Below are 72,089 nucleotides of genomic sequence, written 5' to 3'. Positions count from 1 at the left end.
GCCTAATTTAAATACCACCATCCCTGGGAAATATCCCAAGACCCTATAGATAAAAGTATTCAGCCCTTTCTCTGTATTACCTTTGTACCTTACACATGCTTCTAATGCCATATTCACCACACTGAGTTAGAATTTGAAGAATTAGCATGTAGTGATGACCGACTGGGGTCAGATTCCCTGTTTTACGAATAGAATAGAATAGAATAGAATAGAATAGAATAGAATAGAAGAAAAGAAAAGAAGAGAAGAGAAAAGAGAAAAGAAAAGAAGAAAAGTAAAAAAGAAAAGAGAAAAGAAAAGAGAAGAAAAGAAGAAAAGAAAAGGAAAGAAAAGAAAAGAAAATAAAAGAAAAGAAAAGAAAAGAAAAGAAAAGAAAAGAAAAGAAAAGAAAGGAAAAGAAAAGAAAAGAAAAAAAGAGAAAAGAAAAGAAAAAAAGAGAAAAGAAAAGAAAGGAGATGCCTGGGTAGCTCAGTCAGTGAAGCATCTGCCTTTGATTCAGGTCATGATCTTGGGGTCCTGGGATGGAGTCCCACGTTGGGTTCCCTGCTCAGTGGGGAGTCTGCTTGTGCTTTTCCCTCTGCTTCTCCCTCCTGCTCCTGCTCTCTCTCACACTCACTCTCTCACAAATAAATAAATAACATCTTTAAAAAAGAAGAGAATAGAATAGAATAGAATATTAGAATATGCATAACAATACTTAGTTCTGGTGCGGTTTTACAATTGAATGCCATATAATCTCAGAAAAGGAGGCTTCGGATAGTCTAGTAGGATAAAATGATAGGATTATCATTCCACTCTTTTACACTTGATAAAGGACTAAGAACACGAGACCCCTGCTTGTCCTCCTTACTTGAGAAGTTTTGGAAGGAAACGATTTTTTTTTCCTAGAGACTGACAGCTGATCAGAGCTTTCTTAGGGCTCAGAGATTTGTGTCTCAGTAACAGGAGCCAGAGACCCACTTGTCCTTGAACATTTTGTGTGCAGTACACAGCACAGCCAAGGCCATCTCTGACGGCTGTCTTTCTCCACTGCCTACCACTGTGGGTGTGAGGGGCTTGCCTTCATCCTGGGTTCCACGTGCCCACGATGAGAAACTGTGGCCAGCTACCATTTTCCTGTTTCTCCTCCATGTGGCTGGCTACCTGATATTTTGGCTGCACTCACGGCTCTGCCTCTTTTGCAAGCATACCTGTTTGTGTGTGACTTGAATTTTAAAGTCAGAAAAAGAACAGTAACTTCTATTTCGGCCTTAGGCCCAGAGAAGTTCGCTCTTTGGGTTGTGAACTGTGAGGTGCTCGTACAGATAAACCCAATGGTCAATGGTTTTCTGTTAGGCTACTGAATATTTGGGCATGCTGATCAGTCCCATCTAGGGAGGGGAAGTGAGGCAAGGGACATGCCACACCCCTGTCAATCACCCTCATTGTCCCTTAGACCAGACGTGAGTCATTGCTCTGCAGGAACTGTAAACCACTCACTTTGTACCTCAACAACCCGTGGCAGGCGGTACACACAGAGTTTCACAAATACCAGCTGTGCTGCATTGCTCCGAATACACAAAGTGCTGCGGAAATCTCATTCATAATGCGAATGTTCTGGTGCCGCTGGTTTTCAGTCCCTGCTTATCTTCAATGACCTTCTTAGCTTGCTGCACACTGCAGACACAAATCACACACGAAAAAGAGGACAAAATCCTGTGTGTAGAGGTGGGTAAGGGCAGATCTCCATTACCTCTGCCCTTGAAAGAATTGTTAGGATCATCATAAAAAGCACATTGTGGAGAATCAGATATACTGTGGATACAGGAGTTAGACGAGGTGATGATGAAAAGCACTGGTGGGGAAAGAATTATCAGGCTGATGCCGTGAAAACACCAAGCTCCTCTTTACAGACCAACAATCGTCCTCAGGAAAATACTGCGTCTCTTCACCTAAATGAATGTTTTGTGGCAGCCTAAACTGAAACGGTCCTTGATTAAAATTTAGCTCTATTCGAAGGATGAATAATGTCAAAATAAAAATTAGGAGGAAAAAAAAAAGAAGCTCATATTGTGCTTTGTGTAATCTCCATGAGGAATGCTTCTTCTGATAACTTTTGCCAAGGCAATAAATTGCTCAGTAGAATTCAGTGTCAATTAAGGATTGATTGAGAACAGTGTCACTTCTTACAATTTTCAATACTCATTAGGGACTTTGATTATTTGAAAGATTTTATCTATCTATATTCATAAATCCTCTTACTGATTAATTTATTTTAAAAAAATCTCCCAGAAATACTTTGGTACAATCAGTGAAACTCATACACTTTTTTAAGGTATGTGTGTTTCCTATTTGTACTTACGAACGTTGACAGCACTGCTGAAAATGTATTCCTGGGAATATTAGTGCCTCCAAAAATGCTACTGTGTATTTTGTTTAAAAAATATTTTTGTGGACAAGTAAATTTGGTGAATACTATGTTTTAAAAAAAAGTTAAACCATTTTATTTACATCAGAGTGACCCATTTCCCCAGAATATGAATCCCACTGAGGGCAACAGAGCAGAGAACGGTTCAAAAACTTATTTTCCTAGAGACCATTTTACCACAGTAACATACTTTGGCATCTGGAATGGGTTGAATGGTGGTCCCCAAACAAATATGCATGTCCCAATCCCTGAATCCTGTGACTGTTACCTTATTTGGAATAAAACTCTTTGTAGATGTAATTAATTTCAGGATCTTGAGAAGGGAAGATCATCCTGGATTATCCAAGTGGGATCTAAACCCAATGACAAGTATCTTCACAAGATGGGCAGACAAAGGAGACACGTGAAAAGAAAGTCATGTGAACAGGGAGAGAGGTAGCCACAAGCCAGGGAATGCAAACAGCCATCAGATGCTGGAAGAGGCAAGAACGACTGTCTCCACCAGCCCCCACAGGGAGTGGACTCCATCAACACTCTGGCTTTGGTCTCCGGACCTCGAAAACTGGGATCATTTGTTTGTTTGTTTTAAGCCACCCACTTTGTGATAGTTTGTTCCAATATCTGTAGAAACTAATACAGCACCTATATTAAACATTACTGTAGACATTTAGTTTTCTTTTATTTTTTAAATTTCATTTTAAATATCTTTCCCTACCCCACCTTCCACGTATTCTCCTTCCCGCACCTGTGCACAATATGACAGGCAACTCTTAACCTTAGTTTACTATTATTTCTGATTGAGCTATAATTTACATACAATATTAGTTTCAGGTGTACAACAAGTGACTTCATATATGCGTATACTGTGAAATGATCACCACAAGAATTCCGGCTAATATCCATTACCACACACAGTTACAGATTTCCTTTTTTGTTGTGAGAACTTTGAGGATCTATTCTCTTAGCACCTTTCAAGTCTGCATCCAGTACTATTAACTATAGTCACTGTGCTGTATGTTACGGCTCAATGACTAATTTATTTTATAACCAGAAATTTGTACCTTTGGACTCCTTTCACCCATTTCACTCACTCCCCATCCCCTATAACAAGCACCAATTTGCTCTCTGTACCCAAGAGCTTTTCTTTTCTTTTTTTTTTAAGATTCCATATATAAAAGATCATAGAGTATTTGTCTCTCTCTAAGTTACTTTGCTTAGCACGATGCTTTCAGTGTTCATCCATGTTGTTACAAATGACAAGATTCCATTTTTAATGGCTGAATAATATTACCATATATTACAATACGTGTACAGACATACACACACACTGCAACTTACCCATTCATTTGTCAATAGACACTTAGGTTGTTTCCATATCCTGACTACTATAAATAACACTGCAATGAATGTGAATGTGCACATATCTTTTTGAATTGTTTTTATTTTCTTCAGATGTATACCCAGAAGTGGGATTGCTGGATCATATGGCTCTATTTTTAATTTTTTGAAACCTCCTTTCCATTTCCACAGTGGCTGCACTCGTTTGCATTCCCATCAACACTGCACAAGGTTTCCTTTCCTCCACGTCCTCGCCAACACCTGTTGTTTCTTGTCTTTTTGATAGTAGCCATTGTAACAGGTATGAGATATCTCATACCTATAGTATCCATGGTGAATGTTACTGTAGACATATTTAAATATAGATACTTATTTTAAAATTGGTTCAATATTTAATTTTTTCTTTAGAGAGTTGTATATATTCTTTAATAATACATCAAATATTAAAAATATTAACCTTTCCAGATTTTCTTCAATATTTCTTGTTGATTTCTATATATGTAACATATATAGTTACCTAACTATATACATGTATGTACTTATATGTGTATGTGTGTGTATGTGTGTATATATATATATATATATATATATATATATATAGGCATACACATATAAATGTACGCATACTATATACACACACACACGTGAGTAATTTCTACCCACAACGCTGTGGCAAATGTTTATCTGAAGAACCGTTACTTATTTCTTTTCTTTTTAGAATAATAAGGCAGATACGAAGGAGCCTGATGTTCGGATAATGGAATATATTTTAGAATATACTAGCAGAGTAGATAGATTTGTGACTATTTTTAACAGAAGGATAACACTTTAAAAAATATTTCTGAACTTTTTTTAATGTCTTTCTGAAGTCACAGAGAAAATGTGTACTCCATTACCTACTTGGAAAAGGAATTCCTTTTCTTAAAACACAAATTGCAGGGGCGTCTGGGTGGCACAGTCCTTAAGCGTCTGCCTTCGGCTCAGGGCGTGATCCCGGCGTTCTGGCATCGAGCCCCACATCAGGCTCCTCCGCTGGGAGCCTGCTTCTTCCTCTCCCACTTCCCCTGCTTGTGTTCTCTCTCACTGGCTGTCTGTCTCTGTCAAATAAATAAATAAAAATCTTTAAAAAAAAAACACAAATTGCAATAAAGAACTTAAGGTTTCCTGCAGCATTTGTGCATGTGTGGAGGGGTGCCTCCACATTGATCTCACAGAACAATAGTAGGATAAAAACAGTATTAACAATAAACAATGGCAGCTTTCATTACTGAATACCTATCATGAACCTATTATGTGTTAAGTCTCTTGCATATATAAAACTGAATCTTTGAAAAATATCTGCAAAATGTTACCATTTTCACTTTCAGATCAGAAGTTAGAGCCTCCAAAAAGTTACATATTTTTTCTAAATTTAAACATCTTTTTGGGGGGATGCCTGGGTGGCTCAATCAGTTAAGCATCTCCCTTTGGTTCAGGTCATGATCCCTGGACTCTGGGATCGAGTCTTGCATTGGGCTCCTTGCTCAGCGGGGAGTCTGCTTCTCCCTCTGCCTGTGGCTCCCCCTGCTTGTGCTCTCTCTTTCTCTCAGACAAATAAACAAAATCTTTTTTAAAAAAATAAGCATTTTTTATGTACCTAAGTAGGGCTTTAAACTCTGGTGTCTTACACCAAGATTTTACACAATGTCTTCCCAAGTCTGCATTCCTCTTTCCTTTCCTCTTTGGGAAAGACGGATATTCTCACATTGAAAATACAGATAGATTTTGGTATTGGTTATTTGCATCCAAAATAGCAGAAGAAACCAATAAGACACATGTACCTTTTTCATCCACAGAATAAAGGATGTTTATAAACTCAAATTTAAGTGTATGATTTCTATGATTGAAATGTTCTTGGGAACACACTTAGAAAGAATTCTTATAGGTAGCTTCTCCCAGGCATTATGCCCATATTTATTAACTGTTGCTTGAAACGGATGATAGGAGTTTCTCCAGACACGGAATGCTATGTAAAAGGTACATATTTAGCCAAAATGAAATATTATGTGTTTTAAAAATCAACATATAGGCATGCCTGGGTGGCTCAGTCAGTTAAGTGTCTGCCTTGAAATACTCTTGTGACTTGATCCCAGGGTCTTGGGATTGAGTCCTGCATCGGGCTCTTGCTCGGGGGGGAGCCTGCTTCTCCCTCTGCCTGCTGCTCCCCCTGCTTGTGTACCCACTCTTGCATGCAGGCCCTCTCACTCTCTCTCTGGCAAATAAATAAATAAAATATTTTTTAAAAAAGCAACATATAGATAAACAACTTTCTGTTTAATATATTACTCAATAGGGGTCAAAAGGAACATAAGCACCTTTCTTGCTTTCAAGAAATCGTTTAGAAAATAAATAATTTTCTATGTACATATAGAGGAGATATGTGGTCTACTTTTCCCTTCAAAAAGCCCGAAGCTCATTCACAGTTTCTTGCCCATTTGGAATCATCCTGTTCCAACAGCTATTAAGAACAAGTCCCAATTCCCAAGCAAACAATTTTTCTGTAAAGAAAAAGAAGGAAATATTCTCATTTTTCTCCCATTTAGACAGATCTTTCTCACCAGTTGTGAAACTCTGGCCAAACTGTGTAATGAGTAAATGTTGGGTTCTGAGCTTTTGTTTTTAATTGGCACAAGGGAACGATTAACTCGAAGTCATATGATTGCTGTGAGGGTAAATAAATAACATGTGATAAATTAACTGACACTTCGCTGATAGATAATAGAGGTGCAATTACTGTTCTCATCTTTCCAGAATCAGCAAGACCTTGTATGTAAGATCCAACAATACTCCAACACTATTTCTCCAATTTACAAAGGTCACTTAGGCTTTCTTCATTGTTGGCTTTTGTACATATCAACCTAGTCCATCTTTCTTGAAATACTCTTATGACTTGAATTTATGACACTACCCTCTTGTTTTTCATTTATTTCTTTACTCCCTGTTTCTAAGTCTGTTTTACAGGTTTCTTCCCCTTTAATCCAGCCTCTTAATGATGAATTGCCACCATCACACTCCCCCTATGTTCCCTCCCTAGGTTATTTTATTCACATACCACATCCACGTGTCAATGGCCTCTGTTCAGCATTGCCTATCAGGGAGATCATCAGAGAAGATGAAGCTGGTGTTATTGGACATGTACTCTTGCAGTTCTCACGGTCACCTCAAATGTAACAGTTGAGGAGACAAGATCACAATATTCCACCAGCCTCACAATCAGTGCTTCCTCCAATGGTTCTAGGTCAGTAAATAGCACCAATATCCATCATATATGAAGACAGTGAAAACACAGACACACAGTAATACCTTTTCCATCGCACTATCTCATTTCAAGCTGACTAAAGTATGCTACTTTTATTCACTCTCAAAATACCTTGCTAATCTCTCCACCCCATTTTCATTGCTATCAGCTTCGTACAAGGGTATCTCACCATGCTGCTTCCAAAGCTTCTTAGAAAGAGTCTGTGCATCCACCCCTTCGAGCCATCATTCTTTCTCCACAGTGCATTTAGAGTGACCTTTAAATAATGCAAATTTGACTGCACTTTTTTGGTTTTATTTAAATTTTCCAATATTTCCCCAAAGTCTTAGTATTGCTTTTGTGTCCAGCATGGTTTGGTCATCTTGATGCCCAGTCTATAAGAATTTCTCTCCTCTCTGTTTCTGATATTTACATTGCCTTTCCTATCACTAATGTAATGCCTTCTCATCAATCACATCTCAAAGCAATCTCACCTTTAAAAAAAAAAAAAGAATTTCTCTGAAAGGGAGGGAAAACTGAAGGGGGAGAAATCAGAGGGAGAGATGAACCATGAGAGACTATGGGCCCTGGGAAACAAACTGAGGGTTTCAGAGGGGAGGGGGTTGGGGAATGGGGTAGTCAGGTGATAGGTATTAAGGAGGGTGCATGTTATTATGAGCACTGGGTTTTATATGCAACTAATGAATCGTTGAATACTACATCAAAAACTAATGATGTACTACTATACTGTGCCTAACTGAACATAAATTAAAAAGGTCGCTGGAATTTCAGGCTCGGTCGGTTCCCCTGTCACATAATCTCATGGCACCTTCTATTCATCTGAATGGCTTTTCAAATTGTTAGTCATTATTTATGCATACTCATTTTACTAGTGCTCTATCTCACCCTCTAAGGAAGTTCTATGAATACAGACAAAATATTTAATTTTGGTCAGAATTTTTCCCCCCTGTCTTAGGAGATTTAAATATATATTAAATAATATATTTCACTTACTGAAAGAATGAGTGAATTCCATCAAAAATGATAATCCTTTCAAGTGAGTTATTGTTTAGACCACATCCTTCAAAATCCAACTTGAATGATAGTCTACTCATAATGCTTTGTGAAAAGGTCCCTTCTCCTTCACTTCTGGCTGAATTAATTTCTCCCTTCTTCAAGGTCCTATTAGTGTTTATTGGTACCATTTTAAGCCTTTCTATGGAAAACTAGGCTATATTTAGATCTTATAAAAGAGTGAAGAAGAGAGACATAGTCACTACTTTTTGGGAGCCAATGTTGAGGAAATATCTTTATTGCTGACACCATGATGTCTGTATCCCTCTCCCTCTGAATATTCTACATTCTACATAAGAGAGGATTGGAAGAGGGGTGCCTGCGTGGTTCAGTCAGTTGAGCTTCTGACTCTTGGTTTTGGCTCAGGTCATGATCTCAGGGTCATGGGATCGAGCCCCACATTGGGCTCTGTGCTCAGTGGGAGTCTGCTTGGGATTCTCTCTCTCCCTCTCCTTCTGTCCCTCCCCCCATCCCCTCATGCGCACCTGTGTTCTCTGTCTCTCTAAAATAAATAAATAGGGGCGCCTGGGTGGCACAGCGGTTGAGCGTCTGCCTTCGGCTCAGGGCGTGATCCCGGCGTTATGGGATCGAGCCCCACATCGGGCTCCTCTGCTGGGAGCCTGCTTCTTCCTCTCCCACTCCCCCTGCTTGTGTTCCCTCTCTCGCTGGCTGTCTCTATCTCTGTCAAATAAATAAATAAAATCTTTAAAAAAAAAAAAAATAAAATAAAATAAAATAAAATAAATAAATAAATCTTCCTTTATTTATTTATTTTTTTAGAGTGGAATGGAAGAGAGGGACAGTTGGTGGAAGATATCCTGAGCAGGCAGAAGGTATTAGCCTCAGAAAGTAAGGAAACATCTTTTTTGAGAGAGGGGAAAAAAACAAAAAAGTCATGTTCAAGGGCATTGAAGGTCTGGGCCCAAGTTGAGTGCCAATAACATAGAAGGAAGTAGAAGAGTCTCTTCAACTTTCTACTTCACTGTATATTTCTCTGTCATTCAGGTCTCAGTTTCCATACTCACTGATTCTGTGCTACTGCTCATGTATATGAACATTTTCCATGTTTTGAATGTTTTTTTATGACTGGTTAAGAAAAAACAGAGTCTTTGGAAAACTTGGCAAATACTTGTGTAAGTTTTAGTTGGCATGGATTTATTTGTGCATCTGGCCCCACTGCTCATCTTCCAACATGATTTTCAGAGTCTCCTAATTCCTTTCTTTGGTTCGGAGACAGAAACATGGAGGATGAGATATTCTCAACTGGTAATGACCTTCTGCAAACACTCCTGGCAGCCCTCAACACCAACTATGCAGACTCAGTCTTCGATAGCCAGTTAGCATAGAATCTTCATTTCAAGAGAAGAAAGGAAAAACAGACTGCCATGTGAGAGTGGCTACACAATGTCAAAAACTAACAACAACAATTTCTGTGACGAGAACTACAGTAGAAGTTGTGTTAAATTAAAGAAGTCCTGTAATGCGGAGGGGAAAAAAAAAAAAACCTGTGATATGCATTTCTTTAAGAAGAGGAAGAAATTTGTGACATGCAACATTTACCTTCAGGATGAGAAGAGGAAGTATTAACAATGTAGGGGTGTTAGAATGTTGGCCCAAAGACACACATCTACACTCTCTTCATAAATGTGTGGTATAAAAGGAAATATATTTAGTTTTTGCCCATGGTTCCTGGCACAGAGCTCCTAAAATCCTCAGCATTTCCAGAGTGACAGTCTTTTGTCATTCATATGCAGCCCCTTTGAGCACTTCTGAGTTTAAGCTAATGAGGTGACTTTGGTCTCCCTTAGCCTCAGGATGAGGCTGGCCCCTGAAAAGACCCAATGAATGAAGAGGTGGGAACTTTCAGCTACGCCCACCAGCCTCTGGGACTAGGAAGAGGGGCTATAAACTAAGCTTTAGTAAAACTCTTAAACAAGGGGTGCCTGGGGGGCTCAGTCAGTTAAGCATCTGCCTTCAGCTCAGGTCACGATCTCAGGGTCCTAGAATGGAGTCCCACTTCAGGTTTCCTGCTCAGCAGGGAGTTTGCTTCTCCCTGGCCATCTGTTCCTCCCCTTGCTCATGCTCTCTCTCTCTCTCTCCCTCTCAAATAAATAAATAAAATCTTAAAACAACAACGACAAAAACTCCTAAACGAGACGAGATGAGCTCCTATGGGTATGGGCTGGGAGGATGGCTTCCATGAGTTCCATGGTGACAGAAGCCGCAGTGCTCAGGACCCTTCCAGAGCTTGCCCTCTGTATAGCTTGATCTATCTGTTCACCTGTATCCTTTATACCCTTTATAATAAACTAATCAATAATAGTAAATACTTGTTTGAATTCATGAGCTGCTTTAACAAATTAATTGAACCTGAGGAGGGCTTTATGGGAACCTCCAAATTAAAAGGAGTTGATCAGAAACACAGGTAAAAACATGGACTAGCACCTAACATGGGAGGTGAAGGCCCTCTTGTAGAGCCCTTAACCGTGGAATCTGATGCTCTCTCCAGATAAACAGTGTGGAGTTGAGTTAGTTGCTTGGTGGTGTTGAAACACACACACACACACACACACATTGCAAGGTGTCACTCCCAATCTATTTGCATTGCTCGTAAGATATCTTTTCTGAAACACCAACAAGTGCTTACATAAGAAAGTTTCAATTTAGTATTAAATAAGTAACTGACCTTTTTGCTATCCTTATTTTTTGGAAGGATAGAAGTCATGCCTTCATGTAAATATATGACTGAATTATACAAATTACATTTTTAAATACAGAGATAAATTCTTTCAGACTTCTGTTTCATGAAGGAATACAAGACTTCCTCTCTTATGATGAACAGCTATGTAATTGGACAAAATATATGACAGAAGTGTTGTTAAGCACTGGCTAAAGGGCATTATAGGACTGCAGCCCCTGAGGGGAGAAGTCACATGAAGAGTCCTATGACTACCAGAAAGTAATATAAATGTTACTGACTGTTTGCTGAGCAGAGCAAAGATTCCCAATAAACTAAAACAGCAGAGATCAATCTACTGCAGCCGAAGTAGCAGAAATCTGGGCTGTATTAGAGAAGAGAGCTATAGAGAGCTCCAGAAATCCGCCCTTCATACTCATATGCACATATCCAGTGCAAGCCATCCTGTCTGCAAGGTACTCAGAGAGCAAGTGCTACCGTGAGCGACGCATTAGTAGACTAAGCAAAAACAGACTGCCATGTGAGAGTGGCTACACCATGTCAAAAACTAACAAAAACAATTTCTGTGACGAGAACTACAGTAGAAGTTGTGTTAAATTAAAGAAGTCCTGTAATGCGGAGGGGAAAAAAAAAAAAGCTTAGTAGACTAAGTATAATGTTGAGATCATGGGAGATCTCCTTAGCACATCATTAACACCCATGGAAACCTTGAGACACTAGAAATGCAGTGCGGACCATGCCATAGGGTGAAATCTGCACTAGAATCACCCTAATGAAATCTAAAATCAAAATTTGGAAAGATCTCATAGAAGATAGAATTTGGGGTTTGAGTCCCTTATCATTAGAAGAGCTTGGAAAACACAGGATTTTCTACCGATCTTCATTAACCAAGCACAAAATCAGGTTTATACAAATTTAAAGTGATCAGATGTAATTGATGTGACTGCTGGAACAAGAATCAGCATTTTGTAAAAAAAAGTTAACAGGGTCTGGACTTTCTAAATTGATTAAATTACTCAATATTTTTTGTTTTGTTTTGATTTGTTTTTTGTTTGTTTTTTTAATCACCAGAATTACAAAGAGAAAGGAAAATGTAATTTGTGGTTAAAAAGGAAAAAAAAAAAAAAAAAACCTAAGTTCCCAGACCTTAAACTTTACAAACACAAAGAAGCTATTATAAATGTTTGAAAACACTAAAGTATAGGGAGTCTCATCAGAGTTATAGAAACTATAAAAAAGGATCAAACTGCAATGCATAGAACCAAAAATTATCACTGCAATGAAAATGCTCCTGCATGGCCCTGGCAGGAGACAGGAGATGGGATAAAGGGAGCCATTTCCATAAGGAGACCAGGCCACAGATAGGGTTCCCTGGGAAGCAGACTCCACTGTGGAAACTAGCTGGAAGGGAAATTTTTTAGGGAGTGCTCTTGGGACTAATATGCATAGAGGGGGAGAGAAGGAAGCAAGATTGGACAGGGTGAGAAGTGGAATAGCTATTCAGTCCCAGTGAAATCTTCTGTTGATTCCACAGGGAGACCTGGAGCCAGGGCTGGAATTCCAAAGCTCCCACATTTGGGCTGGGAGTTTGGAGCCTGATGGTCCTTGTGTGGACCAGTCCGTGAATTGTGGCTGCCTTTGGAAGAAGGAATGAGCGAGTTTTCTTCATCAGAGTCAATTTCCAAGAGGGCCAACAGCTGGACACTACTAGCACTCCCAGCAGCTACAGTCTCTGCCTCTGCATCTGGTGTCAAAACTTCAACAGACCTTCATCGTCTTCCTCTTCTCCTACCAGTCCAGATTTCCCTTCATCCAGCACCTCTGCTTGTCTTGCTGGTTCATCTGGTGTTGTGACCATTTCATCTTCTAGGCATCTGAGCCCCCGGTCACTATGTTTACTTCAAAATCTAATAAAAGAAGTGCCAGGAGAGGCCAAATGCACTCACCTAAATGCTGGATGTACTCTTACCTGCCCCCACAGCAACCTCTCTCATCCTCATGATCAAGGCTCATTATAACTGCCTTGATGATGACACTCTTTGCTCACTGGACTCCTGGCATGAAGAGCCTGAGGTGCCCAGGCTGCAGTTGTAGCTTATGTGCAAGGGGACCCTCACTGTGTTCCTCATGGATGTGTTGCCCCTTAACTAACAAAGAGCTGCAAACATGCAGAGCACAGAGATATGGGGATACAGAAAGTACAAATTCCCAAACAGATCACTGGAAGTGATGGTAAGGAGGTGCCTACTTTGAGCTCTTACTTTCTGGACCCAAGTATCCTACCTGTTGGGGAAACAACAGCATATAATTGTCATTGATTTAAAGGACGTGTTGCATTCTGAATATGATGCCCCATTTTCATAAAGTATTGCCCCCAAGCTGGAGCATCAGTTGTGCCTTTAAATAGATCGTTCCATAATTCGATCAGATGACAGCTGTGGTTATTTTATAAAAACAGCAGATACTGTGGTCATGAGCCCACATCCTTTACATTTCATGATATCATGTGGAATCCTGAGGCAGTGGATCAAGCCTCTGCAATTGCTAGGATAGCGGTACTGGATGATGAGGTCCTATGGATCAGAAACCTGTTCCTGGAATACATGACACTTCCTGTCACAAAATGAATGACTGTCCTTCTAGCCTGGAAAGGGCCCAATGTAGCCATTTTGCACCAGTTAGCTGGTTGAGCTCTCAAGGAATGGTGCTATATTTTCAGGAAACTGCTTTGTTTTCTACTTCTGGCATGCTATACAGTTGAGCTGTGCCAGCCCTGTAAGGGGGCTGTCTCCAGCCCTACAATTCTGGTTCCCTTTCACATGTCAATTGTGCCAAAACTGAGGTGGTTAATGACAGAGGCTGACCGCCATCTGGACAAGTCATCTCACCCACCTTGTTCCTCTTACCTCTTTTGTAATGGATGCTTAGTTCTGTTGCAGCATGTCCCCCCATGGGTGATGGAGAGCCACCACTGAGCTCCTTAGCGGTTCCTGCCCCATCTCAATAGTGTGTTTCTTATTGCTTTGCTCAATGGTGCATCTCTCAAGCTCTCCTTGAAACACAGGAGGGTTTTCTGGTCTATCATATCTCTACTCTAACATTTTTTCTGAGCTTCTTAATCCCTTTTTCCACTAGCTGGAAGAAGTTCTGGAAAATCTACCTACCTTAGTGTGGGCCATCACTCTTTCCATTCCTTCAAGAGTCATTAGAGCAGCATGTTTGCACCATGCTCTTGCTAGATTGTGAAATCCTATATCTCGGGAGACTGCTCCCATATTTAAAAACTTTATTTTATAGATATTTCCAGTTTGCCCCTCTTGATCCAGAACCCTCATATTCCAGTCCCATATGTATTGTAGAAGTTCAGAATATGTCACTCCAAAATATGTCACCTTGGCATATTGATTATTTTGAATTAAAGTTACTTGAGGAACAGTCAGTATAAGAAGGACACTTAGACCGTCCTTTGTCCCCCTGAAATCAGGAGATAAACCTCTCATGTGAAAGGTAACCTCCCTGTACCAGAAAGATATAAGATATCTTTATCAGCAGAGACAGGAAATTTAGGGCCAAGAAGGCTGTAAAAACAAACCTTATTACTTCTTCACCATTTTACCACCCCGGCTCAAAATCTTTGGTCTTCTCAATTTTTCACAAATTTATTGTTTCATTGTCTAAAAGGTTTAAAAATTCCTGTTCTGGACACTTTTTCAAGTCTCATATATTTGTGGGATCCTGTATGTACATGTGTAATTTTTTTCCCCCTGTGAACTTATCCTTTTATTATGGGGAATCTCTGTCAAGAACCTAGACTGGTAGAGGGAAAATTATTTTTCCTCCCCAATAGTAGTCTCCCAGATCCTGCCAGTACTTGCAAAGTAGGTCCTTCAGCTCCTCACTTAGCAAGGCCAGAATATTACCAGTTTCATTGACTTAAATGCTAGAAAAGGTGGAAGGAGAACCTATGGCATGTGCATGTTGTCTTGAAAGACAGAGGCCTCCCATCAAGCAATGGGCTGTTTCTGACCTTACTAGGAAGTATTCCCTTAATTGAGAGGAACAGGCCACTTTTGCAAGATCAGAGGGTTCAAAGGTATCTGGGGATACATGAAATTTGGAGGTATCAATCTAAATGTCCTTTCTTTGTCTTCTTTCTTTGTCCCAGAATCCCTTCTTTCCCAATTGGGGTTCTGTACTCAGTGTGGCAGAACTGCCATGGTTGGGAGTTTCCCTTCTTTGAAGCTCAGCTACTTTAACCATGAAGTCCTAGTTCTGGACTGAGCTTCCTATGCAGTCAGTGAGGCTCTCCAGCTTCCTCATTTAGTGTGAAACTGCCATTGATCACTCTCAAACTTAGCAACAGCCAACTCAATCCCATTATCATTACAGTTGCTATTTACCCCCAATTTCTCAACCACAAGATTGTACCAGCAACCACAGTCCTCATTCATGGTTTAACATTGCAGTTCATAACTAGTGAGAGTTTTAGCTATTACACAGTGATCTTGGGCCAGGGACCCTGTGCTCCACCTGCCACCAGCGGAGTCTTCATTGCCAGCTGAAGAGCATCTAATGCAGGTCTAGAATGCCATTTTAGTCTCTCTGATTGGATAATTCCTGGCATCAACTGTCAAGATTTAGGCCCCAGGGCAGCAAACTCTGAGATATTGAAATTAGCATACAGTATGTTTATTAGTGAGTGAGATTTGAGTCAACACCTTGGAAGAGATGGAAGGTATCCACAGAGGGAGAAGTTAGGTGGTGGAGCAGCCCTCAGAATGACCTGAAGCACACCTTGGGGAGCTCTAGAATCAAGGTATCAATGGGAGTTGTCTTGTGTTGGGGTAGAACATGTGGGTCTTTATCTCCCATATTGATGTGATATCGAATACAGGTTCCCAGGGAAAAGAATTGTGAACTTGGAATTGTGAATCTGAAGAAAGTTGTACCCACAAGGTAAGGAAATAGTCTTTGATTCTTGAGGGGAGATCTCAGTACCCATAACAACTTCTATCTCAGAAGCCTCCCTTCTGTCAAAAGTGTCTAGTACTGACATTAAATAGGTCTGTATGGTAGATGTGGACACTAGCTATGAATATCATTATGTCATTTTAACTTTGTATTTTTCAAAACATCAAACAAGCAATGTAGCACAAATTCACCTTGGATTTGTCTTTTTTATTTTATTTTTTTCCCTGAAGACGATGCTCTTGTTTTTAGAAGAGTTTACATTGTAATATGGAGCCAAGGTGTAGAGATTATCATGCACCATCTGCCTTTGCATCTTCTGGAATTCTTCTTTAATGGAGAAGAATGCTAGCAATTCTGTCTTCACGGTTTACGCACCGTGATGTGAGCAGAGTAGCCTGCAAAGACCAGAGTGTACCGATCAAAGATCAATGAGTGTACCGATCTTTGATCAATTGATAGCTTTGAAGCCATAGTGTCAGTCAGCAGCAAAAAGCTTTCTGTTTAGCTAAATTGTGACTGTGGGGCACCTGGGTGGCACAGCGGTTAAGCGTCTGCCTTCGGCTCAGGGCGTGATCCCAGCGTTATGGGATCTAGCCCCACATCAGGGTCCTCCGCTATGAGCCTGCTTCTTCTTCTCCCACTCCCCCTGCTTGTGTTCCCTCTCTCGCTGACTGTCTCCATCTCTGTCAAATAAATAAATAAAATCTTTAAAAAAAAGTGTGACTGTGCTCTCCATTCAAGTTTAACACTGACGTAAGAGGAACCTACTCCTAGTTACTAATATAGTCATGATGATCTAAAATGCTGCACTGCTTTGGGTTCTGCCCTGAGTGTGCAGTCTGCTTCGAATTCTCTCTCCCTCTCCCTCTCCCTCCCCTCCTTCCCCTACTCACTTGCATGCACTTTCTCTCTCTTAAAATAAATAAAATTTAAAAAAAATTAAAATGCTGCTTATTGGACATGAGCAAAACAAAAATTAGAATATAAACTGATTTTGCATTCCCAGTTGGACTGTTTTTCTTCTTTGCTTTCAGATTTGCTACATATGAATTATACATGGTGATGATATTCAGCAAAAGTATCGCAAACCATTACCAACCCCACCATCCCTTCAGTGATGACGGAAGGTACACAGCAGTGACATTAAGTCAATTACATTAAGTTGTTCCCACCCCAATGCCTTCAGTAATAGTCCTTGCTCTTAAGGACTGCAGTGACAAGCAGTATCTCACTTATCCTAAAATGACCTGTGATTACAAACTTTGGAGAAGAAAAGATAACTGTGTACTATTACTTTAAATCAGAAGAATGCCTTAAACATGAGAATATCACCATCTGCCTTTGATTTCAAACCTTCTATCTAAAGCCAAAATTTTCTAATAAAACTCCTTTTTCAAACATTTGCTGAGGGCTGTCATTGTGCTTTTCATATCCAAAATCTTGTGTCAGGTTTTTGTTTTTAAATATCTTTCAATGAACTTCAGAGATTTCAGTTCCCAGGAGCATGCAAGAAAAAAGATCCATATTTGGGGCTCTGTTACTTACTAAAGAAGCAAGCATTCTGAGTAGCTATCTTTGCTAGAGGAGAGACAATGGGGAGGCTTTCTGAGAAGCACACAATTTCTCTTGTATTTTATGTGCATCCATTAGAAGTCCCAGTCACTCAGTTCTTCTTGTCCTCAAACACCCAGCTGTCCAAACACCAAAGAGCACGTGTCACACACACCACACCTGTGTTACCTGCACTTACCACAGCTCACAGGTTAGCCAGAATGAAGATGAAGAACATGGGATCTTTAGAACCCCAGGTTCTGGTTTTGAACATCACCTCTGATACTTTTCTCTCTATATATATCTGTTTTCTTCATCCCTGAAGCAGAGATAAGAATGATTCCTTCCTGTCAGGATATATATTTTTTAATTTTATGTATTTATTTTAGAGAGAGAGAGAGAAAGGGAGAGCATGACCGGGGGAGGGACAGAAGGAGAGGAACAGAAAGAGAATCTCGAGCAGACACCAAGCTGAACGTGGAGCCCAATGTGGGGCTCGATCTCATGACCCATGAGATCATGACCTGAGTCGAAATTGAGAGTCAGCTACTTAGCAGATTGAGCCACCCAGGCAGCCCTCCTGGTGGGATTTTTATATAGAATAAGTGGTTCGATATTTATAAAGCACTAACAACAATGAAGGTTAGCTACTTACTATCATTGAATGTGATTTCCAGCATTTACTTTTATAACAAAAAATTAAGCCTGTTAATTCACACACACATGCATGTGTAACATGATTTTAAATAATATCTTGATGGATTAAGGGACATAAGAGGCACTTTAAGATTTGAATAGCATCCTTTGCTATGTAAAGTTGGACCTACACCTATTGTTCCACTTTTATAAATGAGGACAGTGCAGATCTATTCTCAGTTATTTTAGTTAGCCCCTGGCTTAATGTGAGACAACTCTGTAAAGCAATTGGAAAATAAATGAAATAAGCGATTAATAATAAAACCAATGGAGCCTGAGAGAATAGTGCTTGATGGATGGCTTATCGGTCTTTGGAAGTTGTATTACAGCCTTCTGCACCTCTGGTAATATCCAGAATGCTCAGTTTGAGCCACTTTCAAAAGTGATAATGATTAACCAGAACTACCCACAGTCAAGTATGGGAGAATATTGAGAAAGGAAAACCCCATTTCTTTTACAGTCTATCTGGAGAAAGTGAACAGAGGTCCTTACCCTGTAGTATGCCTTTCAGTCCTGCAGCCCTGAATTACTACCCGGGTTAGAGTTGCAGAGAGGCATATATTGGCTAAATATAGGATGCTCTCGGTGCTAGCCAACAGTGGGATTTGCTGCCTCATGAGTTATTGAGCACCCTGTCACTGCAGAAATACATGCAAAGGCCGCACGGCCGTTTGTCAGGAATGTGGGAGAGAAATTTCTGTATTGGGTTCAACTGGATATCCCCGCAGGTCCAAGCAAATGATAAGGTTCTGTGATTCTAAATCTTGTCAAGGTCATGCCGTGATTAAAGACAGGTTATACTTGTGAAAAATATAACTAGAGAAAAGAGCTTTGCAATAAAGGAAACATGACTTTTGAAGCTTCCTCAGAGGGGAAGTTTTTCACGATGCATCTCCTGATATAAGACAAAAATGAACACATGTCAGCAGAGATGAAGGGCATCCAATGGCTCCAAGGCACTAATGTGGGGGGCACCGAAGACAAACAGCACAAGAAGAGATGTGCCGGGGTATGCTTCCTGACTGGTAATTAGGACATGTCTCCCCATCCTTAGAAAGAAATGCTAGTAGGGAAGAATACAATCAGATGCAAGATGGGAGTACCTGACCAACACAAGGTTCTCTGCTTGTATCAAAAGGCAACAACCCAAATTAGGATAATTATTATATATAGCTCATGTAATATGTATGTACATAAGAGGAAGAAATGTATAACAACAAATAATCGTGGGGGGGGAAGCTTCACTATGGTAACTGAATTTACTATTGAAGAGTATCATTTAATATTAGCTAAAGAAATAGCGATGACTTCCATTAGCTAAACATAGATGCAAAGACCACACATGGTGATGAGTTAGAGTAATAATAACTCATACATATTGAGCACTTATTTTAAGTGGAGCAGATGCCACGTAGGTGATTTAAAGGCATGGGATCATCTCCCAATAACTCAGTGAACTGGGTTCCCCGTTTACAGCGAGGTGCTGAGGTATTGGTAGGTGACGTTCACAGAATGGAGTGGAGTTTGCAGTGAGGCAGAGGAAAATGAGGCTGTATTGGTCTGATATGAAATCCCATGCTCTTGGTCACATGTCAGAACTGATTCTCAGGTAAGATTGGTCAATGAAATTTAAAATCATGTGACAGCCGATTCATTTTTGTTTTATGTAATCGTCTGTATTCTGTACTACCCTCTTCTTCCCTTACTAGAGCCAGCTCCCTCTTTTACATAGTGTTTCTTCATTCTTTAAACCTCAACTCAATTCCCATCTATTCCATGAATTTTTCATTCATTGCTTCCAAGAATGGACTTTTCTTCTTCTAACTGCTTCGATTTTTTCTAGTATATATGACGCATTTCTCCAAACACAATTGAAGCTGTCTTCCATAATGGCCAATTAGATTGTCTATCACTAAATATTACCAAAACCTCTATTTTCCAGAAAAAAGAAATTTATAATGATGGGGCAGGATTTCTGGAAACATCTGAAGACCATCAGACTCAAGAGATCCCTCCCCCCCAGAAAATCTGACTCCTCATAAATAAGGTTTTATTTTTTTAATTTTTTAATTTTTAATTTTTATTTATTTTTTATTTTTTGTTTTTTAATTTTTAAATTTTTTCAAGGAGATTCTCAATATCACCATATATATACATATATATGTGTATATATGTATATTATATATATATATATACACACACACATATATATATATTTCTGCTATGTGGTGATGTTAATTGATATATAATATATATATATAATTGATATATAATATATATATATAACTTTTTTATTCCTTGTGTCTTTATAAGATACATTGTATGTGTGTCTTTATAAGATACATTGTACGTGTATATTTCTAAAATAACAATAATATAGTCTCCTCATTGAGACATGAAAATTTAAAAAAAATGATAGTATAATAAAATACCTAGGTGTTACTCTCTCCATGTGGCTGTCTAGACCTTCCTCCTGTTGCTTTAGAAGCCCTGCTATGAACTGAATTGTGTCCCCTGGAAATTCACATGCGGAAGCCCTAACACCCAATGTTACTATATTGGAGATAGGATATTTAGAAGGAGTTTAAGGTTAAATGAGGTCATAGGAGTGAAGTCCTAATCTGATAGGATTGGTGGCCTTATGAGAAGAGGAAAAGAGGGACATTTTTCCCTGGACACACACAGGCAGAAGCCATGTGAGGACACAGACGGAGACAGCTCTCCACAAGTCAAGAAGAGAGCTGTCACCAGAACCAACCACACCAATACCCTAATCGTGGACTTGTAGCCTCTGGAACTGTGGGAAAATAGCTTTCTCTTGTTCACGCCATTCCATCTCTGTGTGACAGCCCAAGCAGACAAAGACAACCCCCTTTTCGGACCTCAGAAATAAATCTTTTTTTCTTGGTTGTAGCTGACTTTGAGACCTCCCTGCTTCTGTCTTTCAGCTTGTGAACTCCCCTGGAACCTACCCTCTTCCTTTTTGGTTTTACCTTTCTAGATTGCTTAGGAAAAAAACAGAAGGTTCCATTGTAGGATATTTACTGCCAATCAGCATGGGAAAGAGAAATGTAAAAACACAAGCTAGTGGAACATGAAAGCTGTCACCTTCCAGAATTCTTACAGTCCCTTTCTTGGTTGTAGAGAAACTGTCTCAATCTAGAAGGAAAATGTGGTTCTTCTTGCTCTTGTAGAAGAGATCACCACCATCTCTCCCAAGCAGGCTACCATTTGTAATTAAATTTAACCTTATAAGTAACAAAATGAAAATCAACTTCTTCTTCCTCTTTATTGTCTCACCTTCAGGTGTAAAGATGGACATGAAATTAATGTATAACAACCATTTATTTTTGTTTTGTTTAGAAGGGAAGTTTATATTTTTGTGCCCTCCATCAGATCAAGAACTAGTTAAGTAGGCTTTTGTTCTACCATGAATAGGAAATTTTGAAAATGGTCACATTTCCAGGAAAGCCAGACTATCAGTGTGTGTGGGGCACAGGAGGACAGCAGACTTCTGTGTGTATCTCCATATCCATTTGCGCTCAGTGGCCTAAAATAATAATCTTCTTGTTCACATCACTTGTGAAATCTACTGCAGATCACCTGTGACTTCTTCAATGGGGTCTTATGCTCAAGAAACGCTCCTAACAGAGGCATGTTGCCCTGTGGCAGAGGGAAAAGAGAAAAGACAGAGCCTCTTCACTCAACAGTGTGTCTGTCACTTCCACTTGCAAAGCAAATCACAAGTCCAACCTGACCACAGTGCTGCAGAATTATCCCCTTACCACAGGGACAAGCTCTGCAAATCCCATGAAACTGCATGGGAAAGCCACAGGGATAGGAAAGGGAACCAAGATAATATTTACTGCATAAATGAACCATTCATTATCAAATGACTTGCAAAACCATCTTGAAAAGGGCTATTAGTGGGCTCGCCTGGGTGGCTCAGTCAGTTAAGAGTCTGCCTTCAGCTCAGGTTATGATCTTGGGGTCCTGGGATAGAACCCCGCATCGGACTCCCTGCTCAGCTGGAAGTCTGCTTCTCCCTCTCCCTCTGCCGCTCCCCACCGCGCATACGTTCTCTCTCTTTTTCTCTTTATCTCTCAAATAAATAAAATCTTTAAAAAATGAAAGAAAGAAACCAAGAAGTTTCTACTTAAAAAAAATAAAGGCTTATTTGTGGAACTTTCAAAACCAATATTTTCAGTCTACATACTTAGTGGGAGGCAATCTATGAAAATGAATGAATGAGTGAATGAATGAATGCATAAATAAAATTCTGTTCATTAGGTTTTCTTGTTTGTAGTAGTATCTGCACTGCAGTTTTGAAGCTCTTGTGGGTTTTATATTTCATAAATGCTGTTATCAACGTATGAATTAAGGAAAATCATTAAAATTATGAAATCATAGGAACAGAGACATTTCAATGTCTCAAGATGAATAAAATTGCAAACATCAGTGTTAACTCAAGATTTGTAAAAAATATATAGGTAGACATTGATATTGATATAGATAAAGGTATTACTAGGTCTGCTCTTTAAAATGGCCTAAAAGCAATGTCATGTCAGTAGCAGTGAGCACACCAGCAGTAAATACTACCTAAATTGAAGTCTATAAATACCATTTTCTAACAAATTGATCTAGTCTCCTTTGAGGATGGCTGATTTCCAGCTTGGGGAAAAATGAGCCATGTGACTCTCCCTGGTACATTTTATATCATGAAGCAGAGGTGCTTTCCATGACTAACAAAATCATAGCAAAAGACACAGGATCCAGGTTGAAGGAGCTCCCATGGGCAAATTTTATGACAATTGGAGCATAAAAAAAATTTCAGCATCAAAACTCATTGAATCACTGAACCTCCATGAAAAATCACGAAATGAGAGACTAATAGCTCCATGGGCAATTCTGTTTAATTTTGGTTAGAGGCATCCTTGGACCATATGAAGTAACCCGCTCGATCCATCCCATGTGCAATTGTCCCACTTATCTTATCTTTGCTCTTAAATAAGGCACAGGCTGTGTAAAAAAACAAAAAACAAAAAATAGCTGGAGGACCGTGATCGTTCATGGGCCACTCTAGATGCACACTCTGGTGAGTCTCTTCCTGCTACCAGAACCATTAGCCATGAGTCTAATTGTTATTCAGTGACAACCGAAAGCATACTTTTAACCAGACTGAGAGAACAGTGATAAGTGACAGGTAGCATTTTACTTACATCACCTGTTTTAGGTAACTTTAAATTTTCGCAAAAACATAAAATAAGGGTGCTTGGGTGGCTCACTCGTTAAGCATCTGCCTTAGGCTCAGGTCATGATCCCAGTGTCAGGGGTGGAGCCCATATCCAGCAGGCTGCCTTCTCAGTGGAAGCCGAAGTGCTTCTTCCTCTCCCACTCCCCCTGCTTATATTCCTTCTCTCACTGTCTCTGTCAAATAAATAAAATCTTTAAAAAATAAAATAAAATAAAATTCTTACCAGCATATTTTTGTGATTTTTGTGAAGATCATCTATGTAGATACTTAGTGAATTAGCATAAATATCATCTGTAGGATTGTCGGGTCAAATTATCCCCAAAGAGAAGCTCCTACATAGTTTCTCCAGTGTGGTCACAAATGGTAGCTCTACACATGGTAGCTATACCCAGCATTACATACAGAGTTGCTGAAACACTATTTTGTGCACCTGAAACTAATATAACATTGTGTCAACTATAGTCAAATTGAAAAAAAAAAAAAGAAACTTGAGAAAAGACATAGGAAAAAATACTACAATTCACTTAACTGAGACTGATCAGCGGGCTCTTGCTAAAACTTTAAATTTACCTTAATAATGAGACACTTGGAGATAGACTGGCAAAAAAAGAAAATGATGTGTGTTGGTGCATGACATCCTGCATGAAAAGTAGCCTGACCTGGATAGGATGAGACAGGAAGACTGACCTCTGTGCCCTGCAGATTGCCTATGTTTGGCACAAGGACATGGACGCCCAGCGCAGTGCAGAGCTGTTTGCATGCTGTCTTCTAGACCTAACTGCCTCTTTTATGCTGAGATTGAATGTCAAAAAGACCCACACACAGAATTGTCTATATGGAGGGCAGGGAAGAGGCTATACCCTGGTCAGGGTGTGCCAGGAAATTGGGAGCTAACAGTTAAACGCACACAAAATGGAGACATGGACAATTTTTGAAATTGAAGAACGTGGGAGGGAGCACAATGCAGATTGTTGGCTCATTCAACTCAGTGTTGGCCTTCTTTGGAGAAGTTCTCAGATAATGAAGGGTACAAAAAGAGACGCCACATTTCCTACCCCTCTTTGCAGGTTGATTTCGGGATCAAAACCCTGTTTGTGATCTCCAAGCCCTGGGTAAGGTTTGGATGTCGGAACAAGGTCGAGGCCTTCTTTGGCTGCTCTCCGCCAGCAAGTGCGGCCACACAGATGTGACTGTCTCATAGCAGGGAAGGACCACTCAGAGCGCAGTAGCCACAGACCCCAGCTCCCGCCAGCAAGAGGGTGGCATTCCTGCGTGGTCGTGGTCTGCGTGGTCCTGGTCAGAGCAGCTCTTCGGCTTAAGAGTGCGTGTCTCTGTGGTGGCTGGACTCGCCCCCTGCCAGTTCTCCGGATACTTCCTGGGCACCCGATTCTCTGTGTTCAGTCCGCTCCCCTGAAACTACAGGGCAGTTTCCGCCTTCTGCACTAAAGCTGGGTGTGTATTGGTGGCTAACTGAGCCTTTTTTGTCCTACGTTGGTGCAAGTGGACAAGCAGAAACGCTGACTCGGGAACGATAGTCAGTCTCTGGAAGTGTTCTGTGTTTTCTGTCACAGCAAAACAAAATACTCTCGGGCAGAAAATGAGCTTCCCAGGACTCTGTACCTTAGAACCACTCAACTTCTCCTGTGAACTAGGCGCCAGATGTGCGCGTGACTGCTGGGGGCTGGCTGGGTATCGGGGGTCGCGCCTGCAGTGTGCTCCTGCTGCAGCAGAGAGGGGAACTCGGCCTCCCCGAAAATACACCGGAGGAAAGATGTAAGGCCGATGCAGACAGTGTTAGGACAAACAGGAAGAACGGGGATGATACATTGCCCCCCTCAGGAATGAACGATTACAGGAAATAACCACTGAGATTCCGAAAATTCATGTCAGAGAAAGGGGAAAGGAATAGCCTCTTCACAACCTAGGGAAGCGCAACCCTCCGAAATTATTTTTGATACAACCCAGAAGCCGGAAAAACACTGTATGGCATTTCCAATAGGGAAGAATATGGCTTCTTTGGGAAAGGAAAAGAATGTACTGAGGAGAAGAAAAATACATTTGAGACGGGATCAGATACTGTAGGACCCAGAGCAATGAGCAAGAAAAGGAAATTTGAGAGCACACAAACTTTCAGGAGCATTAGAGAAGCTGATATTGCAAATCAAATGAAGAGGAGGACAAATTAAACCCCCCCGAGTTGTAAAAGGAAAGGACGTAAAAGAGAAAATTATGAGAGAGTAGGAATTAAAATGGAAGACAGAGAAGATATATTCTAATTAAATTCCAAAGGAATATACTATATGAATTTGAAAGTTATCTGACATATAAAATAAAATTTTCATAATAGAAAATGTAATCTGAATATCTTATTAATTCTCAGATAACACAAGTACAATAGAAAAATCTCTGAAAATGCTCAGAAAAAACGGGGAGAGTGGTGGGCACAGCATTAGGGAAGAGTGTATGGATATGTCCAAAATATCGTGGGATCCTGAAAATTATTAGTCAAACTTAAAAATCAGCACAATGTTTTCGTAAATAAAATTATTGTATTAGGAAAGAAACTTGACAGTTATTAAGAGATAAAAGTTACCAAAATAAACTTCAAAATTTTTAAAGCTTAAATAAAGAGAATAGTAAATGATAATTTGGCCGACTAAATATAAGAATCTACTATAAATCGGCCATAATGTAAATATAAGAATGGATATCCATGAATGGGACAGAAAAGGCTAAGCAACATCATTGCGTGTATTTGTATATGACAAGGACAAGGACAAGGACAAATTGTATCTGTCAAAGGTGCCTTGGTTTTAGGATGAGTATCTTCCAGAAAATTTTTTTAAAAATACTAACTTCCTTAGTATTATAAAACAAATAATTCAAAATAGTTTAAAGATGCTGTTGTAATAAAACTGTTCAAGAAATAGGAAAAAAAATACTTCAAAAAAATCTATCAGTCTCTTGGGGGAAATCCCACCTAATCAAGAAATGAAAGCTAAAAATCATGAAAATAATTGACAGATGTATTTAATTAAAATATTAAGACATCATAAAAATTTAGACAGCAAAACAAGGGATCACTTTTAGAGACAAATTAAGTGTATATAATTGCTGAAATATTATTTCTACTTGTATACAATGAGCTTCTTGTATTCAGGAACAATCTGAATACTACTTAGCAATAGGAATGGGTAGACACAGACCTGTAGACAAGTCTGGCTCTAGCACTAGTTTAAGGTTTAGGGAGAAGGGGCTGCTGTGCCTTTTCCATTCTTAGAGAGTGGGGTCCCCTTAGAGGGGTTGCAAAAGCATCAGGATACACCACGGAGCTTGGGTAGGAAGTTTCTACTAGAATATTTTCTCTGTTGGAACAGAAGTCCCAATTCAAGTGGTTAGAGGCTGAATGTCAAGCCTGACCTGCCCCCAAATCAACAGAAACAGATGAGCAAATCAATAGACCTATTAACCTGTATAAACCAATGAAAACACTGAACTTTACTCTTCATAAAATAATTGAAATGATTGCAAAAATAGTTACCATTTGTTAGCCTGTCAGTCTTACAACTATGAAAGACTATGTGGTGAGGCCGTACATGGTATCTCTTACTTTCTTGGTGGGTCCATTGATTCTACCTTTTAAGGCAAATTTGAAAAGACTTCTTAAATTTTCACACACAAACACCTCACATTTAACTATCTATTGGTATATCAGCCTAATCTCTGGAAATCGATGGAACAATAAGGAAACCAAAAGTATATGGTGCTCTGTTGCAAGGGTATTAAACTACTATAAAACAATCCAACAAAACTCTGTTACTCACTGCGTGCAGTGGGTAACTTGCCATTATTACCCCCTTCCTCCAAGCAGTGACATTACTCAGGACCTTCCCTTGGAAGAAGTACCAGCCAATGGCATTGATCTCATGCTCCTGGTCCCGATTTAAAGATGCCTAAACTCAGCATGCATTGCTCTACTCACAGGACAGTATACAGGACAGTATAGCATCACGGTAGAACAAAAATGTAACAGCCGTTTAATTGTCTAATCATATGAAAATGGTCAAATTTGTAGTGCGTTTGTCCCATTTACATAATACAACAACTTACAATGTCCAACATAGATAGAAACTTCATGGATTGGAAAGATGTTCTTAAAACACCCAAGCCAACAAAAAGTATATAGATGAGTATTACACAAATACCTAACCATGACATTATAAGCAAAGGGTAGCAAAGGGACATCTTGTGAAAATGAAATAAAAGCGGTCAAATATGTGTACAGTCTCAGAAGCTACAAATAACAAAACAAAACAAAGTCGCATGAATTAATAACAAACTTAAAAACAGATACTAGTAAAATGGAAAACAAAACTTATTATATTAACATAAACAAACAAACAAACAAACAAACAGTGCTAAGGAAATCTGACCAAGGGCAAAGAAAAAAAAGAAGAGAGAGACAAAGAATTTTCTGAGCAAGATATCAAACCCACTGATCATAGATAAAATTCAATTTCATAAAATAATCTTTTAATGTATGTGAACAAATTTGCAAAAATAAAATGATTAAAGAATATCAGGGAGAAATTATTCACATGTTTAAGATCAATAATTCCCATTATTGGCAGGGTAGAGAGGAAGATGTCATTGTGTTTATGGCTAGAGAGACTAAAAATTAGCAGGGGATTTTTAGACAAGTTTAATTTTTTTTAAGATTTATTTATTTATTTAGGAAGGAGAGAGAGTGAGCAGGGGGAGAGACAGAGAGAGCAGCAGACTCCCCACTAAGTGGGGGGCCCAATGCGGAGCTTGATCTCAGGACCCTGAAATCAGGACCCGAGCCAAAATCAAGAGTCAGATGCTTAACCTACTGAGCCACTCAGGTGCCCTTAGACAAGTCTGATTTTATTTGAGTTTAAAATGTTCACATCATTTGATTCTTTAATTATCTTCCCAAGGATCTATATTATAGAAAAACTCACATAATGTATTTATTGCAGAGTATTCTCTATAGTATTTTTGTCATAAGGGATAATGGCTACACGGGGATTGCCTGGCAGTCATTAGGAAGACTGAAGCATGTCCCTAACTGTATGAAGGGAAATCACTACAGCTCTCTTTCTCCCTACAAAAGGACAACCTTGGCCCAGCCCTTCCCTAACTTTCCACGAGGGAGGAGGAGATGCTAAATATTGATTGGGTCATTCACTTTTATTCTGCTATAACAAATCACTACAAACTTTACAACTTGAAACAACAAAATGCATTATCTCACAGTCGTATAGGTCAGAAGTCCTGGTTCCCTGGGCTGGTTCTGTGTTTCGGGTTTCACCCTGAGTTATTGCCCAAAGCAAGCTGTTTGTCATCACTTACAGAGAGACTCTGGGATGAATCTGCCTCCAAGCTCAGGCAGATTGTTTGCAGAACCAGAATCCTGGAAAGGCTGATATGGTCCTAGAAGAAGCCTCCTTTGTCCCCAGAAGCCTTCCTTGCATCCTCGCGTCCCTGCGCCAGAGCGCTGCGATGGCGCCCTTGCACCCCCGCGCCACAGAGCCACAATGGTGCACCAAGCTCTTCCCAGACTTTGAATCTCTCTGGTGTTCTCCCCTGATGCATCTCTCTGTCTTCCTTTTCTGCCTGCCTCCTGCTTGGCAGTGCTCCTGTGATTACACTGGGACCACATAGATCATCTTTCTCTTAAGGTCACCTTAAGGTAAATTTACATCTGTGAAGTCCCTTGACAGCAGTAACTAGATTCATATTTCATTGAATAACAGCAGACAGAAATTTTGGAGGAAGGGGGCAAATTTAGAGGTCTGCCTACCAGATCCACTAACACAAGGGGACCCTATCCCTAAGCCTTAGAAGACTTGTTCCCTGCTTTGTATGGGTTTTATCCCCCAGCTGGTAAAGAGGCCAGGTTTTCTGGCCTCTTGGAACAGATAGTTGTTACTCTCTATGTGTCCTGTTTCCTCACTGCGTGCAGTGGGTAACTTGCCATTATTACCCCCTTCCTCCAAGCAGTGACATTACTCAGGACCTTCCCTTGGAAGAAGTACCAGCCAATGGCATTGATCTCAGCTCCTGGTCCCAATTTAAAGATGCCTAAAGTCAGCATGCATTGCTCTACTTACAGGAAATAAGCGCCACTGTTTTTACCTATGTACACGGTCAGAAACGCCACTTGCTTATTTTGAATAACAATATTAATCCTCCCTTTGAAATTTATTTGTGAAGAACTTGAGAGATTGCCTGACAAAAAATGAATATTGCATAAATATTAGTTATTCTGTTGTAATTATTATTACAATATATTAATTTTAAAAATAAGAAGTATTATTTGCAAAGAACTCAGATGTTAGGGCAGTTAGTAGCAGGTTAAGGGTTGCAACTATATTTAGAAGTAACATTTATTTTGAGTTCAAGAATGGTTTCAACCAATTGGGCATTTGGTCTTAGCTAGAGATAGAGATGCTCTTTCAAGCCAGAGGGTGTTTCCTTAGAGACTGACTAGCTGGGAGAATCCCATTCTTCTCTGTCTTCCTTAAAGATCTACAAGGTGAGAGAAATACTTGCAGAACCATGCAAGGCTGTTTGTTGGGCTTTTGTACAGGGCACCAGATTAGTCCTTGATTCTGATCTCATTTTCTTTTTAATGTCTTTTGTTTGTTTTAATTTACATTTTCTCATTCTGTTTTCAGTTGGGGCTGAAATAGCAGTATACCAAAATGTTGAAATAAGAAAGTAGGTGGCCGCAACGATTTCCACGAGGTCACTCATGCTGGAGTAGCTGAGGAAGGGCATGGTTTTGTGGACGAATATACCCCAGAGGACATCTATCTGCAACCACGTGGAAAAGACCAGAGGCGGTACAGAGCTAAGAGAAGCATAGTTTGAGGCCATGATACTTTTCATCATACTTCAAAAATAGAAAGAGAGTAATTCGGGGCAAAGAATGTCTTCGTTTATGCATGAGTTGAATAGAAAAACATAGTATCAGATCTAATACTAGGATTGAAGCTTTCTATTAATTGGCAAATGTGGCTGGGCTCTGGTGAACTGGGGGCTCAGTGACGTCTCCGGGTTCCTGAAGACAGGGCCATTTCATCAATTCTGCCCTGCTTTCTCAGACTGCTCACCAAGATTCTGTGGTGGTTTCCTGTGGACCTGGGACTGTGTGGACATGGGGCAGAAGCAACATTGTAGAAATCGGCTTCATTGACTCTGGGGTTTTGCAAAGGCGAACCTGTGAGATACATGCGTGGCAGAGACAGCTCCCACTGTGCCCCTCTTTTCGTGGTAGGGAGTTGTTGCAGGGAATGGCTGCACAGCCAGGGGCTGTATTTCTTAGCTCGTCTTTCCCTGACGTGGAGCTGTTTGACTGTCAAGATGAAACACGAGTGATGTGGTGCCGAGGCTCTCGGATGTGAGTCTCTAGCATTGTCCCACTTGCTGCTGCCAAGTTCTGGACTGCAAGGCCCCGGGGCGCCGGGTCCGGGTGGTACCTTGAGTGCCCATCTGGAAAACAGCTGCCTGGTGATCAGGGATATCATCCACCCAGGAGAGATTTTATTGCGTTAAGTCCATAAAAATTGGGGTTTAACCTCACAAATAACCAGGAGTTTAAAAAAAACACACCTTTAATTAAACCATGAAGGTGTAGATGGGACTAGAAACATGTCTGGGGAAGAAATTATGGTCTTTAGAGGTTACAAATTATAACAGTGTATGACTGTCACATGTCCTAAAGTTCCAGCCTGATTGTCTTAATTAGGACGCCAGCACGCCAAGGTAGGAAATGACTAGGATGACAGGAAACAAGCATGCTAAAGCTTCTCTTTGTAACAGCTAATTATTTTAAATTTTACAGGTTCATTTTTGAATTATGTATTGTCAGGAAAAAAAAATATTTAACCAGGATATTGATTTCTTTTTTAAGATTTTATTTATTTATTTGAGAGAGAAAGAAAGAGCACCCCCACGAATGGGGGAGGGACAGAGGGAGAGGGAGAGAGAGGGCAAAGCAGATCCCCACTCAGCTTAGAGCTGGGCAACCGACTCTTGATCTCAGCTTGGGTCTTCATCTCAGAGTCATGAGTTCAAGCCTTGCACTGGGCTCCATGCCCGGAAGTCTACTTCAAACAAACAAACAAACAAAAAACAAAACCTACCAAGAGTTTGCTGAAAGCAGGTTTATAAATTATCTAAAGCAACCACCAACTTGAAGCATTTTGGATTCAAGGAGAGTTACTTAATTTGTAGTTTGCATAGTTTGAAACCCAGAGACATGTGAGAAGTGAGTTCTGTGCGGGATGGTTTGGTGTTGCTGTTATGACCCTGTCTCAAAGCCATCCTGCAAGGAAATTTAAAACCCATCCAGAATGAGCACTTAACTAGTAAGAATTTTCAGAAGAAAAACATTGTCACTTCCTCTAGCAAGTTGATGACTTCTGGCTCAAGGAAAAGAATGCAAAAAAGTTTATAATTCAATTTTATAACCCAGGATTAGACCAACTGAGATGTAAATATATATATATATGTATTTAATGAAGAATGAGTGCATATATTTTATCTCAGTTATTTCTTTTGGTACTACTATAAAAAGCACAATGAATTACTAATTAGTCAATATTTATGTTATTTTTAATATGAAGGAATTGTCTGATCATGGACTTAATTTTATGAATATCAGATGTTTATATTTGGGGACAGCTTAATCAGCTGGCTAACACCATGCAACTTCGTCTACCAGACAGCAGGTACTGTAACTGCACGCATATGGTTTAAAAGGATACCATACTTGGATAAATTTTCATCAAAAGCCTTAATTTATGTCCTTGGGAATGAATACCATCCAATTTCTAAAGCCCTCTGGTCCAGTGGTACTACCATAAGATTCTTACTATTTTGTGGAATCCAGACATCCCTAACATCGATGCAATAATATCACAGTGCTCTGATGCCCACCTCTCTACAATTATTTATTTAACAATGAGGTTTCAAGGTTAACGCATTAACCTAACATTAAATTTTGGAATATTCAATTATTAAAAACAACAACAAAACCAAAACCAAACCAAACCAAAACAAAAAAACAATCCACAAAGATTGCCTTGTATTCTGTCTCTGAGTGTAACAGTACTTCATATTTCCAAAATTTAAAGTTAATTTCTTGACATAAGTTTGAGAATGGTCTATTTCCTGGATTTCTTGTTAAATAAATTTTAGTCACCAAAACATGTTTTGCATATGCAAAGAGGTTTCTAGGATGTGTGTCTGTTTGATAGATTAAGGAGATATTATTTAACTTATTTGGTTTAAATTAAATTAAATCTAAATAAAAATCTTTTTCAAAAAGTAGGAGGCACCTGGATTGCTCAGTTGTTAAGCGTCTGCCTTTGGCTCAGGTCATGATCTCAGAGTCCTGGGATCTAGACCCACATCGGGCTCCTTGCTCAACAGGGAGTCTGCTTCTTCCTCTCTGCTCTCTCTCTCTCTCTCCTTCCCCCTCTCTCTCAAGTAAATAAATAAAAATCTTTAAATTAAATTAAATCAGTTAAATTAAGTGGAATAACCATTGATTTTTTAATTTTTATTATTTTATTTCTTTTTTATTATTTATTGATTTACCTAATATTGATTAAGTGGAATTCACCTATTGGCAGAAATAGATTAGATGTTTCAAATTAATCTTCTCTCTGAGAAAGAAAAGCTGTATCTTTCTCTATTAGAAATGAAACGAGGGGCGCTTGGGTGGCTCAGTTGGTTGAGTGTCTGCCTTTAGCTCAGGGCACGATCCTGGCATCCTGGGATCAGGCCCCACATCAGGTTCCCCGCTCACCAGGGAGTCTGCTTCTCCCTCTGCCCCTCACCCTGCTTGTTCTCTCTCTCTCTCAAATCAATCAATTAAAAAAAGTGTTAGAAATGAAACAAAATGAAATAAGAAAACCTTCTGTTTGAAGACAAATTCCCAAGGTTGATGTGAATTTGCAGGGGTATGATCCAGGAGATGGGGAAAGACATCTGAGGGGAGGCTGGCATTTGACATCTCTTTCTTCCTTGAGGAGAAATGTTTCTAAGTCTCAGGAGCCTGTTGAGACAAAACATTGACTTCAGGACCTCAGGGAGGAGGGTCCATGACACATATTAAAGGGAGAACTGTGTCCTTCAAAAAGGTGACCTGGAAATGGACAAGTGGTAATAAGTGCTGAAATGTAGCTTTAGGACACTATAAATCCTGAATAGATGGGGAGGTCTGCCCCTGTCCTGGTTGCCTACCAGAAGTATAAGCACCTCTACAGCATCCCAAACCCCATTTTATATCTACAATTTTTATACACTGTGTCTGGAACACATTAAAAAAAAAAAGCATATTAGAAGACAAGTCTTAGCTGAATATCAAGAGAAAAACCAATAAGAGAAAAAGAAGAACAAAAAATAGACAATGTTATCAGACATGGATGTTAAAATTATGAGTGCTATTTTCAGGGATTCAAAACACCATAGAAAGAGCAAAAGCAAAACAGAAGAATAAAATGAAAATTATGTATTTAGAAAATTCAAATATTAGTATTAAAAATAGGTTATTAAAACTTCTAGTTTCTGGCCCCATGTGTAAAGAATTTAGAAAACATGACTTCCTTCCTCACAAGAAAAAAAATGTGAAAATTGATAACTCTTCTTAAATCCATTAGATAATTGAGGTCAAATACGAAAAACTGGAGAGAGAGGAGATACCAAGAATCAGAAGTCACTGGGAGCAGAAGTTTGGGAACAGAACTTGGAACTGGAGACGGGGGAGGAGTGAGGGACACCTGCCCTGCAGTTGTAGGATTGCTAGAAAAGCAGTGTGGATTAGTGTGAGAGCTAAACGCTCCAGAGAGGCAGGTGGTGGTCTAGAATGAGGGACCGCAGTTTGTGAGTTTTACTTCTGGGAGCCCCAAAGTTCCTCATCGTAAAGAATAGAGCAAAATCCCTTCATGATTCCGGAAGGGAAGGGGAGAAATGGGAAATACTCTGCTTTCCCATGTGTCAACTGTACATGAAGTGATACAGTGTTATTTGAAAATGGACCTAAATTATTTTAAAATATATATTGTGAACACTACAGCAACTATTAACATTTTTCAATTGAAGTATAAATTATATGCAAAGAGAAATGAAAAAGGAATCATAGAAAATGCTCAATTAAAACCAAAGAAAGCAAATAAAACGGAAAGGAGCAAAAAGCAAATACAATGAAATATAAAATGAAATATAAATAGTAAATAGTTACCAAGATGACATATTTTTAATTTAACTGTATTAATAGTCACTTTCAATGTGAATAGTCTAAAATAGCAGTTTAGTTATATTTTTTAAAAGATTTTATGTATTTATTTTAGAGAGAGATAGAGCAAGTGGGGAGAGGGGCAGAGAGAATGCCAAGAAGACTGCAAGCTGAGGGCAGAGCCCGACAGGGGGCTTGATCCCAGAACCCGGAGATCACTACCTGAGCTCAAATCAAGAGTCAGTCGCTTAACTGACTTAGCCACCCAGGTGCCCCAACAGCTTAAAATAGAAATTCTCAGAGTAGTTCAAAAATCAAGACCCACATATCTACGTCATAAAAACTTATTATAAACATGTGGGTTAAAGGTAAAAGGATGAAAAAAGATATACCACTCTTTTTGCTGCGTTTCACAAATTTTGATAAATTGTGCTTTGTTTAGTTCATTTTTTTTTGTTATTATTCTCTTGACAGACTCCTACTTTGACCCATGGGAAATATTGCTTAATTTACTGCAGTTCGATTGCCTATATCATTACTGGTTTCCTGTCTGCTTGCTTGATCAGTTACTGACAGAAAGTTGTTGAAGTCTCCAGCTACAGCAAGATCTTTGTCATCACCCACCTATTAAGTTGCAAAAATTAAATAGAATGAGCATTCCAAGTGTTGCAGAGGCTCTGTAGGACCTGAAACTCTCATGTACCATTTATGAAAGTATAAAATGGTGCAACTGTTTGGAAAATAATTTGACAGTCTCTCAAAAACGTAAGTATATGGTTATTCTATAATCTATTCCACTATTTATCTGAGATTAAATAAAGCGTATGTTGATAAAAAATTTTATGATTTATTAATTTATTGGGGGAGGAGGGAGAGAGAGAGAATATAAAGTAGATGCCCCGCTGAGCCTGGAGCAGACATGAGGCTCGATCTCACAACCCTGAGATCATGACCTGAGCTGAAACCAAGAGTCAGATGCTCAGCTGACTGAACCACCCAGGTGCCCCAGAACTTTTGAGTGACTATTCATAGCAATTTTATTTTTAATAGCCAAAAAATTGAAACAACCAAAATGTTCATCATCAGGTAAATTAATAAACTACGGTGCATTAATGCAATGGAATTCTACATAGAAATAAAAGGAAAAGATAGTTAATACACAAAATAATATGGATGCATTTCAAAATGACGATGCCGAGGAAAAGAAGCCAGAGGAAAAAAACCTATCTATTACATGAATATAACAGTATAAAATGGAAATCAATCCATTGTGCAGAAATTATGACAGTAGGTGCTTGGGAAGGAAGGTGCATCAGGAGTGATGGTTTATAAAAGAGTATGAGAAACCTTTTGGGGTAATGGGTATGTTCATTATCTTGGGTCTGGTACTATTTTTATAGGTGTATACACACATCAGAATTTACTAAGTTATACACTATAGGTATGTACACTTAATCACAAGTCAATTATGCAACAAAAGCTGTGAAAAATAAAACTAGGCATCTGTATGTAGGGCCTCCTTTCCAAAGGGATGCCCCCCAGCACTGCTTAACTGTAGGTCCAGAGCAGGCTGCATTTCCTCCTACCCTCAGAATCCCACTTCCATCTGGGTGGTCTCAGCACCTGCAAACAGAAGTTACATTCTAGGTTTTTGGGGGGGCATTTCTAATATCCCCAAAGGCAGCACTCCCCTGAACTGAGCGGCCGGCTTGTTCAGGTTTTTGCTTTGGTTACAAAGTTGCATGTTCTACCCCTGAATCGCCCTGAAACTATTCAAATCAGTGCATTTTATTATTTTTTTTTCAGAAGCCAATGTTCTTTCAGAAATGTGTAGAGCAGAAATGCCTGCACTGTTCTTATCCCTGTTTTTAAGGATGAGAGTATACATTAATTGATTTGCACGGATCTGAATGTAACAGAATACAAGCCAGGTGGTCTGGTTGAGGTGCTGGAAACGCGCGGGCAGAGCTGTATCTGGGGCGCAGGCGTCCCGTGACAGACAGGTCTAATCCGGGAAACCTCTGCACTCCTCCGTCACTCCAATTGTGAGCTTCTCCAGTTACCTTGTATCTTTCTTCAACTGCAGCAACCATGGGACACCTTTTTATAGGTTCTTTTAAGAGACCTTTATGATATACTTTTGTGTTCAGATTTCAAAGTACTTCCATTGAAGTTAGTGATTTGAAAGGTTTTGACCACTGAAATATTTTCTGCCGATTTCCACAATAGTGGTTCCTTTCTTTGTTGTTGTTGTTTAGTGATTATAGAACTGTATACTGAGTCCCAATGTACAAAGCAGAGAAAAAATAGGCTTTCTTTAAGGAGAATAGGGGTGTAGGGCCACACCCTGGCTTCCTTATGTTCAAACCAGTGAAATGGTTTGAAATGCTCGGAAGACATCGCCATGGAAACCCTGAATTATTTGGAACACAATTTCCAAACCATTTTTCTCCAGTGATGCCCAGACCTCATCATGGGTCAAATTTGGGAAATCAGCTCTCATTCTATAATTAGGATTATTCTTGTGCATCCTGAAGTCAGAACACCAGGTTTCCATACTGAAGCCCACCTGCAAAATCTCTCTCTCTCTCACAATCTCTAACAATATTTCCAAAGACAAAAATGATTTTAGATATTAATAATTTTAAAATTCTTCCCATTTTGATCCAAATACCCTTTATTTCTTTAATTCCCTCCCTACTTTTTTTCCCTATTTTCTGTTATTTTAATATGATGTGTTAAAATGGAATATCAAGTTTAGGTCAATAAATGTGATAGTGAAAATTGTAAGAGACTTTCCATTTTTTAAATTTATTTATTTTTATTTTTTATTAGGATATAGTTGACACACAATGTTACATTAGTTCAAGTGTACAACGTAGTGATTCCGCAAGTTTATGCGTTATGTTATGTTCCACAAGTGTAGCTACCTTGTTCACTGTTCACTATTTTCACTGTTCACTATTCTGTCACTATTACAATACCGTTGACCATACTCCCTGTGCTGTGCCCTTTATTCCCGGGACTTAACCATGTTACTTCATAACTGGAGGTCTGCGTCTCCCACTCGCCTTCACCCATTTTACCCATCCCCCCCACCCTCTCCTCTGACAACCATCAATTTGTTCTCTGTTATCTATAGCCTTTTCGTTTTTTTTAAAGCTTATTTTTGTTGTTGTTGCTGCTACTGCTGATTTCTTTTTCACCATAAAACAGCATTCGTTGATGGAGAAGTCATGCAGTTCAGCCTAAATGACAGCTTCTTAATATTCTTCAGCCTTTTAAATTAAACAGCTGAGAATGGGTTTTAAGATACTTGAGTATCTCCACAACACGGGCTTAAGAGAAGGAGTGTTCAATTGTTTTGCTGTTAGCCGTTTAAACAAAAACTCTTCCATTCTCTGCTTTTTTACACACACACCCCTATGGATATATGGATGAAAAATCATAAAATTCTACCCACTGTAGAGCATCACGGCATACCACGTGATGGCAGCTCTAGGTAGAGCCACCTATCCCTTTCAGAAATACTAAAAATATAAGCAGCTGTGCCAAGATTATAATGAAAAACACCTGCAATGAGATTCTTCTGGCATGCCACAATTTAAAATTCCCCTTGGAATTTTCTCAATAGTCCTCTGTATTTCATGTAAATAAATTGGAATTCCCGCATTTTATATTTTATAGTATTGAAGATGTGAGTTTAGTGTCTTTAATCAATATTCTGGTGATAAAAGTTCTTTAGGAACTATAATTTGACATGAAATGGTGTCATAAATTTGAGGCCTAATTTAATTATTTTTAATATATATAAGGTTTTTAAAAATTCTAAATCTATACTAAAGCATGGTAGTAGAAACTAAAGGATTAGGCTGTAATATTTTTAAATAAACCTGTTAATAAGCTTCTGTGGATTTTCAATTTTATTCACAAATTTAGGTATTTCATATTTTTCACAAACCTAAGTTCCTAACCTTCAGGATATCTTATTCCCATTATATTTGAAGTCAAACAGAATGTTATCACCAGTTAAAACCTCCATGAACTCCTTTCAGTACCAACTAATTTTGATATATTAGTCCAGAAGCATCAATGAGCATGCAGAAAATATTATGAGTTATTTCATTAGACATTTATAAGCATTTACCTTTCAGTTAAACACTAAAAGATTAATTGCTTGCCCTTAGGATATTTTATGTTTTATTGCAAAGATAAATAACTTGGTCAAATTTACACAGCTACTAAGTGTCAGAGCTAATGATAAAACACAGGATTCTAAATTCACTTTATTACATTTCTGGACACAACTGACTAGAAACCAGGACACACATAAAATTTAAAATAATTTTCCACCTAGAATCCAGAATAATTGAGTATAAGGTCAATGATATGGTAAGAAATATTGGCATTGGTTTGTTGTTTTATTTATTACCATCACATACACATACAAGAGATAAAAGCAAGTCTACATTGTAATTGTAGTTCCTGTAATCGGGCAGTGGAATGTGCTCTCCTCATCTGCCACTATGGGGCTAACAAGTCCATTTGCATCTGGTCCTGGCTACTAGTTGAACTCCTTAAGGTCCTTTGTAATTAAGTCTGTGACAATATCTGGTCAGCCACACTCCCCCGATCATCAACCCCATTTTTACTCTTCTCATTCATTACAACTTGAAGGAATTCCTGGAATTCCCCCTGGGTTTCACCCTAAGCAAAACTTCAAAAATGCAGGGCAGAATGTCTGGTAAGGATGACAGTTTGAAGACAGATCACAGAATCCTCTTTTCAAGTTACAAAATAAAGATCCAAATAGTAAGCAAACACAAGGACGCAACGGTCAGAAAAATTAAAAAAAAAAAAAGAAAAACTGGCAAAAGAATGAATGAACGTCAGTTGTAGTATAGTCATGCAATGGAATACTATATATGCAATAAAAATTTAGAATCTACACTATATTCAAAAATATGGGTGAATTTCATAAGCATATTGCTGAGCAAAAGAAGCTAGACCACTCAAAAATACAGGTGCTATGATACCATTTATCTAATGTAGAAAACAAGTCAAATTATTCTATGCTCTATCTGCCTTGTGAGAGCAGTGAGGATGGGCAGTAAATAAAGAAAAACTTTGGGGAATCTTTTGGGACATCAGCACTGATCTGATACTTTACTTTGGTGTTGGTTCCATGAGCAGGTTCATAGTATAAAATTTCACAAACTTGCACATTTTATGCATGTAATGCTTCAGTAGGATGTTTTAAAAGTGAAACAAATTTAGTTTGGTGGGTCACTACATTAATTTTCCTCTTATTTAAGAATTGCCTTTTTTTTTAAACTGCACAGCAAATAAAACACAAGGAAAAGAGAAAATATCTTCTCAAGTCACAACCAAGGGAGAATACACTTAATGCCACAAACTTTAAAATAAAGACGTTTCATTGTCTGCCCCTCTCTCCTTTCCTCAAATTCTACAAATGTTTGTGTACACTCTTTATAATGTAGCAGAGAAATATCCCTAAAGACATCATCTTACGAAATGGAATGGGGAAACAACAGACACATTCTCACTAGGGGCACTAGGGGCGTGCAAGGACATATGCTGCTCCTCTCCTATCTTACCCTGTCTTAGGAATGGCAACCGAATCAGTCAGAGGAGGGCACACAATTAGAAAGGATTGAATCTGTTCGTATTCCAGAGGATATTACTGGAAGTCAAGGAAAAGGAACCACAACGTGAATAAAAGGAATTTAAAAAGTGCTTAAAGCATTATAAAATAAAGATCATTTCCGTGTGGAACTATCAAAGAGAAAAAAATAGTAGCAGAGACAACTTCATCTAAAATAACGGAAAAATAGGAGAAGGAGGAGGAAGGAAGGGACGAGGGGAGGAGACAATAAAAATTTAGGCATCAATTTAAGAATTGTGTGAAGATCACAGGAGGAAAACCCCAAACAGCCCTGAAAAAACACAACAAAAGACTTGAGCAAATAGAAAGATACCTGTGCTCTTTGATAGAATGACCCAACATCATGTAGGTGTCAATTTTCCCTGGGTAATTACTTTTTAATGTGACACACATAAAATACCAAAAATGTTATTTTGGGAGTCATAAAGGATGACATCAAAGTGCACATAAAAAAAAAGAATAATAAATTAGGTACAGTTTGAACAGTAAAGCCAGGAGAGTAATGCATTTTTTAAAAAGATATTTTTAAATTTATTTTAGAAAGAGAGGGAGAGAGAAAAATAGAGAGCAAGCAGGGGGAGGGGCAGAGGGAAAGAGAGACTCTCCAGCAGACCCCTCTGTTGACTGTGGAGCTCAACACGGGGTTCAATCCCAGGACCCTGAGATCACAACCTGAACTGATATCAGGAGTTGGTTGCTTAAAGGACCGAGCCACCCGTGTGCCCTGAATAATGCATTTTAACGTATTGAACTAACAAACAAATATGAGCATAGATATAAGTAGATAAAATATTGTAATAAATCAACATGGGCCGATCACCTAGCTTCAGTGATTATCAGTTTGTTGTCAATCTACTTTTATATATTTCCCTTTATACTCAACCCAATTCCCTTCTTTTTATATTACACAAAGTTACTTCTTACATAAAACTCCCACCTCATAGGAAGCATAGAGTTGGAAAGTTATTTTCTCACTTGCTATGTGAAATCTTTCTAACCTGTGGCATAGTATAATAATGGATGCAGAGAAGATCCAAGAGCCATTGGGTGAATACGTGTTGTCAGCAGGAGAGCCTGGCATCCTCCAAGTATTATCACCCAGATTACAAAAGGAAACGTCTACTCTGTAGATGTTTTGTATCCAAATTTGTATCCAAATTTTGGGACAATTTATAACGAAACTGGCCAGGACTCATTAAAAATGTCGATGTCCTGAAAGAACAAAATCATTGGTTGGTATGGGAATGACATGAACAGAGACTGGATACACACAGCGCTCACACACGGTGCGTGAGCACCAGCTGGGTTCCGGGACCACACAAGACGGAGCCGTGAAAAGCATTCTGTGGGCATCCTGGGAAATTTAAGTGTGGGCTGCTTATCAGGGGGTAGGACAGACTCAAAATTAATTTCTTGGGTGCGGCATGGTAATGGTATTGCAGTTAGAGAGGAAAGTGTCTTTTTACCCAGAAAATGCATGCAGAAATAGTTGAGATTAAGGCAGCATATCCTCTGCAGCTTATTTAAAAATATTTCAGCAAACAGTGTATGTATGGTGAGAGATCCAGAGAAAGGGAGAGCTATAAAGGAAAGGATTGCTCTAAGTATTATTCTTTCAACGTCATGTACCTATAAACTTTTCAAAATAGAAAAGATAAAAGAACAATTAAATGTGCATGCATGGAAATCAGAGAGAGAGACTAAGAAAGAGATCAAGAGAGGGAAGGTGGGAAGGGGAGAGAGCAAATGAAACTGGGCAAAACGAAAGGCAAATGGGTCTCATGCAGCAGAGGTAAGGTAATAATGAGGTAGAATTTCCCACCCTTTTGAGACAATACACCTTCCCACATTGAACAATAACAGAAAAAGTTGAAAAGGCATCACAGAAAGTAAAATACTCCTCAGAAGGGGGAAAAAAAAAACCAAAAAACTCCCCAAAAAACAAACAAACAAACAAACAAACAAAAAAGCTATGATGCCACATACAAGTGGCAGAGAGGCTAATGAAGAAAATATAACCCCGGAAAAGAAAAAGAAATTTCCAAGGGCCTCAAGTATAGAAACTCTAACAATGATGCAAGTTTAAAAGGAAACAAATCTCAAGAATTAAAAACAAAAACAAAACTGATGAAACAACTGAATGAAATTAAAAAGGAGACGGGAGACACTGTTGGTGGGAATGCAAACTGGTGTAGCCATTCTGAAAAATAGTATGGAGGTTCCTCAAAAAGCTAAAAACAGAGCTACCCTACAATGCAGCAATTGCAATACTAGGTATTTACCCAAACAATATGAAAATACTAATTCGAAGGGACACATGAACACCGATGTTTATGGCAACATTATCAACACTAGCCCAATTAAGGAAGCAGCCCAGCGGTCCATTGACTGATGAAAGGAAAAAGAAGCTATGGTAGGGGCACCTGGGTGGCTCAGTCCATTAAGCATCTGACTCATGATTTCAGCTCAGGTCATGGGATCTCAGCTCAGTCATGGGATCGAGGCCCACATGGGGCTCCCTACTCTACATGGAGTCTGCTTGAGATTCTCTCTCTCCCTCTCCCTCTACCCCTCACCCTGCTCATGCTCTCTTCCTCTCTGTTTAAATAAATAAATAAATAAATAAATAAATAAATAAATAAATAAATAAATAAATAAATAAATAAAATCTTTAAAAAAATAAGAAAAAGATGTGATATATATATATAGATATAGATATCTACCTATATATATGTATACATATCTATATCTATATATCTATATATATAATATTATTCAGCCGTAAAAAAGAATGAGCTCTTGACATTTGCAATAACATGGTGGAGCTAGAGAGTATTGAGCTAAGCTAAATAAATTAGAGAAAGACAAATACCATATGGTTTCACTCATATGTAGAATTTAAGAAACAAAACAAATGAGTATAGGGGAAAAAAAGAAAGAGAGAGACAAACCAAGAAACAGACTTAGCTATAGAGAACCAACTGGTAGTTACCAGAGGGGAGGGGGTGGGAGATGGGTGAAATAGGAGATGGGGATTAATGAGTGCACTTGTGACGAGCACAGGGTGATGTATGGAAATGTTGAATCACTATACTGTACACCTGAAACTAATATTACACTGTATGCTAAGTAACTGGAATTTAAATAAAACTTAAAAAAAGGAGACTGGAAAAATAAGGATGACAGAGAAACAAGAACATGATGTCAAAGCTTCAGAGTTAGAAACAAAGAGGGCAGACTCAGCAAGATCAGAAGAGCTTCCAGAAGGAACTAACCCTGCAGACACCTTGAATTTTGGACTTCTGATCTCCAGAAGTGTCAGAGAATAACACAATTGTATTATTATATTATATTATATTATATTATATTATATTATATTATATTATATTATACTTTATTTTTCTTTTAAATTTATTTTTAAATTTTGAAGCCACCCAGTTTGTGAAATAAAGAAAATATTAGGACATCTGATAATACAGTTGTCCCCTGCCCACCTTGCCTGTGGGGGACATATTCCAAGACCCTAGCAGATGCCTGAAACAATGACAGCCTTATATATACTTCTGTTTTTTTCCTATACACACATACTTATGAGAAAGTTTCATTAATAAATTGGTCACAGTAAGAGATTAGCAACCATAAGTAATATAAAATAGAACAGTTGTATCAATATACTGTAATAAAAAATTATGTGAATGTGGTCTCTTTCTCCAAATCTTATTGTCCTATACTCACTCTTCTACTTGTGATGATGTACGATAAAGTGCCCCTGCGATGAGGATGAGGCAAGGTGAATGACGTAGGCATCGTGATGTGGAGGCAGACTGCTACTGACCTTTTGAGGATTCCTCTGAAGGAAGATCATGTGCTTTGACAATCATGTCAATCATGATTGTCAATCATGTCAAATCATGTGCACTGACAAGGGAATAACTGAAACCTTGGAAAACAGAACTGGATATAAAGGGGGTCAATACTTTGCTCAGTTTAGAGAAGAATTTGAAATAAAGGTAGTCCTATGGCAGAAATAAAATATGGTAGACCTATTTGGAAGAGAATTTTGAAGATCTACTGAAATGTAAAATTTCCCTATGACATTAATTCCAGAACTGTTTCTGTCATAGGGAAACTCTCATCTACCTGCATATTTATTGAGTATTGTAATAGTATAGATTGTAAACAAACTTGATGTCCACTATTAAAAGTCTCCCTAAATGTCCTGGTAAATTAAAATACATAGAACTGCCCAGCAGTCAAAACCACTGAGTTAGACTTACATGTACCAACACACATTCTGATGATACTGCTGAATGAAAGCAAGGAAAGACAGCCTTATAAACATGACAGAACTTTTGCTAAATGCAATAAAGTTGAAAATAAGAAACACTAGATATTTGCAAGAGTACATATATATGTTGAAAGTAAATAGGAGGCAAAAGGATAAACGTCAAACTGATAATAGTATTATTTCTGGGAGGCAGAGGGGGAGGCTGGGAAGAGGAGACTCTGGTTTTCCACCAACAACACTTACTTCTGTTCTGAATGCTTATGTTTTCAAGAATTCTATAACCATGGATTCCCATTTTTAAAATCTGCTATTATCATACTGATGTATAAATGATAATAGAGAGAACTCACAAACTGGACCACAGAGAATTCATTTAGGATAATTCCCTTAATATGAAGGAAGAGTTGAATCTGCAGGTGGAATGAGCACAAGAAAAAATTCTCCCAAATAACGACAACAAAAAACCCCACCCAACATGTGAGTAATATTTAAATAATTTAATTTCAAAATTACAGGAATAATTCTTCAGGGAACCAGACCAAGAGAAAGCTGCATATAAAATAGAATCAACTTCTAGATTTCTCTACAGAAATTTTTAATATCAGAAGAAAACCTAGCCAGATATTGAAGATAAGTTTGATCCACATTTTATACCCAGCAGCATAACAAAGGTACAGACATTCTCAAACACTCATACCAAACCAAACCAACCAAACCAACCAACCCTGGGGGAAAATAACAGTAAAATACCTTTTAAAAAATCCAATGATTAAATCCTACTAAACCAAAGAAATTTTAAGATACAATTAGCCACTGTTCTTGGCTATCCTCCTTGTCATTAACAGAATGCAAACCATTTCACAACTGTGCCTATCTCCTTCCATTTATTCCTTGTCTCTCTCTTGGTCTCTTGTTCCAGTCAGCTCTCTCTGTAAGGTTCCCTTCTCTTTGTTCTGGCTGTGTTTCTTCAAAAATTGAAAAGATAACTTTTCAGTTTCTACTATATAATATTTGCATCTATCTTCTGCTATAATAAATCCTTCATCTGATCACTATTCCCCATTTTTATTGCTTTTAAATATTTTTGTTAACAACAGATGACTCTCTGGACAATATATTTTTGTGGTGAAGACACATTCGATAGTCATTCAAGTCCTTCAGTCTGAACTTCGGTTCATTTTCTTTTGTGAGAACAAATTAAAAATAAATTTAATAGATTATATTGAAAGAAATATTCAGTGTGATCCTCACTCTATTTTCTGAACTATGTGCATCATTCTAAAGAGAGATGTCAGGAAAGATATTCACCAAAAGTTAAGGATGGTTATTTCTGATGATAAGACAATTTTTACTTTGCTTTGGCTTTAACTTCCTTTCTGTGTTACTTCAGTTTTTTAAACTTAGTAGGAAACATTAAAACAGATTTAAAATGTCAATAATATAAAAAGGTACATTGTTAAAGTCCGAGCTCTAAGAGTTTACTGATGCAGCATTTCTTTCAATAAAGATGTGCTGTGTCATTTATGAATTGAGTTTCTATTATGTATTAGGGTTCAGAGAAAAATTGACGAAGACTTATCCCATAAAGCATGGAGAGGGTGACACAAACAGAACTAAAGAGAAAAAAAAATAATAATATTAAAACCTTCTGTAAATTCTAAGAGAGAATTAGATGAGAGGGTAATTCCAATCTACTCTGTGGGGGTGAGCTTGCTCAGAAACAGATGAGGGAGAGGAATCGTCCATATGGAGGGGATTCCAGGCAAAACAAGAGTCTGTGCTGGAGCCTGAGACCCAGGGGAAGTCTGAAGGGATGGAAAGGAGAGGAGGTTTAGATGTTATCAGAGTCTGGAAGGAATACGGTTTTTGAAAGAAAGTTGGGTTTTGTTAGAAATGCAAGGAGAAGCCACTGGAATAGATTAAGCAACAGATGAGCAAATATATGAGTTAACGTGTCACCATGCTTTCTGGAAAATACACTGGCGGCTTCTGTAACAGACTGTCAGGGATCAGGCGGGAGGTCACCTCGGAAGTTCCGCTGAGAAGAGGTGGTTCAGATAAATCTGGTCAAAGTGGTGCTAGAGACAAGCTTGAGACCTGCCTGAAGGTAAGACAGCCAGTAAAGTGGAAAGAGGAAAGGGAGGAATGGGGTTCTCCATCCAGTTTCTCCTCTGATAATTATGACACCAAGTACCAAGCTGGGCGACAGATTTAGGAGGGAATCAAGTACAAATGAGAACTTTAGAGAAACGTGACACAGAGAGAAGCTGAAAAGAGCCAGAGCTCCAACTTATTGCAGTGTCTGAACCTTGAGAAGGACGGAAAGAAGGACTGACAGCAACTGTGCCCAGAAACATGGGATTTTGTCTGCAGCTACATTTCTACATTTCGTTTCTCATTGGTTTTAAATGATGGGCACGGCAGACTTTGCTCAGAGGCAGTCAGCCATACGCTCTTTCTATCACTTCTTGATTTCACAGACCCTTTCAGGGACAGACTCAATGGAATTTTCCTTTAGCTAATTATTTTGACTAATGGAATGAGTCTTCAACCAAGTCAGGCACAGAGTCTTGCCAACAAGGAGACTGACAGCCCAGGAACGTCCTACCATCGGTGCCTCCCTGCACGTAGTAACAAACGGCACGAAGTGTGCAAGCTCAGCTCGCATCACCGGCTATCCTTGGAATGTGAAAGGTAAATGATGTCTATCCATTCATGAAAACTCATTTATTTCATGGTGTGTTCTAAAATAGCCTTCCTTCCCTCCCTGACAGTTTCTGATGATCAGAATGTAGTTTCATTTTCTTTTTGGAGTTCCCGTGGAACACAGCAAGCCCCTGGGGCAGGGTTCTTTACCTTCACAGTCTGTTCCTGGGAGATGTAAAGTTCTAGAAGTGATGACTTTAAAATGGAAATGTGTTTTTTCCCAGAGCCCTTCTTCTTTGAAATATATTTGGCTAGAAGTATTAAAAGTAATAAAATTGTTATAGTTTTTCCTAATGACATCCAGGATAAATGCTTCTAAATAGTAATCAGAGATACACAAGACTGACATATAATAGTATTTGTTGCACTGTTATTATATTAGCTCAATAATTAGGAATTATGTAATTTACCAACAAGGAACAAATATTGTATATAGGGTATGATTTCAATTTTATAATAAAATAAATCTATGTACATATATGCGTAGAAAAAAGAACATTAGGTAATGCATCAAAATGCTGACATTATTTGTTTCAGGTGGTAGAATTTTATGTTTTTTTTTCTTTTCAATACTTGTCTATTGTCCAAATTTCAGTAAATAGCATGCATTGTTTAACATGAAGAAATATAAATGCTATACCAATGTAATAATTTGCAGTAAGAGTGTAAATATGTAAAAATTATAACAGTGATTCAGAATTATACAGGCACGTGTTCTGGGTCGCCTGGGTGGCTCAGTCAGTTGAGCATCTGACTCTTGATTTCAGCTCAGATCATGATCTAAGGGTCATAAGATTGAGCCCCATGTCCAATTCCATGCTTAGCAAGGAGTCTGAGATTCCTTTCTCTCCCTTTCCCTCTGCCCCTCCCCCAACTCAGATAAATAAATAAATCTTAAAAAAATAAGGGCACACATTCTGAATGATCCCATAGTCCAGATTAACTCGGAAACCTATCACTCAGTACGGAGGAAATGAGGACAAAGAGAAGCCAGACTGTGCCTACAAGAGAAAATAGTAGGAGCTTCAGAACTCCTCACAAAGGAGGTATTTCATATCTTGGGTGTTGGAGCATGCAAATGTGACAAATTGGATATAGAACTCCACTGGTAAAAAAGTTGAAAAGCCAAAATCTAAGTTTGCACACATCCCTCCATAATCATATCTCTATTCAGGTTTAATGTCTCCATCACTATAATCTTCACAAATCATGTTTTCCAGCCAGTGAAATCTGCTGGTTTTCCCCTAATGGATTCATTCTTAATCCCACCACTAGGGTGGGATTAAGGTGTCTCCATGTCTTTTATTTTTTCTTCTTTGCACTTAAATTAATGCAATACAGGTGACACATAAATTATAACAAGTCATGTTAAAACAGTTCAAACATTCCTTCAATGTTTTATGGATTGAATTTTTATACATTGTACAATAATACTCTTCAAATGTTTTCACGTGGAAAGCATAGTCTTTTTATGTTTGCTTTGAGTATCACTTGATGGCCATGATGCTACGGGACAAATTTTAGTTTCAGCCAATGTGGCAATAAGGTAGAGGGTTGTTCACTCACTTGAATGTCTGAGGAAGTGCCCTTCCTCCCTTGTGTTGGCTGCTTTCCACTCTGCTCAGCCCTGTAAAGGGGAGTCAGGGAGTCAGCACTTACAGGGATACTATTATAGTTTTGGATAATTTATTTTAGCTCCTAGAAATTTCCAGATACTTGATTTTTTGTCATGCATTACATGTAAAATTCAACCAGGTTTCTGATTTCCTGAAATCTTCTTGTTGATAGTTAGCAGGGACTGTTCTAGACAAACTTCTAAAGCAAAAAAAAAAAAAAAAGAAAGAAAGAAAGAAAGAGAAAAGTCTTGCACTTTTTCCTTAGATAGTTTATGAAGTCGTATGGGTGGTTGGAAAAAAAAAAGTGAACTAAATATACAAGAAGCACATACAGATTGGAAAGAAAGTCAGGTATGCCTAATTCTGGGTTAACTGCAGATATGTGTGAGGCATTGGCATTAGTTTCCATCTGTACCCCAATAAAGAGTTCAAACAAACATTTTCCTGGGAAAAATACTAGGTCTGAGAAAGTCTTCTTTTAAATTATCTGAGTTCTGGGGCGCCTGGGTGGCACAGCAGTTAAGCGTTTGCCTTCGGCTCAGGGCGTGATCCCGGCGTTATGGGATCGAGCCCCACATCAGGCTCTTCCGCTATGAGCCTGCTTCTTCCTCTCCCACTCCCCCTGCTTGTGTTCCCTCTCTCGCTGGCTGTCTCTATCTCTGTCGAATAAATAAATAAAATCTTTAAAAAAATAAAATAAAATAAAATATCTGAGTTCTATGAACTTCTGCTGTGTACCTCGCTCTTTAGACTACAGTTCATCTGCTGTTGGCTGTTCATTATTTTTGCATTACAAAACAAAACAAAAACAAAAACAAAAAGAATAAGAGAAACAACCCTTTTCTGTCTCCAGTTTCCCAGAGTGAAATGACTCTTTAGCCTGAGTGACTTGCTTCCTCTCTAAGGTCTTTAGGGACAGTCAATGCCTATACAACAGGAGGTGAAAATTGCACTCTTTCTGCTTCAGTTTTAACTGAATTTCTTTTTTTTAAAGACGTATTTATTTATTTGAGAGAGAGAGAGAGCACGCAAGCAGGGGGTAGGGGCAGAGAGAGATAAGCAGACTCCCTGCTGAGCAGGGAGCCCAATGCAGGGCTCAATCCCAGGACCCTGAGATCATGACCTGAGCTGAAGTCAGATGCTTAACTGACTGAGCCACCTGGGTGCCCCTTGACTGAACTTCTAAGACAATCGACACAAATTACTTCTCCATAGCAAAATGAGGCGTGAGATTACCTTGCAGGACTACAATCAAAAGGACCAAATCTGGCTTTTTGATTCTCAGACCCTCATGAATTCAGAATAGGAGACTGGGGGTAGTTTTTGCAGAAATTCATTCATGAGTGGTGAGTCTCCAACTCATAGTGTGGGAATGGGCTATTTTCCCTCCCCTCAAACCTGGGGAAAGTTCTCTTAATGGAGCCACAGCTTATATGTGTCCCCTGGGTCTTAAAAGATGGGTTGGTCCCTTCCTTATACCTGAGAAATCTAACAGCAAGATGCTGTGTCCCAGTAGAGTGAATGCAACCATGGGGATGGTCCCACAACTCTGTCTGAGACCCTCTCCACTCCACCATCACTTCAGGCTCCAGCTGACACAATCAGATTTATTATTCACTGACTTCTCTCTCCACTAGGTACAAGTTCCATAAAAGCAGGGCCTCACCTGCCTTACATACTGCTTCGTGCCCACACCTGGATAAGAAACAGCCAACCTTGGGGCACCTGGGTGGCTCAGTCCTTAAGGGTCTACCTTCAGCTCAGGGCGTGATCCCAGGGTCCTGGGATCGAGCCCCACATGGGGCTCCTCCGCTGGGAGGCTGCTTCTTCCTCTCCCACTCCGCCTGCTTGTGTTCCCTCTCTCACTGGCTGTCTTTCTCTCTGTCAAAATAAAATAAAATAAAATAAAATAAAATAAAATAAAATAAAATAAAATAAAATAAAATAAAATAAAATAAAATAAAATAATAAAATAAAATAAAATAAAATAAAATAAAATAAAATAAAATAAAAAGAAACAGCCAACCTAAATTTCAAAAACCCTGGCTGAAGGAACATCTGCTAATTTACTAAAATGTGGGGTATGTGGAGATGGAGGTGTTTGGAGCAGTTCCTGGGCTTCCGGGAGGCCTCGGTAGCTCAGGAGATGGATGAAGCTGGCACTGATGTGACCATTTATTTTATTTTTATTTTTGTAAGATTTTATTTATTTATTTGACAGAGAGAGACAGAGATTTAACAGTACAAGCAGAGGGAGCAGCAGACAGAGGGAGAAGCAGATTTCCCGCTGAGCAGGGAGCCCGACATGGGGCTCAATCACAGGACCCTGGGATCATGACTTGAGCCAAGGCAGCTGCTCAACAGACTGAGCCACCCAGGCACCAAGATTTATTTTATGCTGATGAGCGTTTGAGAATATAGATAGGCAAGCCGGTGACTTAGTACATGATGTTCTAAGAGAGTGAAGAAGGAAAGTGGCAGATGTGGGAATAATATTTCCTCCTTTTGATCTGGGAAATTTGAATAATGACATTCTGTGTGAAGACATCTGGCAAGCTTATTGCTGGATCGCCATCATAGTGGCTAATGTGTATTGAGTATTCTCTGTGCCAGTCCCTCCTCTGGGCTTGTCATCGAGCAAGCTCATTAACCTTCATAGCAAAACTAAGAGGAAGTTACTCTTTTCAGGCCCATTTTTCAGAAGATAAACTAAGGCACAAAATTAGGATTCAGAAAAATGTTTTTGCTATTTCTAATTGCAAAAAAAAATTGACACTTGTAGCAAGTAACTGCCTTACACCCTTTCTGAATTGCAGTAAAATTTTCCAAAAAGTCCATAATTTAGAAAACCCCTAATTAAAATGCAAACCTTTGTCATATATCTAAGTCCATTTAAAATAAGACAACACTAAAAATACAGCTATTATAAAGATGGAAAAAATTAGGAAGTCTGTGGAAAAGGATTATGAAGGTATACTAGAAATCTGGTTGTTGTCTGAAAAACAGTCTTTGTAACTGTTTTGATCCCAGCTTTGGAGGAGCAAGGTACAGGAGAGAATGATATGTATACTTGACCCTTGGCCAATGCACAGGTTAGGGCTGCTGCCACCCAACTCAGTTGAAAATCCCAGTATAACTTTGAACTCCCTAAGACCTTAACTACTAATAGCCTACTGTTGACCAGAAACCTTAATGATAACAGAAAGTGAGTAACATATATTTTGTATGTATGTATTATTTTCTGTATTCTTACAACACCATAAGAAAAAAAAAATACATTGACAGCACTGTGTATATATTTATTGAAACAAATCCATGTATAAGTGAACCCCCACAGGTCAAACCCATGTTGTTTAAGGGTCAACTGTATATACAGAGTAGAACAAATTATCTGTCCAAAATGGATTTCTCCTGACATAATTGGTGTGTATACACACACACACACACATTTATACATATATATATATATATATATATATATATATATATATATATATATATATATATATCAATTAACCAGTGTGTGAAATATTGAGGTGACAGCTGATGGGGAACCTCACTGTGGAGAGGGTCTGCCCTCAAATGCACGTGCTTCCTTCCACTACACCCCAAATATTAAGGAGAAACAGGTGGCACGATTTTTCAAGGACTACTGAAGCTATTATTAAACTATAAAGATGTTTTCTCCCTGTTGTATTAAACAGTATAAAACTAGGAACTTTGAATAATATGCCAGCAGAAAGGTAAAACTGTATTGAGAAATTTAATTTAGGTCAGTCTTCTCAGAAAGTTACTCCTTTCATCACAACAAAACTGAAAACTGTCACAGAAAAATGGAATGAAGGAAGCAATAGGAAATGCCCTGGTCCTGTCAGGAGCCTCAGAACGGAAGCTGTTTGGTGCGGCCAATCACTTGCAAGTGGCTTTCTCAGTGTCTGATGGCCCTTACATTTCCAGCGAGCTTCTACCTCACCCTCAAACGCCTCCTTGATGAAATGTCGTGTCCTCATCAGCTCTGGAGAGCCGGTCAGGATTGACACCTCATCTGCATGGTCCTAGAATATGTGCTGAAGGCTGGGTTTATCAGAAATGCCACATTTTCCAAATGAAGTCTTGAGGATTTACAAAATGTAAGAAAGTTCAGCAAATTTGAGAAACCTAAAGGCAATGATAATTCAAAAATGCTTAATAATTCATGTGCTTTGCAGTGAATTTAACTATTTTGTCAGTGAACTTAAAACACTACATTTCTGGTTTTCTTCATTTGTTTCTAACTTATAAGCACTAGTTACAGTACAGATAGAATGCTACTATCCTCTCCAATTGGGAAGATGCAGTACAGATGGCCCTCGAACAATACCGGCATTGGGGGTGCAAGCTCCCACATAGTCAAAGATCTCTGTGTGACTTTTGACTCCTCCAAAACTTAACTGCTAACAGCGTACTGTTGACCAGAAGCCTTCACAATAACACAAACAGTTTTGCATGTTATGTGTATTAAATACTGCATTCTCACAAGGAAGTAAACTAGAGAAGAGAAAATGTTAAGAAAATCGTAAGAGAAAATACATTTGCAATATTGCTCTGTATTTATAAAGAAAAAAAAATCCACATATTAGCAGACCCACACAGTTCACGGGTCTGCTGTACATAAATTGCTATTAAGTAGCATAGAACAATGCTATCTCTTTATTATTTTTTTATTAACACTAAAACTTTCATTATGACTGTCTAGGTACTTTTTTTAATTTAAAAAATATTTATTTATTTATTTGAGAGAGAGAGAGAGAGAGAGAGAAAGAGTGTACAGCACATAGAAGGGGAAGAGGAGGGAAAAGAGGGAGAGGGAAAAAATCTCAAGCCGATTCCACACTGAGCGTGACCCCAATTTAGGGTTCAATCTCACCCTGAGATCATGACCTGAACCAAAACCAAAAGTCAGTTGCTTCACTGACTGAGCTGCCTAGGTGCCCCTTAGGTACATTTTAAAACAACTGGTATTTTGATAAATGTCATCTAATAGCCCTTTTTTCAAATGCAACATTTTTATAGTAATCTGAATTTAATCAAAATTACATGAATTTAAATTCTGATTATAATCATTCATCTGGAAGACACATCTGATATTTACTCTGTCCCAAAAATTTACATTTTTGGAAAGAATTGTTACCCAGTCTACCCCTATCATAGAACAATGGAGATTTTATTTACAACAGGAAGTTTGTAATACCTTTTAAAATCAGTGATTTCTTTGCATTTGCCTTCATGACTACTTTTGGTTGCCAAGGTCAGTACAAGCTCTTTAGATGTAAAAAGTCCATTCAGAATCCAGGTGTTACAGTTAATGATGATAATGATGGGAACTGCCACTTGCTGAGAATGTACTATGTACTAGTTTTCCTATTAAGCATTCTCTACTCACTGCATCAGAATCACCTGGAGAAAATTTTAAAACAAAATTAATACAGGAAACCTGTGCCTAGGTCTCTTCTGAGACCAAATGAACATCCAAGTCGGGTGTGGCAGGTCCGTGGGGGAGTCTACGTCACAGGCTGGGATGCACTGTCCTCGACTGAGCCTTGTATGGGGACCACACCCCTTAGTCCCCAAGTCACCACAGGAGAACTGTACTCAAGAAATCAGTGTTTAGAGGATTTAAGCAACTTGCTCAATTTCACACAGTTATTGATATGTCAAACCTGGATTTGATACACGTTACTCTGATCAAAGCCTTTGAGAAGTATTTTGGTGGGATAAAGGACTGAAGGGACTTGACACTTCCGCCACACATATGATTATTTGGTAAATTCACTGTCAACATAGGTGATAGATACGCACGTGCTACATATGTACACACATACATACATAAATTAGGTGATAGATACATAGACGGACTTTATTAACTTCTCTGTTACATTCAAACGTGAGGAATTAGGTATCAGTATGACAGTTCTTTTACCTACTTGTGTTTTAGCTTTTATTTTTATTTAGAAATTAGTTTTATGGGAGTCAACATTTTTTTCTAAAGCTGTATGTTTTACTAGGCAAACCCATTTTTCATTCTGGTGTCACAAGTAGTTGCTAAGTTATGAGATTTATGAAAACAACCGCTTCCTGATTCTGTGGCAAAGTGATAGAGTTTTCCTTTGGTTTTGTAGGGTTATTAATAAGATGACTGTCAATTATAAACTTTACTATTATTTTGAACTGCGTAAGGTAAGAATATATTTTAAAAAATGACAGAAAAGGTAACTGGCTTGGAAATTAGTGTATTCCATTTCTGGGATGATTTCTTTTCTCACTTGAAATGTGCTCTTCTAGAAGGGCTTTCAGAAAAGCACCAATGTTCTGCATCGCGAGAATTCTTCTCTTCCTGCTTTCTTGTGTTGCTCCCGTCACACCCTGGCCACAGCATCCTCTTCTACACACTCTTCCCTGGAGTCTCTGTGCTGCTCCCAGGGCTGTCTCACCGCATCTTTGGTGATGTCTGTTTTGTGTCCTTGAGTGTTTTTGTCTTCATTAACTTAAAGCTTCTTTTGGTTTTGCCCTTGACGTATGCTTCCCATGGGCAAACAAAGAACTATTCAGAGTTATTGGATTTGACATTAATTTTCAATTTATTAAAGTTAAAAATTTAAAAGTACAGGCACCTCTGACCTTTAAATTTCAACTTTTGTAAATTGCTATGCATTCTTTTTTTAACCTAGGGAATTAAAAATCACCTTTACTTATGCTTGGAGCAAGGTTCAGTTAAACTAACTTGAACAGACTAAACTCTGTTTAAAATCATTTAAAACCTAGTTAATTAAAATTCCTTTAATATATTAAACTATATTTATGAATTTAAGTATTCTTATTAGCAATTTCACATGCCTGACAGGAAACATCTACATGTATAATCAACACAGTATTCAAATGCATTTAAATAACTTTTTTATGAATATAGTATATTAAACATAACAGTAAACAACATTAGGTAAAACATTGCAACACAAGAATGCACTTGATCAAATTGTATCACATTTTGGTGCTTAAAATGAAAGACCAACTTTCAAGTTTATCTTGAATGTTAACAAAGTTTTATTTTTAAGTTTTGAAGCATAGTTATGTATCATAAAATGCACAGATCACATGAGTTCATTTCGGTAACTTTTGACAAATGTGTACATTCATGCAATTTACACTTCAAACAAAATACAGAACATTTTCATTGCCCCAGAAAGTTACTTCGTATCGACACTTCAAAAAATAAACATTCGCTGAACATTAATAGACCATATATAACACTATTATTACCATGGTTTTGATACACTTTGTCAAATCTCTACTTGGTTATTTCACTTTAAATATTAGAAAATCCCCTACCTTCTTCAGCAGTGTTTCTCAGTCACGGGCCATGTTGCCCTACAGGGTGACATTTGGCAATGTCTGGAGACGTTTTTGGTTGTCACAACAAGGGGGATACCACAGGCATTTAGTGGGTAGTGGCCAGAGCTGGTGCTAAACAGGACAGGACAGCCCCGCCCCAGCAAATGTCAGTAGTGCTGAGGCTGAGAAACACTGTTTTTAAGGATACAGATTGACCAGTCCAGGCTGAGGTACCTGGGTCCAAATTTGTCCATAATTTTGCTTTTCTATCAGGGACATAAGTCTGAGATATATTTAGAAGCTAAACATATTTTCAACAAGATTTTCTACACTAAGCTCAGAAAGATATGTTAGGCCCTTTATATAGTTGATATATCTACAGGGTACCCCTCCCACCTACCATGCAGATGCTTATCCGGCAAAGTTCTCAAAATACATCCCCTCAGATCAAGATATACCACAATCGACGATTTGGTGTTATATTTAAAGTATTGCCACCTGGTTCAAGCTTCATCCATAACTCAATAGACATTTTTATGTCTTCCCATTTGGTCTTGAGTGACTCTCAAAACTGTCCTTCAGGCCACAATTCCAAAATCATTGCTATGACAACGTTCCCAGGATAATTTGATTTATTCGTAGTTTATATAGAGAACCATCTATAATTTCATCATCACTTCTGGACTCAACCTTTTACAAAGTCTCCGCCATTTTAGTAAACATCACAGATAAGAGCAAATGAGTTTTTCATCATTCCTCAGTGTCAACATATCATATACAAACTGTATCAAGCCCTTGATTTTTTTCTTCTGTACCTCAAATAGCTCTTAAATCAATGCATTTCTTTCTACCTAACTCTCGCTAGTCTTTCCTTCTGAAACATAGGCTGGCCAATTCCTCTTAAATGATTTTCCTGCTGTAATCAGACCCCCTATGTTTTATTTGTGGTATTGCATCAAAAATAATCTTTCAAAAGTACAACAAGTTTGTACCTGTCTGGATTCACAGCCTTTAGTGTTAGCAACTGCTGAATGCTGAAAACCCTCAAGACCTCAGTAGCGTAGCATAGGGGGGTAAAATTTTGCTGTTTGCACATCTGTAGCAGGGAGCTGACCTAGACATGGCTTGTTTGGATGAATTCTGCTAACACGGGCTATTTGTCTCAAATATGTGCAGATTAGATGTTTCACTATGCATCAGTGAGGGTTTGGGGGATCTTCTCTGGGTGGAGTCTTCTCTAGGGCAGCTCTGCTGGGAATGCTCAGTTCACACAAATCTAATCTCTGCACCTTTCATCACCTACTGCGACCAGGAGGCTGTCCTGGGCTCATTTTGCATGGTGTTGACAGAAGCTTGAGAGCCCAGCAAGGAGCGTGTGAGGCTTCTTGAGGTCTAGCTTCAGAAACTGACACTTCTTTATTTCTACATCATTCCAAAGCAAGTCATATGGCTGAACCAAGGGATAAAGTATGTGGGCACGACAGAGTTACCTGGCAAAGGGCACGGGCACAGGGAGGTGAAGAATCAGAGCAAATCATTCAGTCCACCACAGATAACTTCCCATTGCCCTTAAAGCACTTGTCAAATCCCTTCACATGCTCCCAACACCTTGTGTGAGCTCACCTTACAAACCATGCCTCCCTGAGCTGACACCCTTCCTCCTCTCAGCTTAACCACTGCAGATCCACCATGCTCTCTAATCTGAGCCTGTGCACATTCTGCTCACCAGGCTTAGATGATTGTATCTGGCCTTCGTGTGCATATTCTTCAGTCTTCAGTGTAAGTATCAAAATGAGTGAAACATCCCTAGATTGTGTGAAATTTTCCTGATTTTGATTTTTATTGCTCCCTGCATTATTCTCATGCACTTATTTGTAATTATTTTGCTAATACTTCTGTCTCTAATAGGTGATAGGCCTTGTGGTTGCCTGAGCTATGTGTGATACTAATTGTATTACTCAACTGATTAATTTTGTTAAAATTGCACCCAAACATTCATTACTTTTATACCGTATTATAATTTTGTTTCTTATCATAAGTTTTTAGTTATTTGTCTGTTTTCTGATGAAATCTTGTCTCAAGGAAAGGACAAGAAACAGAAAGGCATATTTATTCAATACACATACGCTAAGGTGTTTCACATTCTATTGCATTTGCCTGTCTTAGCTACCCAGACTCCTTTTTAACCCACTTGGAATTGAGGCCTTACGAGGTTAAATCACTAATGTAAGTAGCAGAATTAACTAGCACACCAGAACAGGAACTCGGATCTGAAAGTCTCTTTCTCTTTGACCCTGATTTTAATTTCCACTGTTACCAAACAAGCCCATGTTTATTTTTCTTCCTGGTTTCCACGTACAAAACACTTTTTTCTTCAACATTTGTGTACATGACTCAATAATGTTCTCACATAGTTTAATGGTTGGTCAGCTATTTACTCCCTGAGGAGATTATATACCTTAATTTTAATTGAAGTTTTTAACTTAACTTCAGGAAGACACTTTATAGAGGAAATGCAAACAAAGTTCTCATCAGTTAAGAAAATTCTCTCAATCATTGAAATGATAGTGAGGAAAATTTGAATGCCTTCAAATAACACTCAGGTGGTCAGTATGCATAAGCCAGCTTATGATCAACTATTTTTCATTCCTTTCTTCCAAGTGGCAAATTCAGGTACCTGAGCTCCTTCCATCATTTGACTCTATGATTTTTAAAAAATATTTATTTATTTATTTGAGAGACACAGAGAGAGAGGGGGCAAGGGCAGTAGGAGAGGGAGAGAGCATGCTCAAGCAGACTCCCTGCTGAGCACAGAGCCCAAGGCAGGGCTGGATCCCAGAACCCCAAGATCATGACCTGAGCCAAAATCAAGTAGGAAGCCCAATGGACTAGCCACCCAGGCACCCCCAACTCTATGATTTCTTACTTCACATGAACGAGGGAAAGACCAGGAAAATACAGCAGGTCATTTTAGGGTAACAGTCCATTTGCCAGAATCAGACACATGGACTCACCTCTTTTCAAGTGGATCAGGAAATGAGAGGCCAGGAGGTATGTGAAGCTCCATAATGTGGGGTCCAGGATTCACCAATCAGGTGACTACCTGATGAATTCCAGAAAATTTCTGGAAATTGAGGTATGTTCCCAAAGTTTCAACTGGGGAATAGATTTTATCAAGTTTCTCCAAAGTTATCCAGGCATGCATTTTACTGTTTCCCTAATGATCAGCCAAACTTGGTCTTCCCTTGATCACTCAACCATGCAGTGACCAAGAAAAAAATTCACTGGGATGAACCTTAGTATCACACTCTGGCATGCACATATATGCACACTGGGCTGATTTGATAATTGAGATTTCATTAAACTTTTTCTATGCCATGCTTCTGTTAAGTACCTTGCAGATATGTTCTAATTTAATCCTCTCAGGAAAAATTTATGGGGCAAATGCTCACTTTAGTTCCTTTTAGAGGCGAGGGAATTGAAGCTTGAGGGAATTGAACCTCAAGTGAATTGATCTGTTTGGAACCTTAGTGATGATGTTGCTGAGATCCATGTCCAGCTTCATTTGTGAACTAAAGGCTATGATGGTTTTTTTTTTTTAAGATTTTTATTTATTTATTTGACAGAGACAGAGACAGCCAGCGAGAAAGGGAACACAAGCAGGGGGAGTGGGAGAGGAAGAAGCAGGCTTCCAGCAGAGGAGCCTGATGTGGGGCTCGATCCCAGAACGCTGGGATCAGGCCCTGAGCCGAAGGCAGATACTTAACGACTGAGCCACCCAGGCGCCCCAAGGCTATGATGCTTTTCAAGAAGCTTTAGTCTTTAAAGGTTGAAATGTTGCAGGGATAGCTTTGGGGCTCAGGGGCCATTGACCTCTCAGCTACTAATGTAACACTTTTATTGGAGAATTCCAGTACACTAAGTTGTGGTAGGGGAGGTCCCTGCTATATAAGGCAGTGGGGACCAAGATGAAATACCTACAGATCTGGCTATTAGATCTCCTGGATGTCCTACTATTTAATAGAACTGAAGGGCATTTCCTTTGCCCAAATATGATCCCTTCAGTCACTCGTGAGATCCTGGTAATAAATAAAATCTAAGCAGTCTTACCTCTCCAAGGTCATTATTGCATATGACAGCTATTGTAAATTCCCTATCTGTATCACTTCCCCCAGAAAATTAAGCTTCTAATTTTCTTGTGTGCAGGCATATTTTATTACAATTTCTTATATATTATAAATTATTACTGCTATGAGTTTCCGTAAGTGGGTGTGAGAGGCTAGAGCAGGGCTGTTATAGACAAGGCATGGACAGAGCAATGGCCATCCTAAACTTGCCAGTGACTACAGAGGTTGACTCCTAGAGACACAATGATGTCATATTGACTAAATTAAGCGCAATGACAAAAACTCTGGCCAGCAAAGGATGAGCTCACTGTCCCATACTAGCAATTCCAGGCATTCTGACCATCCAGGAAACATCACTCATTCCAGACACAATGAGCTCCTTCCCCAGGGTGCCCACCCCTTCTGCGCCCATGTTTTTTTTTTTTTTGTAATCTTCAGTGAGTATTACATGCGTTTATAAACATTATAAATGTTGTTAAAATTACTTCATTTTTTAGAAGTGGTATTAGAATTTCTGTAATATTTAAGTTTCTTTTATCTATTTTGAATTACTACAGCTATTATAAGAACTGTATACATAGTTAAGCCTATCATAGGCTTATGATAAGTCCTGCAGACTTTTCTTGTATCTTCTGAAATTTGAATTAAATCAAAGGCTTGCTCCCTCTTTCATGAGTGGCTCTCTCAAAGTGTCATCTTGGGGCCCATTGTATAATGAATTTGAAAAGATTGAGATAGTTCTCGATGTTTAGTTGAGAACTCTCAATGATAGTTCTGTATGTTTGCCATAGGTCATATTAATCAAAAGGTAAAATGTGTTAATACTTTTTTAATTAGTAGAACAGTATGTGTTACACTTTGTGCTTCTACTATGCTATTATAGAGATATCTGCAAATTGACAAAAAGATAAATAACAGAACTAAGACTCATTTTACCAAAAATAACACATGCTAGAAGAACTACATGCACATTTTTCATAGGATTAATACATTTTAAAAAAAATGTGCACTTTCAGCAAACAAGTGACAATGTGCCCATGCCAACAAGGTCAAATTAGGTTTGCTGGCAATATTTTCAGATAAGTTGCCCTCTGTAAGTACAACTCGGCCAATTGTGGTATTCTTGCCACATGAGGGTTGGATCGGCACCATTAGTAGAATGCAATAAGATTCCCTTATGACCACACATTCTTCATTGATTCCAGCAGGACGGGATCTTGGGAATTTATAACAGAAAGACTCATTTTTTAATGTCAGTTGGCCAATTGTTGATTAATTAGGTTATTTAAAGAAGTCGTTATTTGGGTTTTAGTTTTACATTTTCCATATTACATTACTGAATAGTTCTTGATATTCTGTAATGTTCCACGCTACAATTTGAGTCATCTTGAATATTATTAATGTAGAGTCTATGGACACCAGGGTGGGGGGATATCCTTGGGTGTATTTCAAGAAAACCATAATTGTCTGAAGTTGTAAACAAACATTCTTATGTCCATAAGATCATATTTCTGGTAATATTTCTTATAGACTTAATTAGACTGTTCCAGGTTCTATGACACATAAATGTACTCTGTGATTGAAATAATTACTTTAAAATCTACAAAGCTCCTAATAAAACAAGAGCAAAATTAGTTAATTGTTATGGACTGAATGTTTGTGTCTTCCCTCAAATTCATATGTTGAGGCCCTACCCTCCAGTGTGGTTGTTTTTAGAGATGGGGCCTCTGAGGAAGTAATTCAGTTGAGTGAGGTCATAAGATTGGGGCCCTCACCTGATACGTTTAGTGTCCTTAAAAATGAAACAGAGAGCTGGTCTTTCTCCATGCATGTAGAAGAAAAGCCATATGAGAACAAAGCAAATATTTCTGTCTACAAGCTAGGTGAGACCTCTTACCAGACACCAAACCCTGTGGACCCTGATTTGAGACTTCCAGCCTCCAGAAAATACATTTCTCATGTCTAAGTCATACCACCTGTTGCATCTGTTAGAACAACCTGAGTGGAATTCCATTTATTGGTGAGAGAATGTTAAGACTAATTCTAAACATGGATCCTGAATATAATGCTATTTAAAGAATTTAGAGAAAGTCCATATCCCCTAAGTTTGTTTGAACTTTGGTATCTAAATATCTTAAATTCCATAATTAAGAATAATCTTCTTTGGGGTTGTTTTCTTCCATCGTGATAACCAAACACTTAAGAAATAAAACCAAGTTTCTACATATTTCTTGGTGGTGAGATGATTGGCAGGATGCTGTTAGGAGATGGAAGGAACAGGTTTTGTGGCTGAGACTTTACTGAAGGCGCCATTCATTCACCTGTTCACCACTTGCCTTCTCTTAGTCTGCAGTGTGGAATCCTGACAAAGACCAAGAGCATCTCTTCATCTTCTGTTTGCCATCAGACTACAGCTCATTCTATTGCCAACAGTTTGAATGTAACATAGCTAGCTGTGTTGTGAAGTGATAATTCAAGCTGGCCTTCAGAAACATAATTACATAGTTGCCTTTCAACCAAGATTAATACACGGCTATATTCCCAACACACACACACACACACACACACACACACACACACACACATATCCAACCACCACCACTGCCAGCACCACCATATATTTCAAAATGTGTCTTTTTTAAGTGGTTGACCTGTATTTCCTCTCCCCTGACAAAATTAATAATCCTGTATACGAATATAAAATGGTTCAATAAACATTTATAAAATAATTAGCATGTTTCCAGAATCTGTTATTGTTTTTATCTACTTACTCATTTTGGAGAAAAGTGAAGATAATCTGATTCAGCATTGGATTGATAAAGATTTTCAAGGTTGGACTCCATAATAAAAAGAATTATCATGATTGCCATGGATGTGATTTGTAGATAAGAGGAAGTTTAAAATTCTATCAAAATCTGATGTAGGAGGTTTTTGAGATATTTTTTAAAAGGTGAGATAAATAATTTCTACAAAATTCCATATCAAAATTATAAGTCATGAAGAATGAAAGACACCTAAATGTGAATGTAAAGCAAAGATGAAATATTTAATAGGTCCAGAGAAAAATCTCCTTTTAGACATGAAAATCTTAAAGCCTACTCTTAGATGTGGCTATGTCACTATAAAAAATCTGTTGTGGAAATTTCCTTTTGCTGTAACTCATTTCAGAGAAAACATAAATCCAGTAGGAACTCTGAGTATTATGGATTCATCACTTTGATTCTACAAACACTTGCTGAGTGCCTACTGTGTACAGTTCTGAGCAACTCTGGCAAACTCCAGGCCCCTGGTGCATGTCACGGTAAAAAGTTTCCATATTCACATACACAGAGGAAACCTACATTGTTCAAAGGTGTAGAGGAAAATGAAAGCAACTGTGAACCCTCCCTCTCTAATGTGTTTCAGTATTATTAGGGCAATATTTTCCTAGAATGAATAGATGAATTCAACTCTTGATTGACAGCTCTCACAGATGGTGTTTTCATTTTGAAAACAATCTAATCCTAGAGCCCCAGAGTTGCTACTAAATCCAACTTAATACCGTATATGGCAGACAAATGCATTTTTCCTTCTTCTGTCTCAGCAGACATGGAAAAACCTGGCCAAAGTGCTGTATAATAATGCTTCATGTACTTGCAGAAATTAGCGATATTACCATGTCACAAAATCCTCCACAGAAATGATAGCTGTTGATGAAAATCCTTCTTGAATTCCAGGATAGAAAAGAAAGACTTGTGAGAGTAAACGTATCCAAGAAGCTTGGTAGTTCAAGTTATTTTGCATGGATTAATTTTTTTAACGATTATTTCTACCACTTTGGAAATAAAATACATTAAATTTGGGTGGATATTAAAAACTCTTCCATTCATTGGTTCTAAAGTACATCTCATGTAATACTTTGGCTTCCTTCTCTTCTCCATATTTCCCTCCCACTTCTACTGGCCTTGCTATATAGTGTGTGTAGTTTTAAGCTATAAAATAGGTATTGTGAGTTTGTTTTTTTTAAAACATGAGATGGAGAACAAGGGTCTAAGAGAAGTACAAGGAGAGGATTGTGGCAATTTGGATGAAAGAGTTTGTGTGTGTGTGTGTGTGTGTGTGTGTGTGTGTGTGTGCATATGCCTGTGTGTGCATATGTCCGTGTGTTGTGTGCAAGGTTCTATGAGTCTATGCCTCTGTGTATATTCATATGCATGTGTGCATGCTTCTCTGTGTGTGTGTGTGCATGCCTGTGTGTGTGTATGTTGGGATTTAAGGAGGAATTTTAGTTGAACCTTGAAAAATCACTAGAATTTGAACGTGTGAAAATGGTAACACAAAGACATTCCTGGCATTTAATGGGGCATGGAAGAACAGAGGCAAAAATAACATATATGAAAAATATTAAGGGATTCAACTTTGTCAAGAAGGTAGAAATTACGTAGGATAGTAAGTTGAAAGTAGACTGGTGAAGGCAAATTGTGTCAGATCGTTTAGGATTTTGAATTTTTAAGCCCTGAGATTGAGCACTGCCCGGTGAGCCATGGGAAATGGACAATGCCGTTAGGCAAAGGAGAGACCTGAGCACTGCCAGGTCAGGATGACTCTGGCAGCAGAGCATGAGAATGGCAGGGTGGACCAGACACTGAGTGTGGGTGACTTTTTCTTTTTTTCCCCCCAATTGGTAGTGAAAGAAAGATAATGAAGAAACACAACCTTTGGTTGGAAGACCAGGGGAAGATTCTGTCAACTATCATGTGGACTGGAAGAGAGGGGGTCATTATTGTCCCCAAATGGAAGTAAGTTGAAACGTATCACCATCAGATGTAAAATGGAAAGATTTAGAAGATACCATCAAGCAGAGACAATAAGTAAGTCACACATGCATGTGAAATTCTCCATGATGGGAGAAGGAAAAGAGTTGAAAAAAATGAAGGAGGATGCTTCAGTGTTGGTGGGAGTGCCTGTAATATCCCCCCAGCTCTTGGGTGAGTCTCTGGGATGGATGCAGGCATTGAGAATGGTCTGGAATGGCCTTCAATTCTCAGCTAAATTTGGACACAATCCCCATTTCCTGTCTAGAATTCTGAGGGCCAGCAGGCTAAGGAGAAATTTCTCATGTCATATTCATGTGTTAACCATATGGTAGGAATAGCAAATTATAGTATCTTAGTCAAAAAGCATCTTTGTGTACACCCTGACTCTCCCAAGCTCTGAGACCCAAGTGTCACAGCTGAACCTTCTTGACCAGAGAATAAAGTTACCTGAGGAGACACCACAGTGGAAAATGGAGTGAATATTTGAAGACCAGGACTGGGCTACAGATATCACAATGGAATGAATGGGATGAGCGCCATGACCAGCCTCCATGGTTTCTGCTCACTGCCTTCTGTCCTTCCTGAAGACCACTACCTCTCTCTGTGTGTCTGGCACTCACATTTCCAAAGGAAAAGACATAATTTGCCCAAATGGAGTGTCAGTGTGCAGATTATTGAAATGTGGAATCTGAGACAGAAGAGACCTATGTACAAGTTTTAAAAACAGGTAATCTGCAGGACTACATGCCACAAGGCAGTTGAAATACATGTCATAAACATAACAGACCAGAGAAAATACAGAGCTGCAATTAATGGCCGGCCACCAAAGGAGCAAGCAATGCCTGTTGAGGAAGTCCCTAAGGATTGTATTCCATTGTCAATGCAGGCCAGTTTCCATGATGTGTTGTCATAGTCCCACAGAGCGCTGAGTGGAGGCTTGATGAAAATGAGAATTTTGACACCTACATCTTAGAAAGGTTACAGTTTACTGCTATAAATGCAGAGGATGAATTCTTCACAAATCTCACCAGAAGATATGAAGCTAGATGATATTCTGTGCATTTGGTTTTTGTATGCTTCTCAGTACCTCAAGAGAACGGTGTATAGATTGGAAGTGATGGTATCCACCTGTCCCAGGTGAGGCTCTGCCTTGACGTACCAAGCCCAAATTAGGTTTTACCAAATCTTTTATACCTTAACCACATCACCCTGAAATGTGAGCATATTTATGCATAAGAAGGAAATATTTCCTTTAGCAAATCACATCACTTAGCTTCTTAGTTCTGAGTTCAATTTCTTACTACATGCCCATGGCCTCTTTCAATATAGTCCAGAGACTATATAACAATGTCTAGGCATCACTTTGCAACTGTGTGAGCAGGTGATGAACAAGTGAAATCAGTTCAGAGCCTCATTGGAGCGGAGCCCCACAGGTCTGGGTAAGCCAGTTAAGGTAAGATATAGGTCTGACAACATGCAAGTTCAGGTTCTTGTCTTCCTTTCCCGTGTGTCCTTAAAATATCCTTCATTACTACCATAAGCTCAATATGTCTTATCTTCGCAACTTCAAATGCCTAAGTTCAATGTTAAATCCTAAAACCTCAAAATAATATCCCAAATAACTGAACTTTCCCCTCCTTCCCATCTTTCCCACATAACCTCCCAACTACTCACTTCTTTTGAAGAACAGGGAAATTCATTTATGCTCCTGTTTACTCCTTAGTGGAGTAGGTATGAATTTATATCCATAAAATCACAGATGCAAAAAAAATAATATTTTTTATTTTCTTAAAACTGAATTTCATTTCTATTTCTGAATCCTCTTTCCACCTAAAGCCACAAAATGTATCAGTGTTGCCATAGTAAAATGATGAAACTCTGAGGTGTGTATTGTGAGCACTTCATCCTAAGAACCTCAGAGCAGTGCAACCCAGGCTGGAAACATGCTGAGGGACACCTGGGTGGGTCAGTTGGTTAAGTGTCTGCCATCAGCTTAGGTCATGATCCTGGGATCCTGGGATCCAGACCCACATCCAGGTCCCTGCTCAGTGGGGAGCCTGTTTCTTACTCTCCCCACCCCTGCCCATGCACTCTCTGTCTCTCTATCTCTCTTTCTCTCAAACAAATAAAATCTTTCAAAAAAAAAAAAAAAAAGGAAACATGCTGAGACTCCTGGGCCCTCTCCCTAGAGATTCTGAATGAAAGTGTGCTAGAAATATGGAGGTCAAATCAGACCAGTGTCTCCCCCTCAAGTGTCTTACTGAGCACCTGTGTGGAAGTGCAAATGATGGGGAACTACAAGAGAATGTCTTTGTTCCTGTTCTTAGAAATGTACAATCATATTTCAGGGAAAAGGGGTACCTCCTATTGAAATTGCTCTCAAATGTTTCAGAGGGAGACATAGAGTGGGAGACAGGGAATGATAAGGCAAAATGTGCAGAGTGTGAGGCGTATCCCCCGTAAAAGAGATACGGGATATGGGAATTCATTTGATTACTTTGCTAATTTAACCTAAGTTTGAAATTATATGTAAAATATGAGAAATTCCTGTTGAGATGGAGTTTGTAACTGCAAAAGAGAGCAGAAGAGCATGGTGGAACTCATGTGGCGTCTTAGGGTCGTGGTGTAGGGAATGGGGTAAGGGTTACCACCGTAAGAAAATGGCCTTGTGTGTGCGTGTGTGCTCATGGTCAAGTCATACGTATCTTAGTGTGTGTGATATTCCTACACATAATACATATACACAATTATGCGTATATAATAATGTGATCCTCTCAACTCTGTGAGATTTACATTGTAATCATCTTCATTACATGATGAAATAAACTCATTATTTTAAGGTAGTTTCATATATGTTTGAATGAATATGTATTCTTCATATTTATAATAATCACTTATTAGTACTATCTGTACATTATTTTAATGTCTACAAAGACATTGCAAGCTAAATACTACTATTATTTCCATTTTGTAGGAAAAGTTATATAATTGTTTCAAGATTCCCAGCTATATTAAATAGCACAGTCAGGATTTAAACTGTGTTTTGTCTTACTCCAAACGCTATGTCCATCCAACTTATTATGCTTTTCATATTCATGTGAGACTCTGCTATCCTCCAATGAACTAGCCCTCCAGGGTTTGGTCCTGGGGGGTGGTGCTTTGAAATCATCTCCACAAGGGCCAAGGGCAAGGGCAAGTAAGGAATTGCTACAACCAATTAGAAGTTGCTTGGGGGCTTTCCACTAGCACTTGTTATAAGTCGAATTGTGTGAAGTCTTATGCTAATAGAATTACACAACAGTTTTAGACAAATAGAGTTTGTAAAGGTCCATGTGAGGAAGGAAAGGATTAGCAACAAGCCCATGCACAGCCGGCTCAATGGTGAGCCTCTTCAATCAGCTCTGAGCAACACACCCTGATGATTCCTGTCCACTGAACAGAAACCACCCCTTTTTTAAAAAAAACATGTGCTGTGGTATCTGCCTTATACAGCTCTAAGTGGTCAGCCTGATTCTTTCCATTCATCAAATATTGCTTAATATTAAAATATCAAAATTGTCTATTTCAAGATAGATTTTTAAAGTTTTTTTAGATTTTTGAAAAAACAGAGGATTGCAATAAAAAAGAAAAACAAACAAAAAAATCCAAACCCAAAAAACTACACAAAATTCTTCCTTCATGCCTTAGTGTCAAATTTCCTGCACAGAATTTCTCTAGGGTAGCCTTACTAGATAATACATAGGATTTTGTCTTAGTCCATTTGGGGAGCTATGACTTCTAATACCATAGACTGAGGGGCCCCTTGCTGGTTCATAGAGGACATCTTCTAGCTGTGGAAGGGGCAAAGGAGCTCTCTGGTGTCTCTCTTATGAGAGCACTAACCCCATTCAAGAGGGCTGCACCATTATGACCTAGTCATCTTCCAAAGGCTCCACCTCCAAATACCACCACATTGGGTTTCAATATATGAATTTGGGGTGGGGGAAACATTAAACATTCAGTCTATAGCAAACATTCAGTTAAATTTGAATTTTAGATTTTTTTTTGTAGAATAAAGTATTTCCCAAATATTGCACAAGGAACAAACTAAAAAAGCAAACATATATTTTTATTTGAACATTGAATTTAACTCATCAATCTGTATTTTTATTTGTTATATTACTACAATCTTTATTTTACAGGAGCAATAAGGTTATGTAACGTGCCCATAGGTTATGAAGCTAATAAGTGATGGAGCTGGGATTTCAACCCAGAAACCTAATTCAGTGTCCACACACATTTCCACCAGAGCTTAAGTTCTTTAGTTTAAGAATTTGTGGTGGTTATCTTAATGTTAAATATTATTTGAAACAATAATTAAATGTCTATTCTTTTTATTTTTTTTAAAGATTTTTTAATTTATTTGACAGAGAGAGTGCACAAGCAGGTAGATTTACCCTTCGATTTGTGACTTCAATGTAAGTTACAATTATGCCACTTTTCACCTTACAGCCCTCCGATGGCTTCTCCATATTTTCATTGCTTGAGACAAAACTTTTTGAGTCAACCCTTGATTCCTCTCTTTATCTCACGCCCTACATCTAATTCTTACACCCTGGCAGCACCATTTAAAAATGTGCCCAGAATATGACCACCACCTCCCAGCTCCCCTGGCACTTCCATAGTCCAGGACACCAACAGCTCTCACAGAATCAAAGAGATGGTTTTCCCTACCTTTTCCCTTGCCCTCTTACATGCTATTATCTTCACAGCATGTAGATTTACCCTTCGATTTGTGACTTCAGTGTAAGTTACAATTATGCCACTTTTCACCTTACAGCCCTCCGATGGCTTCTCATTTCATTCCCTGTAACCCAATCTACAGTTAACCCTGAGGCCCTGCCCAATCTTATTCTTTGTTATGTCTACTTCACTGTCTAAAACCCCATGCCTTGTCCACAGGACTTCAGCTACATTAGCTCCTTGCTTTTAGGTCAGATTATATTTAAATATATTATATATAAATAAGACATAATACAATAAATATGTATAATTATATTTTAATATATTACGCATCATACATGCATAGTAGTTGTATTTTATGTGTGTGTGTGTGTGTGTGTGTGTGTGTGTGTGTGTACATATATATATATAGAGAGAGAGAGAGAGAAAGAGAGAGAGACAGAGAGTGAGTGAGGTGGGGGAGAGAATAAGAGAGACAGATTTTCAGGAATTAACCTCCATGATTCTGGAATCTGGTAAGTCTGACATTCATAGGACAAGTTGGCAGTCTGGAAACTGAAGCAGGATTTCCATGTGAGTCTGGAGGCAGAATTCCTTTTTCTCCAGGGAATTGCTGCTCTTCCTCTTAAGAACTTCAGTCAACTGCATGGAACACACCCACTTTAAGGATAATCTCCTTTACTTAAAATCAATGATTGTAGATGCTAATCACACCCACCAAACACCTCACAGAACCATCTGGACAAGTGCTTGACCGAAGAACGTGGCACCATAGCCCAGCCAAGTGGACATATCCAATTAACCAACATAAGGATACTCTACTACTTCTCATTTTAATCTGTTATTCCAGAGGGTCATGATAATATCTCTTTGCACAATCTGCATTATTTCCTTCCTTCACGTTGTGTGTCCTTTGTTACTCTAGATGCCTAGGCTGACATCTTCTTTCTGATTTGAACTTCTATTCCTATTGTATGACATTCCTTCTGATTCCTACTTGGTCATCCCTACTGATTGTTGCTGTAACTTGTGTGCCTTCTTAGCATGTGGTCATCTATGTGGTATGGTTGTAGTGCACACTGAAGCTCTACTCTACTTCCAAGCTTTCTCTGCTTAAGTGCAAAAGAATTCCTCAAACTGATCTAGCTTTTACTCTAGAAAGGGGTCAAATGAGAGAAAACTTTCTAGTACTTTCAAGTTTTCCTGTAATGCTTCTATAGGTATTTTTTTCTCTCTTTACCTTTTCATTTATATAGTGGAATGAGCATAATCAATGGTTTGAAGTCCTGCTGACACTTACTAAATTAATGACTTTAGATCAGTAATTTAGAATTTCAGAGAAATAATTTTCTCATTTCTCACTTGGGAACATGATATCTAATATTGCAGTGTGGATTAAATGGAATGATTTATGCATTGACACATACTCACCTCAGGAAACTGAACATTGAATTTCTCACTTTTTCAAAGGATCTGGATCAGGATGACCTGCCAGCTAAACAAAAAGTCTTTGAGGGCAACTGTATTGCTGGATTCAATGGTCAAAGGCATTTCTCTTCCCCAAATCATGTCTTTAGATGATGGTTGACATTGCTTTCTCTGTATTCATGTTTAAGATAACTGTGTGATAACTTGTAGTTGCTTCTCTTCCCAAACTATCAATTTTTTCCTAATCCAATAATACTATCTACTGTGGCTTTTGTTAGAGGATTCTGAGCCAATGTTTGACACTTGCTATTACTACTTCTCCCTAAAAAATCGTATAAAGGGCTCAGTGATCATTGGACTATTAAACTCAGAGCCAAAGAGCAGAGACTCAGCTTCAGAATCCTTCACAAGATGGAAATTTGGGTAGCTACACTGAAACCCTCAGTGTCATCATTTGAAATATAGCTCTTTTATCAATCTTAAAGCTAACATCAAATACTCAGACAGTACAGATGGTGTGCCATACCTTCTAGCACAGTGTGGAGTGTGCACACAATGTGGTACAGTTTGTAGACTCCATTCAGAAGTCTTCCAAAGGTAATTCTTAACAACCAAATTAAAAATCTATGGGTATAATAATAAAATGTCCTGGATTATAAGAAGAGAGGAATTGATGAAATGTTCTGAAAACAACTTGTTTGAACACAGACTCTATTTAAAATATATAACTAAGATATCTTGCTCATTAGAAATAGAAGGTAAAGTCCCAGAACATCTAGAGGCTGCTTCAAAAATTCTAGCCCTGTTAAGTCAG

Source organism: Ursus americanus, chromosome 3, assembly GCF_024610735.1.
Source record: "Ursus americanus isolate L20-20 chromosome 3, mUrsAme1.1.p, whole genome shotgun sequence".
Lineage (NCBI taxonomy): Eukaryota > Metazoa > Chordata > Mammalia > Carnivora > Ursidae > Ursus > Ursus americanus.
This window is presented reverse-complemented; position numbering follows the sequence as displayed.